Genomic DNA, 72,089 nt, shown 5'->3' with positions numbered 1-72,089 from the left:
GAAAGATTCAAGAGGTTGTGTGCTAGCTGCCCTCATCACCAAATTAGTGATCAATTGCTCATACAGTACTTCTATGAAGGACTGCGCCCTATGGACCGAAGCATGATAGACGCTGCAAGTGGAGGGGTGTTGGTTGACAAAACTCCAATTACAGCCCAAAATTTGATAGAGAATATGGCTGCCAACTCACAACAATTTGCAACAAGGAAAAATTCTTGTGTTACCAAAAATGTGAGTGAAGTTTAAGTTGCTGAGTCTAGTAAAATAGAACACAAGCTTGATGAATTGGCATCCATGGTGAAGCAATTGGCTTCTATGCAAAAGAGTGCTGCTGCATCCTCATCTGCTCCACCACCCATTCCAGCCATGTTGTGTGGTATTTGCTCAGCTACAGACCATTACACTGATAGCTGTCCTACACTACAAGAGTCTGATACTTTAGAAGGTAATCCTCAGGCCTATGCTGCAAATATTTACACTAATAAATTTCCTTTTCCAAATTTGTAGCAGCAGCCCAATTGGGATCTATCTTCCAATAGATACAACCCAGGTTGGAGGAACCATCCAAATTTGAGATGGGGAAACAATTCTCAACAACAGAACCAGCAACACGGCACTCAATATCAAGCACATCATGCTGGCCCAAATAGATTCCATCCATCTCAACATCAACCACAACAAGCCCAACAACATCACCAACCATCTTCCTCACAACCAAATGCACCCCAGAAAAATGAACCATCACTGGAGGAGCTCATGAAGCAATTGACCATGAACAACATCACTTTCCAGCAAAGAACCGAGGCTAGTATTAAGACGTTGGAGAGGAAAAGGTTCAAGAACAACTAGAACCTACATCTGCCCTACCAAAGGTGGTCAAAAATGTTGATAGGCCAATTCCTCTACCATTTCCTCAGAGAGTTATCCAGACAAGCAAGAAGATAGAAGAGGCTAAGAAAGAGACTCTTGAGACCTTCCGAAAGGTAGAGGTGAACATACCTTTACTAGATGCAATCAAGCAAATACCTAAGTATGCCAAGTTCTTGAAAGACTTATGCACCCATAGGAGCTGTCTTAAGGGTAATGAGAAGGTAAATATGGGTAGGAATGTTTCTGCACTCTTTGAAAAACATAGGTCCACAATGCCTTAGAAATGTAAGGACCCAGGAACATTCACTATCCCATGCATTATTGGTAATAATATGATTGAGAATGCCATGCTAGATTTAGGAGCATCTATAAATGTCATGCCATTGTCTATTTTTACTTCACTGTCTCTTGGCCCTCTGCAGCCTACAGGTGTGGTTATTCAGTTAGCCAACAGAAGCATAACAAACCCAGCTGGGATTGTTGAAGATGTATTAGTTAGAGTGAATGATCTCATCTTCCTAGCTGACTTTTACATTTTGGACATGCAAGAGGGAGAATCAGTGAAGGGTGTTGCACCAATCATTTTGGGAAGACCGTTCTTGAAGACTGCAAGAACGAATATTGATGTGCACGCTGGGACGCTCACTATGGAGTTTGGAGACAGCATTGTTCGCTTTAGCATTTTGGACGCCATGAAGCATCCATTGGAAGAACACTCTGTTTTCCAAATTGATTTGCTGGATGATTTGATAGATGATCAATGTTCTGAATTTTTAGAAGAAGATTTTGCTCTTTATTTTTCTGAATTTATAGACAATTCCATTTGTGAATACTGTAATAATTCTTCTATATGTGACAATTGTATTTCTGACTTTGTGAATGTGAATTCTGCAACTTCTGTTATTGAGGAAATTGGAAAATCAATAGGGGAAGAATGTGATATTTTGAGTTCAGCAAGTATAATTGAATCTAACCTCTTTGACTTGAATGTTGCAGAAATTTCTTCTACTGAAAGTGCTAAGTCACTTACCTCTGTGGAGCAATCTCCTACACTAGAGCTTAAACCATTGCCAGAGCATTTGAAATATGCCTATTTAGAGGAAAATAAGAAGCTCCCAGTGATAATCTCCACCAAGCTGAATATCAATCAAGAGGAGGAGCTCCTAGAAGTGATAAGGAGGCACAAGAAGGCTATAGGCTGGACGCTTTCTGATATTCTTGGAATTAGCCCCTCTCTTTGTATGCACAAAATATTATTGGAGGAGGGTGCTAAACCAGTGAGACAGCCTTAGAGCAGGGTAAATCCCATCATTTTAGACGTGGTGAAGAAGGAAGTCACCAAGTTGCTGCAAGCTGGGATTATCTACCCTATATCTTATAGCACTTGGGTCAGCCCGGTCCAAGTAGTTCCCAAGAAATCTGGACTCACTGTGGTGAAGAATGAAAAAGATGAGTTAATACCAACCAGAGTCCAGAACAGTTGGAGAGTCTGTATAGACTACCGGAGACATAACCAAGCGACCCGGAAGGATCACTTCCCATTGCCTTTCATTGACCAGATGTTGGAAAGGTTGGCTGGTAAGTCTCACTATTGTTTCCTTGATGATTTTTCCGATTATTTTCAAATTTGTATAGCACCTGAAGACCAGGAAAAAACCACTTTTACATGTCCTTTTGGCACTTTTGCTTATAGGAGAATGCCGTTTGGCTTGTGCAATGCTCCAGGCACATTTCAAAGATGCATGCTCAGTATTTTTTCTGATTTAGTGGAGCATTGCATAGAAGTCTTTATGGATGATTTTACTGTATATGGCCCATCTTTTTCTGCCTGTTTGGTTAATTTGGAAAAAGTTTTGAAAAGATGTATTGATACTAACCTTGTGCTAAATTTTGAAAAATGTCATTTCATGGTAGAACAAGGTGTAGTCTTAGGCCATATCATTTCTGAAAAGGGAATTGAAGTAGATCCCGCAAAACTTGATGTTATTGCACAACTACCTTACGCCTCTTGTGTTCGAGAGGTTCATGCTTTTCTTGGTCATGCAGGGTTCTACAGGAGATTCATTAAGAACTTCTCCAAAATTGCCATTCCCTTGTCTAAGCTTTTGCAAAAAGAGGCTGAGTTCAATTTTGATGAAAAGTGCAAAGAAGCATTTAATATGCTTAAGAAAGCCCTAACTACCACACCCATCATCCAACCTCCAGATTGGACGACACCATTTGAATTAATGTGTGATGCATCCAATTTTGCAGTGGGGGCTGCATTGACTCAGAGGGTTGGTAAGTTTCCTCACATCATTTATTATGCTTCTAGAACTTTGGATCAAGCACAATGTAATTATACCACAATTGAAAAAGAATTGTTGGCCATTGTTTTTGCACTGGATAAGTTTAGATCATATCTGTTAGGGTCAAAAGTTGTGGTTTTTACTGATCATTGTGCTTTGAAGTATTTACTGAAAAAGACAGATTCTAAGCCTCGGCTTATAAGATGGATGCTTCTACTTCAAGAGTTTGATCTGGAGATCAAGGATAGAAGTGGAACCCAAAATCTGGTAGCTGACCACCTGAGCAAGATAGAGGGAGTTCCTAACCCTATTCCAATCTTAGATGACTTTCCTGATGAACAACTCTTGGAGTTGTATGCTTCACAGGCACCTTGGTACGCTGATATTGTTAATTTTCTTGCTGCAGGAGTTTTTCCAACAAGTGCACCAAAAGCTAAAAAGGATAAGATAAGAAGTGATGTCAAACACTATATTTGGGATGACCCTTATTTATGGAAATTCTGCAGTGACTAAGTCATTCGAAGATGTGTGCCTGATGAAGAGATCCAATCTATACTGCAGTTCTGTCATGCCTCGGTTGTAGGAGGTCATCAAAGACCCCAGAGGACTGCAAGAAAAGTATTGGATGCAGGACTATATTGGCCCTCCATTTCTAAGGATTCATGGCAAGCATATTCCACCTGTGAAAGATGCCAGAGAGCAGGCGGAATAATTACCTGGAGACAGGAGATGCCCCAGCAACCCATCCTGTACTGTGACATCTTTGATGTCTGGGGTATTGATTTTGTGGGACCATTCCCTTCCTCTTTTGGTTTTCTGTATATACTTCTTGCTGTTGATTATGTCTCAAAATGGGTGGAAGCTAAAGCCACCAGGACTAATGATGCTAAAGTTGTTGCAGATTTTGTCCGTGGCAACTTGTTTTGTAGGTTTGGAATCCCTAGAGTCATAATTAGTGATCAAGGAAGTCATTTCTGCAATAGGACTATGGAAGTCTTATTGAAGAAATATGGAGTTGTGCACAAAGTTTCCACTGCCTATCACCCACAGACAAATAGGCAGGCTGAGCTCTCTAATAGGGAAATCAAGAAAATACTTGAGAGAGTAGTGCAGCCCCATAGAAAAGATTGGAGCCGCAAGCTTGATGATGCCTTGTGGGCACATAGAACAACATTTAAGACACCCTTGGGAATGTCACCATACAGGGTGGTCTATGGAAAAGCCTGCCATCTACCAGTTAAAGTAGAACACAAAGCTTACTGGGCAGTAAAGACTTGCAATATCTATTATGACTTAGCTGGAGAGCAGAGGAAATTAAAGCTGCAAGAGTTGGAGGAGCTATGTCTAAAGGCCTATGAGAACTCCAGAATTTACAAGGAAAAGACTAAACAATATCATGACAAGAAGATCTCAAGCAAAGAGTTCTACGTTGGTCAAAAGGTTCTTTTGTTTAATTCTCGTCTTAAACTCATGCCTGGAAAGCTCAAATCAAGATGGCTTGGACCCTTCACTGTTACAAAGGTATTTTCCCATGGTGCAGTGGAAATCATAAGTGACTCCACTAGCAAAAGCTTTATGGTGAATGGACATCGGTTGAAGCCATTCTTGCAAAATTCAGTTACCTTGGAAGAAGTTGAGGAGATTGAACTGCACTCACCATGCACAAATTTCTCCTACAACCTATGGTCTAAGTAATCCACTTCATGCTAGGAATATTTAGTTATTTTTCTACAATAAATGCTGGTCTTACATTTGAGCCTCTCTATTTTGATACTTCCTTATCTTAGTACCTTGTTGCACTAAATAACATGGTTTTTTCTACATATTTTCCATTTTTGCATAGTGAGATCGTGATTGTGGGGGCTAAATGCTGCACAAAGTCAAGGAAATTTTGGATGCAGCAGGATGGTAAATATTTTTCAGGTTTAAGGCAATCCCCTTGGTAAAAAAATAAAGGATCATCATGAAAGTAAGTACTTTCCTAAACAAAAGTAATCACTTTCAATTCTAACTTGCATATTCACTCTCTGTAGTGAACACTCTCACATTTAATAGTGATTACTTTCATTGCATGTAAGCCCAAGGTGTTGCGCGTGTTTACTCTTAAAAAGTCATAGTGAACACGCCCAAGCCTTTTAGCACAGCGCCCAGGGTGAAGCTTCTGGAGTGTTTACTATTGAAAAGTTGACAGTAAACACGCGCAGAGCTTGTTACCCACTTTCACCCTGAAGCTTCTGGAGTGTTTACTATTGAAAAGTTGACAGTAAACACGCGCAGAGCTTTTTACTCACCTTGATTTTAGATGCCTCTGGAGTGTTTACTCTTGTAAAGTTGGTAGTAAACACGCGTAGACTCATTCCTCTTTTTGAACTTAGATGCCTCTGGAGTGTTTACTCTTAAAAAGTAGAGTGAACACGCCCAGCTCATTTGCACCAAAACCTTGTGCGCGTGTTCACTGTTAACTTTTGAGAGTAACCACTCTGGCCCCATATATATATATAGTGCTCACTCTCTCACACACTCTCACCCCAGTTCTGAACAATTCTCACTTCCATTCTCAAATTCATCCCCCTCCTCCATTCGTATTTGATTCATTGCCCCAAAGGTTCAGTTGCTCACATCTGTTTCGCACCTTGCACATCCAATTCAGGTAATTTTTAACTTTTAATTCCTGGAATTAGGGCTCTTGCTGTGAAATTAGGGATTTCAATTTCGCAACTTCCTGGACTGCAATTGGGTGTTTTAATCTGTCATTCAATCAATATTTCTGCATTTGAGACTTAATGGACCAGTCACTTGCGTTTAGTTGCTGCACTTTCGACTTCTTAAACCCTAGGGTAGTTGCCCTATGCGCCCAGAGTGCTCACTTTGGATATTCTGCATTTGGACCTTTTGGATTGAAATTGTTAACTTGCTGCAGTTATTAATTGGATGTTTAGATGATTGAAAGATGAAGGGGGCATTTCATCTGATTGTTCTACTGAATTGAGAAGTGTTACCTTAGGAGTAACCACTCCCATTTGCAATAGTTTTCACTTTGAGTGTTCTGCTGTGCTGATATTTACATAGTTCAACTAGGATGTGTAATTTTTAATTTTCGATGCATTTCCTGAATTCACTACTAATTACACAGTTCCCTTGTGCTATCCTAGTTATTTTAACAGCAATTAAGCCTTATAGTGATCATTGCTATGAACACAAGTAACCATTTTGTCTACACCTTCCCCACCACAATGTGATATTTTGGGATTCTTTGATGTCTTGAATGTGATAGATTGTTATCATTGCTGCACTTTTATGATACACATTTAGTCACCCTTGAGCACCTCTTTCATGTTGCTGAAAATTTGCATAATCATACACCGCATACACCTTATTTTTAATGCTCTGCACATTGAGAATGGTTGCTCTCATATCCACAAATATGCCCTGTCCATATATACCATCCTAGCTAGAGTAGTTATTAGATACTGCATTTTGATATGCTTGAACTCATTGTTTTTGTTACCTGCTGCACCAATTCAACCTCTAATAAGCACATTTTTCCTGCATTTTCATTCACTTTTGTCATTTTCCATATTGTCACACTCTGTTGGATTGTTGCTGAGTAACACTTACCAGAATTAAATCTCAAAGTAGCTACTGTCTATCATTTCTCATATTGGGCATTTAGGTGCATAATTCTCATTATGCAATTGCATAACACTATCTGTTCACTCTCATGCTCAAATGCATTCACTGACTGTGTGTACAATTTCTGAAGCATGTATACTCACTCTGAACCTTCATCCACATGCTTAGCCTAGTTATTTTTGCAATCTGCTGCATTATACCTGTCAGGACTAGATTCTAGAGTGATTACTGTGTGCCATGATCATCATTTTGCCATGTTCTTTACTGCATATGTATAGTATATCTGCCACCACACATGCAGCAGCAGTTCTACACACTATTTCTTGTCAAGTATGCCCTTTTGAACTGATATGTTTTAACCTTTCTGCATAAATTGTTGCTGCCCTGTGTCCAAAGTAGTTACTGTCATTCTGCATAGTGAACACTTTGGCAGCACAACACCTCACAGTGCACACTCTGACATCACTTAAACTGTGAATCTGCAGCAACATGGCCAATACACCCACGAAGACCACCCCTAGAGCCAAGAGAGCCAGAGCTGCTGGAGCTTCATCCTCCAGACCCCCTCCTGCACATGACTCGAGGTTTCGCTCATTAGCTTATGAAGAATATTTCAAAACCAACATCCTGCGAAGGCAGATAGTGCAAGATCGTAATTTTGAGATCCAGGAGGGCACCTACACTCAATTTCAGGAGGAAATTCAGAGGAGGGGCTGAGATCTGTTTACCTCTTGTGCTGGAAATGGGTGGAAGGAGATCTCCCAAAAATTTTATGCTAATGCAATAAGGGTAAAAGGAGACCAGCTGGCCCTTCGGCATACTATGGTAAGAGGTGTAGAAATTGATTTTTCTCCATCTAACATTCAGAGGGTTCTGAACATACTTCCAGTGGAGAGGAGAGCTGGACAGCTTGATTTCACTACATTCAGCTATTTAGAAGAGAAGGACTACAAGCCCATACTCCAGGCCATCTGTAAACCAGGAGAAAATTGGGAGTTTGACATGCAGCTCATGCCAAAGAATCTGACCACCAAACACCTCCTCCCACTAGCCAAGGTGTGGAGCATCTTCCTGCTAAGCTCCTTCATGCCAGTACGCCATTCCTCCACATTGGCTGTCAAAAGAGCTGAGCTTCTATATGCCATCCTCACTGGTATACCAATCCATGTGGGAGACATTATAAGCAACTTCATCATGAGCATCTTAAGCACCAAGAGGGACTCCCTTGCTTTTCCTTCCATCATCACCATGCTCTGCCAGGATGCTGGAGTAGACATGGGTGAATATCAGCAGAGAGTCAAAGCTGCCCCTCCCATCACTACTGCCATGGTGAAAGATCTTTTCAATGCTAAGAAGAAGTCTGCTGACCCAGGTCTCTCCCTCCATGTTGAATATAGGAAGAGAAGCCAGTTGAATCTTAGAGAACAGGTCCAGCAAATAGCACTGAGGCAGGATGCAATCCATGCTGGCCAGAAATCCATGCTGACCCTCCTGGAAACTATGTCCCTCAATATAGGAAAGAAGCTGGGCATGACATCAGAACAAATTTATGACGCCCCTACCTTCACTGCCCCTTTCCTTAGAGCTGCAGTTAACCAGGATTTACCTCCATTCACCACCACCCATGCACCTGCAGCTGAGAAGGATAACAGCTCTAGTTCTTTAGAAGAGGAAGAGGATAATGATGAGAATGATGATAATCTTTCATCCTCCAGCTCAAATGAAGACCTTATCTAGCTTTGCTTTTCTTTTTGTCATTTATATTTCTGCAATTTCTAGTTCATTTCCCTGTATTTAGTAAATACTACTTTCATTGTAATTATCATCTTTAGTACTATTTTCCCCTTTATTTTCATGCATCACCCCTTGAACACTCTTTGACGCTTTTATATATATACTATTTGCAGTTTAAATTTCATTCTTATACTCTGTACTGAATCCACTGTGCGTCTTTGTGCAGAGAATGCCCTCAGTAGCATCAAGAGGAGCATGAAATTGTTTAGTCTGTTTTTCCTGCATAGTTCATAGATAAAATACAAAAACAACCTCTTTATTTATTTACTTTTTATTTTTGATGAAATTTAGTTTTCTAATTCTGATTTTATATTCTGATCGCACTTCCTATTCAACTCAATCATTCTCTATTTTTTCAATAATTATCGTTCCTACCATACTGAACATAGTTTCCTGTAAGGTGAACTGTATTCACATATTGCTAAAAAATTATCATCTTTTACCATGGTAGAGAATTGAGCCTTAAAATTCTTTTTTGTGTGCACATTACATGTACTTTTGCATTCATCTTCTGGAACTTGCCCTGTTTCTTAATTGAATATGCATTGTACAATTTTTCATCTAGATGATTGAGGCCTTCTTTGCATATACCCACCCTAGAACACCCTCCCACCAAATTTCCTTTGTTCTACACTCCCTTCTTTTGCTAAACTTAGCCTGCAAACATAGTTTCCTTCCCTTAAGAGAGGTATTTCTTTTGAGTTGTGTCAAGAATGATTGCAAGAAACTATGTTTGGGGTGCTAATTGTGACTGTAGCTGCTTGAGGACAAGCAAGATCTTAAGTTTGGGGTGGTGAGCATTTACATGTTCATATTACATGTGAAAATATATATATATATATATATATATATATATATATATAATGAATGAATGGAAGTAAAAGGAAAATAAAAAGAAAAAGAAAAATACAACAAGTCTTTTTGATAGAAAAAGAAGTTCCACATAAGGCAAAATAATGAAAAAAAAAATGATGAAAGAATGCCTAAACCTCATAAATTGCATCCTTTAGTGCATTCCATTCTAGTTGTTGTGCTCATTCACTCAAAAGAATTTTCCTTTTTTTAAAAACCCACTTGAGCTTCTGCCATTCCTTGATCAAAAATTGAACCTAACCTAACCACATTTGTGACCAACAAAGCCCTTATGCTAGGTGGTTCATTGTATTTAGGCAAAGGAGATTGAGAATATGAGCAAGCATATGGTAGGGTGAGGTAAAATGCATGAATTGAGAGAAACACTGAGCCTACAATATTAATGAGTGAGAGTGAAACACTATACTGTAAGCTGGATGATTTCTTTGCATTGTGTGGACTGCATGAAACCTTGCTGGACTTTTGTTTCGGTTTAGTGGGATTTGCATGAAAATAGATGATATGAGTGTGATTGTTTCGTTGAATGAATCCATAATTTTGAAAATATTGGAAGTGCTAATTGGAGTCTAAGATTGGAATGGAAATCTTTGAGAAAATTTTTGGATAAATCCAACGCTTTACCTTCATTTTTCTTGAGTTTTAGTTTGCTTGAGGACGAGCAAAAGTTTAAGTTTGGGGTTGTGATGAATCCAAACTTTATAGATATTTTGTTCGGTTTTTATAAAGTTTTAATAGAAAGAAAATAGACTTAGAGGTTGTAAATAACATTAAAATCTTATTTAGGTAGAAAACAATAGCTTTCTTAAATTTTGTCTTATTTCCATTAATTTTTGTGAATATATTTTAGAATTTTGATCATTTGAATAATTGGGCAAGAAATTCTAGACAAATTTCCTGAATTTTTGGCTCTTTGAAAAATATGAACTGAGAGTAACTACTATCAGATACCAGAGTAATCACTCCAGGGAGCTGATTTCAAGGGATAGGCCAGAGTAACCACTTTCAGATATCAGAGTGACCAGTCCAGAAGCCCCAGATCCCAAGTGTCCTGCGCGTAAACACTCTCAGAAATGGGAGTAATCACTCCAGAGACGCCCAGAAGGAAGTGCCCTGCGCGTGTTTACTCTCAGAAATGAGAGTAATCACTCCAGAAAGGGAAAAATCTAAAGTTGTTGCGCGTGTTTACTCTCAGAAATGAGAGTAATCACTCCAGAAAGGGAAAAATCTAAAGTTGCTGCGCATAAACACTCTTGTTTACAGAGTGATCACTATGGGGCCATGTCAGACTTAGTATATATAGACTTTTAGAAATTAGGGTACAGATGATTCATTTTTCCTTAGATTCTTTTGCCACTTTTGGAGCATTTTGCAGAGCTTAGGATTATTGGGTGACAGCCAGGGATCCATTATAGGTTTTAATTTCCAGTTTCCTTTTTGATTCTCCTTGATTTTACAATAATGTTGTTTATGTTTCTACATTTCCTTCTTTCATTTGTAAAGCCTATCCATATGGAGGGCTAAATTCTCTTGTAATTCCTAGTCAACTCATTTGGTTCTTGAATTCTTGGGTTTAATGGCAATATTACTCTTTCTTTCCTTGGATTTATTAACTCCAATCTCTGAATGAAATGAAATTTGCATGAGGGGAACATTGCGTAATGAACCCTAAATTACCCAAACCAAATTCTAATCTAAAATTGCTTAATTTTGATTAATCTTTGAGATTGCTTAATCTTAGGGATAGAGGTAGGAGCCAATTAAGATGCATAATTTTAATTGGGATGCTAAAGTTAATTTTTGCTTGTTCGATTAACTTAATTCAAGGGAAAAATAGAGGATTATTGAATTATTTGAAAGAATAGGGATAGAACTCATTGATTGACTAGGGATTACTCTTTTTAATTGATTGAATTTCATTAGTTTACATTCTGCTCTTGATTAAAATCTGGAAATTGACAAACCTCCCCCCAATTTACTTGCTTTAAAATATATGTTTACACTTGTTCGATGTATGTTTCCAACCAAAAGTTCCTTGGAGATAACCTAGGACAACACCCTAGTATTGCATTTATATCTTGCATATTTGATGAGGATTAACGACAATCTTTGTGCATAACGAGTAACAAAAATTCATTCCATCATATATTAGCAAACCAAGGTAATTCATCCACAGTTAGTAGCTTTTCATCAGGAAATTTTTCATTAATATCCAAGTAATCTGATGGCAATGTGTTCAACAGAATTCTGGATAGATGGTCTGCAACACCATTCTCTTTTTCTTTCTTATCTCGAATTTCTAAGTCAAATTCTTGAAGTAGTAGAATCCATCTCAGTAGTCTTGGTTTAGCATCTAATCACCTCTATTTTAGCTTGATCAACCTCCATTCTTCTAACTGAAATCTTATGGCCAAGCACTATTCCTTCTTGCACCATAAAGTGACATTTCTCCCAATTCAACACCATGTTGGTGTCTTGACATCTCTTTCTAGCATTTGGTCTGCAAAAGGTAGAGGAAAATGATCTTTTCTGGTTGCATCATTCAGCTTTCTATAATCTATACACATCCTCCATCCTGTGACAGTCCTTGTGAGTATCAACTCATTCTTTTCAGTTGGTACTACAGTCATTCCACCCTTTTTAGGTACCACTTGCACAGTACTTACACAATTGCTATCTGAAATATGATATATGATCCCTGCATCTAATAGTTTAATGACTTCCTTCCTTACCACTTCCTTCATGGCAGGGTTTAATCTTCTTTGAGGCTGCACAACTGGTTTAAAATTTTCTTCAAATAAAATTCTATGCTTACAAAAGGCTGGATTTATACCTTTTAAATCTGAGATGTTCCACCCTATTGCTGATTTATGGGTTCTCAAAATTCTCAACAACTTCTTCTCCTCTTCTTCCTTGAGTTCATTGCTTATGATAACTGGATTTTCATGTTTATGATCCAAGAATGCATATCTCAAGTGAGATGGAAGTTGCTTTAATTCCAGCTTCTGACTTTTCTCTTCTTCTCCTTCATTTTTCAACTTCTCTTTGATCAATTTTTCTGCAGGTATTAAAATAGGTAGAGTTTCCAATTGCTGCTCCATTTCAAATACGTTTTCATCTTCAAAATGCAGAGATTTAGTATTTCCTGCAGCTATGGTTTCTCTCAACACAGAAATTTCATCAAATCCATTCAAAGAATAAGGAGTAATCATAGAATCCAATGTATCTACTCTTATACATGTGTTATCATCAATTGGATATTTCAAAGCTTCAAATACATTAAATATTACCTTTTCCTCTTGAACTCTAAGCATTAACTCTCCTTTTTGCACATCAATGAGAGCTCGTCCAGTTGCAAGGAAAGGTCTACCCAAGATTAATGGTATGTTTGCATTGACCTCCATGTCCAATATGACAAAATCTGCAGGAAAAATAAATTTGTCAACCTTAACCAACAAATCCTCTACTACTCCATATTGATAAGTATATGATCTATTAGCTAATTGCAATGTAATGTTGGTTGGTTTCACTTCTTCTATCCCCAATTTCTTCATAATGGCTAATGGCATCAAATTAATGCTTGCCCCCAAGTCACACAATGCTTTTCCCATAGTACAATTTCCTATTTCACAAGGTATGCTAAAGGATCCTAGGTCTTTTAATTTTTGAGGAAGTTTTCTTCTAAGAATAGCACTGCACTCCTCTATCAACGGTACAGTCTTATCATGTTCTAACTTCCTTTTCTTGGAGAGTAGTTCCTTCATGAATTTGGCATAAGATGGCATTTGCTCCAAAGCTTCAGCAAATGGGATGTTAATTTGCAGCTTTTTGAACACGTTTAGAAACCTCTCAAACTGCTCCTCTTGCTTAGGATTTTGCACTCTTTGAGGATAAGGCAGTCTCTAATATTTTTCTGGATCAATTGGCTTGTAAGTGTCCTCAAATAATTGCTTCTTTGTCTTTCTTTCAGGACTTTTATGAACTTCTTCATTCTTTTCTGAATGTTCTCTCTTTAGTAGCTTGAAGTTCCCTTGCTGCAATTCTTCTTTTAAATCTCTTTCCTCTGCTGCATTTTCTACTTGCTTTTCTGCTGCAACATTATTCAGTTTCTTGTCAATTGGTTTTGGACTGGCTACAACAGCTCCACTTCTTGTAACTATAGCTTGACATTGTTCCTTTGGATTCACCACTATGTTGCTTGGAAATCTTCCTTCATCTCTGCTTGTTAATTGTTCAGCCAGCTGTCCAATTTGAGTTTCTAACTTCTTCATAGAACTTCTTGATTCTTGATGCTAGATTGAGTGACTTTCATGAATTGTAACATTGTTTCCTCAATCTCATTCATTCTTTCACTCATTGGTCTAGCTGAATGTTGACTCCTTTGAGGTTGAGTAGAAGAATTTCCTTAAAAATACTGCTGTTGTTGGTGATTTCCTGCATTTGAAAATGGAAGAGATGTATTTGTGCTTTTCATTGCAAAATTCTAAGGATTCCATTTCTAAAATTGTTGATTCCTATTATTAGAATACTGAAATCCAGGAGGAAATGATTGTTGAGGATAAGATTGTTGCTGTCTTTGATAATTCCCCATATAATTGACTTGCTCTTGTGGTTCAGGTGTAGGTACATCACATGCACCATTAGCATGATTCTCTCCACAAAAATCACATGTCAACTGACTTGTTACCACATTTCCAGTCTGCAAATTATTAATCTGCTGAGTCAAAGCTGCTATTTGATCAGAAAATAATTGGTTTTGCAGCTGATTCTGTGCAAGAAAAGTTTCCATCATCTTTGCTTCATATTCATTGCCTCTTCTTGTATTCCTCAAGTTGGACTTCTGACACAAAGATGAAGCCATCATCTCAATGATTCTTTGGGCTTCTTCCAAGGATTTCATGCGCAAAGATCCTCCTGCAGCTGCATCAATCATAGTTCTAGTTACTACATTCATTCCATTATAAAAAGTTTTCAGCTGCATCCATTCTGGAATAAAATGATGTGGACATCTTCTCAGCAACTCTTTATATCTTTCCCATGCTTCATAAAGTGATTCTCCTTCCTGCTGCACAAAAGATGTTATTTCTCTTCTCAGCTTAGCAGCTTTTGAGGGAGGAAAATATTTTGTTAGAAATTTATTCACAAGTTCAGTCCATGTGGTGATACTTCCCTGAGGTTGTGCTTGTAACCAACATTTGGCTTTGTCTTTTAAAGAAAATGAAATAGCCTTAGTCTTATAGCATCTTCACTTACTCCATTCATCCTTATAGTATCACACAACTGTAGAAAATTAAAAATATGTAGATTAGGATCATAAAAAATTCCACCAGAAAATTGATCCTGCTGCACAAAGTGAAGTAAGGCTGGTTTTATCTCAAAATGATTGGCTTGAATGGTTGGTCTAACAATTGAAGAATTATAGCCTTGCATATCTTGAATTGTATAATCTCCTAGTGTTCTCATTCTATGTTGTTCTGCCATTTCAACTTTTGGAGTTGGTTGTCTAAAAGGTGAATGTTTCCTATTTGCAAAAGGAGTGACTTGAAATTCTGGAGAATGTATAACCTCTAGATCACTGTCACTTCCTAAAGATGTCTCTGCTCTAGTCTCTTTTCTTAATCTCCTAAGAGTTCTATCAATGTCAGGATCAAAGACAAGAGTGGATTTATTTTTGTTTTTGCCACGCATATACAACTAAACATAGATATAGTATAATGAAAACAGAAAACTGCACATGTAATGTAATATTTGCAGAAAATTTAAAGGAACAAATGCTCAATCTAATTATTTGCTTGTTAATAATGATATTGAAACAAATTATTCCCCGACAACGGCGCCAAAAACTTGTTACTTTTACAACTGTTGTTGCACTGTAAGTAAACTGACTAACAAGTGTACTGGTGTTGTTGTAGCAAGTTATAAAAAATCTTAGAATCAAATTGCAGAACCTCTTACTTTACCATTTTAGGACACTTTTACAAAGCTAAGTCAGCTTTGGGTGATAGCCAAGGCCAGATTTAGGGTTTGATTTTCATTTTTTCTTAATTTTCTTTAATTTTCATCTCAATGTCATCAACTTTTCTTGCAGAGCTAGGAGGGCTAATTTTCTTGTAGTCCCTAGTAAATTCATAAGGATTCTTGAATTCTTGTGCTTTTAATGTTAATACGAATCTTTCTACATGAATTTCTTCTTTCCTCAATCTCTTGAATTAAGTTAATAATTGAATGAGAGGGTGTTGCTCAATCAACTTCAAATTCATTTTTAACAAAGGTTCTAAACTTGATTTTCTTAATTCTGGGTTTAATTCTGAGAATTAGAGATTCGAGCCTATTGATTTGCTTAATTTTGTATAGGAATTTAAGGTTAATTTTTGCTTATTAAATTGATCTAATTAAGGGAAAAGGGTAGAATATTAAATCTTAAGAGTAATTGGGATAGAATCTATATAGACAAACTAGGGGTTACTATATTCTATTGATTGATTGAACTTTAAAATTTAATTGTTTGATTGAGTAACTTGCACTTGGAACCACAAAAAAACCCCTTTTTACTTGCTTTCCGAGTTAATGTTTACAACATGTTTGATGTATGTTTTCTATCCAATGTCACCGAGGCAACCTAGGCTTGCATCCTAAACTATATTAATTTTTTTGCATGTTTTGATGAGGTTTAGCGATGAAACTTATACCAATCATCAGCGAGATTGCTCCAGTATATCCAATCCAGCACCACTCAGTCTCGCTTGAGTGAGGGAGACCTCACTCGAGCAAGAAGCCCTACATCCAGAACTCCTAATTTTTTCCAGAATGGAGCAATATAAGTTCTATGCTATAACCCTTAATTAGCATACATATAAAACACTTTAACAATTAATCACAGATCCCCCCACTACTAATTACATCAAACAAAATAATCACACAACACTGCAAATGCACAACTCTTTATTTAGCAACTACACAAGTCACATAATTCATATAATACAAGCATATACAACACAATTTAGAAGGAATAATACATATATAAATATACAAGTCTGACGTTTGGCTCAAGCTTGTTATGGTCGCAATATAAGAAACCTGCACCTTTTTCACGCATCTGGTCACGATCAATGAATTGTTTCTAGTTTCAAATTCTTTAGAATTGGGGGCCATGTTCTCAATCCAGTTCATTGCAGATTGTGGTGTCTTATCTGTAACATCCTCGTTTTTATATTTATTATTATAGCATTGAATGTTGGTTATATTTGTGAAGTTATTTAAATTTTAGAGAGTTTAAATGATGTAGGTTGTAGGATATCTCGCTGTGGCAAGAAGAACGTCAAGAAATAAGGCATTTCGATGCTCTCTCGCTGTAGCTAGATTTCTCACGCTACAGCGAGGATGCTCTCGCTGTAGCAAAGAGCTCTCGCTATAGCTAGAATGATAGACAGCAAAGTGCAATTTTGTCTAGTTTTTTTGCTATAGCGAGAATGTCACGAGTCTAGGGGTATTTAAGGGTTTCCAAGTTAGAAAGCTTGGATTACAATCCAAGTTTTAAGCTCTCCCTTGTTCTCTCGACCCCTAACCCTCTCTTCTCAAAAAATCACTTCAAAACCTCAACTTTCTTTCAAATCCAAGCTTGGGAACTTCATCAATCAACTCCAAGTAAGTTTCTCCTTTCTTAAAATGGTCTCTTTAGTGATATCTAGGAAGATTTTGGTCCTTTCACCTAAAACCCTTCACAAAATCTCTTTCAAAACTTTGTCTCAAGGTAAAGAGAGCGCTATTTTGTTACCAATAAAGTGTTATGTTTGTATTCATGAAAAGGTTGTGATGAAATGCATGATTTTGAGTGTATTTTGGATGAGAATGTGTTTTTGTTATGTTTGAAGCATGTTTTATAGTGTTTGATGAAGTGTATGATCATTGATTGAGTGTATATGCATGTATGTGGTGGATTGAGTCCGAGGGGACTAACTCTCAGCAATGATTGAATGATGTATGATATAATAATGAAACTAGAGTAAAATAGAGAGATAAAAGTGTGAATAATATATAAGTAAACAGGGAATAGAAAATATAGAGATGAAATGAGAAAATACAGATAAAAAGGAATATGGTAAGGACGAATATAGATAGTTCAGAGGTACATTGGAAGTGTGAAAGATGGAAAAGACTGAGAAGTCTTGAGGAAATGAGGGTGGTGGATGCTCCTCTTGAATTGCGCAACACAAATGAGAGTAGGAGCACCACAGGCCTCACACTCATTTCCTGACTAATACTCCTGACCATGCTTTTGCTAAAAGGAGCCGGGTCGGTACACGTTGTATCCGTGTAGCTACGGCTATCCAGCGACTATATATGCTAAGGAAGACCTCGAGGGATCCCAGGGGCAGTGGAAATGACAATGTAATTGAGAATAGAATTGAATATGGAAATGAGTATCGAAAGGATGAATAGAGATAAAGATAATTTGGATGTATAATTGAATTGTTATATGATGCATGTTAAATGTTTTATCTGTATTCTTGAATTCTCTGTGTATGTATGCTTGGTAATGAATGTAGAGACTCATCCTTACGTAACCATTTTAGGGAATCCAGATGACAACACCCATAGAGGGAATGAGAGTAGTAGATAGTTCAGTAATAGATAATGTAAATAATGTATTTGGCGAGTACCAGAGACTTAGTTACTTTAAATTCTTCTTTATGATAGTGAAGTACCTAGTGAAGTAGTTATGATGGAGTTGGAATTAGCTTTTAGCATCTCTTTTGATTTTTCTGTGCATCAAATCCATCATACCCTCTGTATTTATATCTTTTCTAGCACTGAGAGAACCCCAACAGCAGTAACGTATCTGGTCACGTACCATGATCACGACCATTCGAGAATACCATCGCGATGGATGATTAAGCATATTACAGGTGTTCAAGTCACTATAGACCCAGACGATCAGTATCTTGGCTCGAATGACGAGTTGACTGCTGAAGACCTAGCGATGATAGAAGATTGGCACGGGGATGACTAGTGCCACTTTTTTAAAGGGTGGTTAGGCTGCTCATTAGGACCATTATTATTTTGAGTACTTGTAAATGTAAATGAATGGTCTTAATGTATTTTGATAACTTTATTTGTATTTGAAATACAAATATATGTTGTACATTATGAAGCAAATTATGACTACAATATTTGATGTTTATTTACCAGTTTTAAAGACTAATGTTTTATTATTCAAGTTTTCTGATTTAAACCTTTGTTATTCAGGATCTCTTCGATTTTGATTATTTTGATTTTTTTTTTACTATTATTATGTTAATTAAAAATAAAGATGGTACATTATCTACCAACGCTCCTCCACTTGCTACGTCAATCATGCTTTTATCCATAGAGCTTAGTCCCTCATAGAAATACTAGATAAGTATTTGCGCACTGATTTGTTCATGAAGGCAATTTGAACACAATCTCTTCAATCTTTCTAAGTACTCATAAAGTGTCACCTTGGCCAATAACCTTATACCACATATTTCATTTCTAATTGGAGCAACATGTGAGGTAGGGAAAAATTCCTCTAGAAATAATCTCTTTAAGTTATCCCAACTGATATTTAACCATCGTTGCAAGTAGTACAACTAGTCCTCAACTACACCAGTCAGAGAAAAATGGAATACCTTAAGTTTGACATGTTCTTTAGGAACTTCAGATAGTGTAACACCCTAAAACTTTCTCATCTTATATTCTCTAAAAATTTATATTTTTGTTGTAACTTAGTTATTTTCTTTAATATTCATTATTAGCTTAATACACTCAAAACACTTAAATTGAAATTTTACTAAACTTGTAACATAATGTTTTTCTTTCTCATTATTTCCCCTTGTATAATCTTGACTGAATTTCTCTATGTACATGCATGTACACATACATGGCATAAGGTACATCCGATTTTATTTTGTTTCTCTCTTATTTTTCTCAATCTCGGAGTCCATTTATAGAATGCATGAAATGAGAATTATGGCATTGTTATTGGAGATCTAGGTTCACTTTTTTCCACTTACCAAACCTCATATTTGAATATTTAAAAGCTGAATCACCTCATCAATGTAGTCTAGGATGCAAGCCTAGGTTGTCTCCAATGACATTGGTTGAGAATATGCATCAAACATATCGAAAACATTAATTAAGAAAACAAGTAATGGGGGGGTTTTGTGTGATTTTAGGTTCAATACAAGAGCAAGAAGCAAAATTATAAAGTTCAATCAATAAAATGCAGTAACCCCTAGTTCATTCATGTAGACTTTATCCTTATTCCTCTCAAGATTTAATACTCTTCCTCTCCTCCCAAAATTAGGTTGATTTAACAAGCAAAATCAACCTTATATTTCAATACGAATTAAGCAATTCAATGGACTCCAATCTCTCTTCCCAAGATTTCGCAACCTTAGAAATAAACCCAGAATTAAGCAATTCAACTTTAGAATCTCATTAAAATGAATTAAGGTTAATTAAGCAATATGCCTCTCATTAAACAATTAATTCAATTCAAGAGTTTGGGAAGAAAAAATTCATGAAAGAAAAGGAATTATATTAACATTCAAAACCCATGAATTCAAGAATCTAATTGAACTCACTAGGGATTACAAAAGGTTTAGCCCTCCATAAGGATGGGTCTTACAATTACCAAATGAGAGTGAAGAGAAATCAACATCAATGTAAAAATCAAAGAGAAGTAGGAAGAAAATGGAAATCAAACCCTAGGTTAGTGTCACAAAGCTAAGAGAACACTAACTAGCAAGTATACTAGGTAGTTGTAAATTTGGAATTCATTTGAGTCCCAAGTATCATCCTCAGAGATTAATTCTAACAATTACCACTTCACAAATCAATAACTAGTTGAGCTAAATGAATTTTGGAGTGTTTTGAGCATTTGTAAACAAAAGCAACAAAGTGTAGAAATAAGAAAATCACAACAAAACAGATCTAATTCAAGAATTGCATTAAGGAAAGAATTAAACATTCAATACAATCAAAGTCTTAAAATCCAGATCCACAATCAATTTACAATATCAAAATCAGATCCATCAATCCACAACAAAAAGAAATTAGAACATGTACCTTAAAGAAAAAGAGAGAGAAAGAGTAAAAGAAGAGGAGTTGCAGAATTTTTTCATAAATACAATCCCCAACCTGATTCCTCAAGGTCCAGAGCATGAAAGTTGCCTCCAATCTCCCTCTCTAACTTTTCTAAGGTGTGCAAATAAAAAAATGAGAAAAGATCCCAAGTTTCTGAGCTAATCTCTTATTTATGGAATTTCTCGCCTTTCTGGCGTGGTTACTTTTATAAAATAAAGTAACCAGGCAGAAGCCTTTCTGGTAACCTTCATGACTAGAACAATCACTTTTGTTTATAATAGTAGCAACGCAGAGGTAGATTGCTTCTAGTAACATGTATGTGTTAACTTTTATACAAAATAGGAGTCATGCGCATCCTGTTCTGTTGAAATGCTCTTTGGAACAACCACTATTTTTTGAAATAGTGAAAATGCGCAGCTAGTTTTGGTTTTGGATCATGCGCGTGATCACTTTACTCATAAATAGTGATCACGCGCAGCCTATTGCTTGAAATCAAACTTGCTCGTGTTCACTTTTATACAAAATAGTGATCATGCACAAGTTGTTCTTCTCACCCCAGCTTTGGAACAATCACTATTATTAGAAATAGTGATCACGTAGGATCTCTCTTCATGGGTGTGGTTACTATTGTAAGAAAAAGTGGTAACGCAGAAGTCTTTCTATGAAATTAGGCTCTGAAATGATCACTTTTCTCTAAAATAGTGATCATGCCCAACAACTAGCTTCATCAATCCTTGTTCTTTGTCTCAAAAATTGTTATTTTTCTTCTACTATTCTCTTGATCTTCTAGTCTTATGAACTCAGCTCAGAATTTCCTATAAAATATGTTCTAATTAGTAATTTTTACAAAGAAAATTCATAAAATCTAAACAACTAACTATTTACAAAAGAATTGAACATTCTATTATTTTTATGAGTTTTTCAGCTTTTCTCATCATGTTTTCTATATCAAATGTATTAAAAATTAAGGTAAAATACTAGTAAAATATGGATTTATCAATTAGGTCCTTAGCTATCACCCAAGGCTACCTAAGCTCTGCAAAGTGTTCCTAAAATGGCAAAAATCTAGTGTCAAAAAGTTCCCAACCCTAATTTCCAAAAATCTATTTATAGTGAAGTTGACGTCCTCGAGAGTAGCTAATATCATAAATGATTGTAGCCACGTATAGCTCCCAAGCCTTTGCATCCTTTCTCTAGTTGTCACTATTGCAAGTGATAGTGGCTACACGCGTTGTCACACAAATTGGAGAACTAACTAGCAAGTATACTAGGTAGTTGTAGCAAATAATAAAATTTGGAATTCAATATGAGCCCCAACTATCATCCACAAGGATCTTATTTCAATTACCACTTCACAATTTAACAATTAGTTGAGCAAAACAATTCATTGAGAGGTTTGTAACATGTGAAAGTAAGAAATAAAGACAATTAAAGGTAATAAACTTGCTGTAAAAACATAATACGAATTTTGTGTTAAGAATGCTATATTGAAAATAGTTAGGAATCACTTCACTAGATTTTCAATTGCAATGTAATCATGTTCTAAACTCTTGAGAATTTTAATTGATTGATAATCAATTTCACTTCTTTAACAAAAGGACAATTTCTTGCCTCATTGATCCTAATATTCAATTAAATCTCCCTAATCCCTTAGGTAAAATTTAATCAAATACTGCATTAAGTTCAGGAAATTATAGGATTACTAGATCATGATACTTATTGCTAAGATCTCAATAACCTAGGCATATGATTCAGATCTGAGAAATAAACTCAATTTCCATTGATGAAAATTCCTCTAATTTCAATTGAATGAAGGATTAGTTCACAACTGCATTAAGAACAAAATCACATACTCAATTCAATTAAAATCTCAAGATTCAATCCACAATTACATCACAACATCAAATTTGGATCCATAGATCCCTAACCAAAAAGGTTTAGAACAACATTACAATGGAGAAAGGAGAAGTAAGAGAAGAAGACAAGAAGCAGAAGAACATCTTCAAAGACCCAATCTTCACTCTGATTCCATTAGAAATGAAGCTTAAAGTCGCTCCAATCTCTCTCTCTAACTTCCCTTGGAAGTTAAAACAGTTACAAAGTGAAAAATAACAAAAATGAACCAAAGTCCCTTTTTCTGAACCTCTAACTTCTATTTATATGGTTTTTCCCGCCTTTTGCCTTTCTACATGTTATTCTTTGAAAATTCTAGCATCAAAGGTCTTCCAGAAGCTTCTAAAACTGATTTAAGAACTCAAATCGTCCAAAGTTGACACTTAGAAGTGATATTTAAAATTCTGTTATTTTTGCGTAGCTACTCTGAACACTTGAAGTAGCTACGCGCTGACTGCGTAGCTACTCTAGGCACTTGAAGTAGCTACGCGCTCAATTAGTAGCTACACGCACTGTGCAGTTTTGAATTAGCCTTGGGCGTAGCTACTCTGAACGCTTGAAGTGGCTATGTGCTCTGCGTAGCTACTCTGGGCACTTGAAGTGGCTACGCGCTCAATTGCGTAGCTACTTTGAACAGTTGAAGTAGCTACTCTCTTGATCTTCATGAATTTTCTTCTTCAAAATGTTCACTCTATGTACTCAGAGTGATTATGCCCTTCATAAAATACTTGATTCTTCATCTTTTAGGCTCAATTCCTTTACTTTCTTCACTTCAATTTTCAACTCAAATTCTCAGCTCAAGCTTTTGCACAAGGATTAAGTTGCTTTTAAGTCAAATTGTTCAAAATTGGACTATAAATCTAAAAATCAAAATTATTTACACAATTATGAATATTAATGCAATTTTTATGATATTTTCAAGTTTGCTTAGCACTTTACTACTTATTTATTAACAAAAACTAGACTAAAAATATAGTAAAATGTGGATTTATCACGCGTAGCCACAATGGTGAACGAAAGTAGCTACGCGCAGCTCTGCGCCAATTTAAACTTGTTGTAGTGTCACCCTACTATATGCTTGCCCATATTCTCAATCTTCTCTACTTAATAGAGTCAATCACACATCAAGAGGACTATTTTCAGGTTATAATAGGGCTAAGGTTAAGGTAAGTATTGAACAAAATGAGAAACAATACATGCAATTTCAAAAGAAAAGAGACATTTTGAGTGAATGAACTTCAAACTAGCATGGATTTGCATTATTTTTCAATAATTCCCTCAATTATGTACCAAACAAATTTTTTTTTTTAGATCAACAACAATGTTCATTCATGCAGCAGAATTCCAAATTTTCTTTTCTTGCTTTCATTCACTATTTTCTTTTCATTCCTTTCATTAATTTTCTTTTTTTTTTCTACAGCACTTTGTTGCATATCTTTCTTTTGAACTCACAACTTTGCTATTTATTTCTTTCCTTTTGAAACCAAAACTTAGGTAGCTTTGCTATTCTCCACCCCAAACTTAGAACATTGCTTGTCCTCAAGCAAATAAAATCTGAATGCCACCTCAAACTTAACTTTAAACTCATTATTGATTAGATTCAATATGCCTCTTTTCCTTTGGATGGTTAAAATGGTTTTTCATCAAGGCTTGAAATGAGGGAAAATCAAGGAAGGGATATTAAGCTCAAAGGGGTAATAAACTAGGACATCCAAGCACAAAGGAAGGTTCATTTAGGCTAACTAGGCACAATCAAATAAGGCCTCCATCATATGTGTGAGAACTATAAAATTGCATATTCAATCAAGAAACAAATCAAGTTCTAGAGGGTGCAGCAAAATTATGATCAATCACACTTGAAAGAATGTATTCTGCAAAGCTCAAATTCTTACTATTGGAATAAAGGTAATAATATCAATCAATCATGTTCACAATTCACCTTACAAATCCATATGCACAAATGGTAAGAATCTCTTTATTTTTCAAAATGAAGTGTGACAATCACATGAAGAAGTACACAAACAGAATATTTACTTAGAATTTAGAAACAGAGAAATGGAAGAAGAATCTAAATTATTAATCACAAAATGGAAAAAGGATTGTAATACACAAATAATTATGAACATATACATAATTTTTTTTATTTTCTTTGTTTAGTTCAGTAGGAAATATGACCCAATTCAGCACATGAATCAGGAGATGAACCACTAGGAATTCAATTTATCAAGAATTGAAGGCATTCATGTATGAAAATTCCATGAGTTCATCAATCTCTATAAAATTCAGGAAACATGTCCTCTATAATCTCTCGTATTCTAAACCAATTGCTCAGTTTTAACACTTAATTTTAGACATCATGCACTCAAGAACAACAATGAACATTTCTCTAATTACTCGAATTAAGAACTCTAGAATAAAAAATGCAAGGTTGGATAGAGATTTACTTGGACTGAAGGTGCAGATGCAATGTAAAACTGATGCAATTGATTTGATGCCCAAAAATATTTGGAATTAAATGCTCAATGTTAAGGGAAGAAATGAAAACCATTTAGGTTGTCTCCGATGACATTGGTTGAGAATATGCATTAAACATGTTGAAAACATTAATTAAGAAAACAAGTAATGGGAGGATTTATGTGATTCCAGGTTCAATACAAGAGTAAGAAGCAAAATTATAAAGTTCAATCAATAAAATGCAGTAACCCTTAGTTCATTCATGTAGGCTTGATGAATCCACATTTTATTGGATTTTTACTTGTCATTTTGATGTTTCTTAATAGAAAAAGTAAACTTAGGAAGTGTAAATAACATAAAAACATCATTTTGGTCAAATATCATAGGTTTCTTAATTTTTGGTTAATTTACATAGATATAGTTTGCAATTTTGATCATTTGAATAATTGTGCAAGAATTTCTAGACTTTTCCATGGATTTTTAGCAATTGAGAAAGTTTGAGATGAAAGTGATCACTTTAGATCCCATAGTGAACACTACAACAAGCTAGATCCAGAAGAGCAGACCAAAGTGATCACTATGAAACCATAGTAGACACTACAGAGACCCAATTTGAAGAAATGTTGCGTGTGCTTACTATGGAACCATAGTAGACACTTTGGAGCAGCCAAAGTAATCACTCTGATACCAAAGTGAACACTCCAAAGAGGCCAAAAGCACAAGACTTGCACATAGCTACTATGGAACCATAGTAGACACTCTGGAGCAGCCAAAGTAATCACTCTAATACCAAAGTGAACACTCCAGAGAGGCCAAAATCATAAGACTTGCGCGTGACTACTATGGAGCGATAGTAACTACTATGGAGCATTGCGCATTATCGCTATGAAACTATAGTAGTTACTATAAACAAAAATTTCTGCACTATAAATAGAATTTGAGAAATGAGGGTACAGAGCTTTTACACATTTTTGGCTTCTTTTGTCACTTTGGGGACACTTGCAGAGCCTAGGTCGGCCTTGGGTGACAAGTCCAACCTAGGGTTTGAATTCCATTTCTTCTTCACTTTTCTTTGATTTTCATCTTGATGTTATTGATTTCTCTTTATTTTCATCTTGTAATGGTGAGACCTATCCTTATGGAGGGGTAATTTTCTTGTAATCTCTAGTGAGTTCATATGATTCTTGAATTCCTAGGTTTTGAATGTTAATATAATTCCTTTCTTTTATGAATTTCTTCTTCCTAATCTCTTGAATTGAATTAATGGTTGAATAAGGGGGACATTGTTTAATTAACCCTAATTCTTTTTAATGAGATTCTAAACTTGAATTGCTTAATTCTTGGTTTATTTCTAAGGTTGCGTAATCTTAGGATGAGAGATTGGAGTCCATTGAATTGCTTAATTTGTATGGAAACATAAGGTTGATTTTCTCTTGTTAAATTAACCTAATTCTAGGAGGAGAGGAAGAGTATTAAATCTTGAGAGGAATAGGGATAGAGTCTACATGAATGAACTAGAGGTTACTACATTTTATTGATTGAACTTTGCAATTTAATTTTCTGCTTAAGTAGATTGAACTTGAAATCACAACACTCCCCTTTTTACTTGCTTTCTAAATACATTGCACACTACATGTTTGATATTTGGTTACTCATCCAATGATTCATGGGAGACGATCTAGGTTAGCACCCTAGTATTATATTAATTTTTGTTTATATTTTGGTGAGGATTTGCGACAAATCTTTCGTTCATCAAGGCTCTATCCCTATTCCTCTCAAGATTTAATAGTCTTTCTCTTCTCCCAGAATTAGGTTAATTTAACAAGCAAAAATCAACCTTATATTTTCATATGAATTTAGCAATTCAATGGACTCCAATCTCTCTTCCCAAGATTACGCAACCTTAGAAGAATTAAGCAATTCAAGTTTAGAATCTCATTAAAATGAATTAAGGTTAATTAAGCAATATCCCCCTTATTCAACCATTAATTCAAGTCAAAAGTTTAGGAAGAAGAAATTCATGAAATAAAGGAATTATATTAACATTTAAAACCTAGGAATTTAAGAATCTAAGTGAACTAACTAGGGATTACAAAAGGTTTAGCCGTCCATAAGGATGGGTCTTACAATTACTAAATGAGAGTGAAGAGAAATCAACAACATCAATGTAAAATTCAAAGAGAAGTAGGAAGAAAATGGAAATCAAACCCTAGGTTAGGTCCTTGGCTATCACCCAAGGCTGACCTAAGCTCTGCAAAATGTTCCTAAAATATTAAAAATCTACAGTGTCAAAAAGATCCCACTCAAGCCACGCGCAGCTCCCAAGCCTTTGCACTCTTTCTGTAGTTGTCACTATTGCAAGTGGTAGTTATGCGTAGCCACTTTGGTGAACGAAAGTAGCTACGTGCAGCTCTATACTAATTTCAACTCACTGCAATGTCTACTATCATTTGCAATAGTAGCTACGTGCAGGTCTGCAGCGTTTTGGGCTTCTGTAGTATCCACTATTGTTTCTGAAAGTTGTCACTCTCTCCTCCTCTTGATTGATATTTAGCTTAGTGGAGATTATCACTGGGAGCTTCTCATTTTCCTCTAAATAGGCATATTTCAAATGCTCTGGCAATGGTTTAAGCTCTAGTGTAGGAGATTGCTCCACAGAGGGAAGTGACTTGGCACTTTTAGTAGAAGAAATTTCTGCAACATTCAAGTCAAAGGGGTTAGATTCAATTATACTTGCTGAACTCAAAATATCACATTCTTCCCCTATTGATTTTTCAATTTCCCCAATAACAGAAGTTGCAGAATTCACATTCAAAAAGTCAGAAATACAATTGTCACATACAGAAGAATTATTACAGTATTCACAAATGGAATTGTCTATAAATTCAGAAAAATTAAGAGCAAAATCTTCTTCTAAAAATTCAGAACATTGATCATCTATCAAATCATCCAGCAAATCAATTTGGAAAACAGAGTGTTCTTCCAATGGATGCTTCATGGCGTCCAAAACGTTGAAGCGCACAATGTTGTCTCCAAACTCCATAGTGAGCGTCCCAGCGTGCACATCAATTTTCGTTCTTGTAGTCTTCAAGAACGGTCTTCCCAAAATGATTGGTGCCGCACCTTTCACTGATTCTCCCTCTTGCATGTCCAAAATGTAAAAGTCAGCTGGGAAGATGAGATCATTCACTCTGACTAATACATCTTCAACAATCCCAGCTGGGTTTGTTATGCTTCTGTTGGCTAACTGAATAACCACACCTGTAGGCTGCAGAGGGCCAAGAGACAGTGAAGTAAAAATGGACAATGGCATGACATTTATAGATGCTCCTAAATCTAGCATGGCATTCTCAATCATATTATTACCAATAATACATGGGATAGTGAAAGTTCCTGGGTCCTTACATTTCTCAGGCATTGTGGACCTTTGTTTTTCAAAGAGTGTAGAAACATTCCTACCCATATTTACCTTCTCATTACCCTTAAGACGCCTCCTATGGGTGCATAAGTCTTTCAAGAACTTGGCGTACTTGGGTATTTGCTTGATTGCATCTAGTAGAGGTATGTTCACCTCTACCTTTTGGAAGGTCTCAAGGATCTCTTTCTCAGCCTCTTCAATCTTCTTGCTTGGCTGGATAACTCTTTGAGGAAATGGTAGAGGAATTGGCCTATCAACATTTTCTGCCACCTTTGGTTGGGCAGATGTGGGTTCTGGTTGTTCTTGAACCTTTTCCTCTCCATTTAGATCAACTGTAGATGGAGCACATTTTGGGTCTTCTTTCTCTTTGGACACTGTGGGTTCTTGCATCACCTTTCCAGACCTCAGAGTGATTGCACTCACATTTTTAGGATTTGCTACAGTTTGTGCAGGGAGGTTTCCTGAACCTTGAGATTGCATCTGGTTCAGAGATGAGGCTAGTTGTCCCATTTGGTTCTCCAAAGTCTTAATACTAGCCTCGGTTCTTTGCTGGAAAGTGATGTTGTTCATGGTCAATTGCTTCATGAGCTCCTCCAGTGATGGTTCATTTTTCTAGGGTGCATTTGATTGTGAGGAAGATGGTTGGTGATGTTGTTGGGCTTGTTGTGGTTGATGTTGAGATGGATGGAATCTATTTGGGCCAGCATGATGTGCTTGATATTGAGTGCCGTGCTGCTGGTTCTGTTGTTGAGAATTGTTCCCCCATCTCAAATTGGATGGTTCCTCCAGCCTGGGTTATATCTATTGGAAGATAGATCCCAATTGGGCTGCTGCTGCGAATTTGGAAAAGGAAATTTATTAGTGTAAATATTTACAGCATAGGCCTGAGGATTACCTTCTAAAGTATCAGACTCTTGTAGTGTAGGACAGCTATCAGTGTAATGGTCTGTAGCTGAGCAAATACCACACAACATGGCTGGAATGGGTGGCGGAGCAGATGAGGATGCAGCAACACTCTTTTGCATAGAAGCCAATTGCTTCACCATGGATGCCAATTCATCAAGCTTGTGTTCTATTTTACTAGACTCAGCAACTTGAACTTCACTCACATTTCTGGTAACACAAGAATTTTGCCTTGTTGCAAATTGTTGTGAGTTGGCAGCCATATTCTCTATCAAATTCCGGGCTGCAATTGGAGTTTTGTCAACCAACACCCCTCCACTTGCGGCATCTATCATGCTTCGGTCCATAGGGTGCAGTCCTTCATAGAAGTACTGTATGAGCAATTGATCAATAATTTGGTGATGAGGGCAGCTAGCACACAACTTCTTGAATCTTTCCCAATATTCATAGAGGGTCTCTCTTTCAAGTTGCCTTATCCCACATATTTCCTTTCTTATGGACGCAGCTCTTGATGCTGGAAAAAATTTCTCCAGGAAAAGTCTCTTCAAGTTGTCCCAACTAGCAATAGATCCTGGAGGGAGATAGTAGAGCCAATCCTTGGCTGCATCCATCAGAGAGAATGGAAAAGCCTTTAACTTGACATGCTCCTCAGGCACACCTTGTGGCCTCATAGTTGAACAAACAATATGGAACTCCTTGAGGTGCTTGTGCGGATCTTCACCTGCAAGGCCATGAAATCTTGGCAACAAGTGTATTAGTCCAGTTTTTAGAACAAAAGGAGCATCAATATCAGGATACTGTATGCATAAAGTTTGATATGTTACATCCGGTGCAGCTAGTTCCTTTAATGTTCTTTCATTGTCAGCCATGTTTTCAATTCCAAATTCTAATGAATGGGCTGATGAATAGATAGATGAAGGAGATGAAAACTCTTCAAAATGTTCAGAACTATTCCTATGTGTTCTAATGCTACTATGAAATGTCCTATCAATCTCTGGGTCAAGTGGATACAAGTCCCCAGGATTCGATCTGTAGGTAGAGCAATATATGTTCTGTATTCGCTACTTCCTTATTGCAAAGGTAGGTAACAAAGATTCAAAACCTTGTGCAGGACTTAGCTTGAGAGAGATTTTGTATGCATGTCATTGGAACTGGAAGAAAGATCTGTTAAACCTATTACTGTGGATGAATGCCAAGGCTAATAATGTAGGGAAGAGAATTTATACTAGGGATGCAAGCCTGTTGAATTGAACGGCGCATGCTAGCTAGTTCTACAAACGATGCTTGGTGAATTGAGTATCACATGAAGTGAAGTATAGAATATTCTTAATTCATTTTAGTCGTGTGTGTGTGTATGTGTTCTTTAATTAGACTAGGGTGTAATGATCTGTAAATCATTTATTAAGAAGGTTCTTGATTTGAATTAATTAAATAAATGCATTTTGCTTAGGGTTAGATCATGACATTAAACATTTGGTAGATGTGTGCATACTAATAAGACTATATATATAGAGATGAGTTCTTATGTCTTTAGTATATTTTAGAATAGAACAAAAAGAATGTAAAGATAAAAAAGGTTACATTATAATTATATGTTAAAATCTAAAATCGCCCGTCGGTGAGAATGTAGTTATGAATATCACGGCTACCTAGCCGATTTTGAGAAACTCCGCTCATTCTTGGCGCGCGGAGGCGATACATAATCGAGAGGCGAAAAACTTTCCCCATGCAACTAACTTCTTAAATACGGCCTGCTACGTTGTCGTGACGTTCACGTTCTCGTAGGGCTCTCGTAAGATCGTTCATCGCATCAGCAACTCGCGATCGCTGCGCCCGCGATGGCACCGTACAGGTACATTCCCTCTGTCATCCCTTGTCAGCATATAAGTAGCATATAACACCTTCCTCTCCTCGGCGCAACCCATAGTTAGGAAGATCTTCTCAATCTCCCTGATCCAGAGTTCAGCAGCATCTGGTCCATCCACTCCCATGAATTGAGGAGGATCATTCTTCCTGAACTCTGACAAACCATGGTATTTAGGAGGAGGTGCAGCTGAGGCAGTAGCTGCTACTGCCTGTGCTGCAGCAGCGGCTTGGTTTGCAGTTTACTGCTGCTGAATCATATCTAGACTCTGCCTAATAGTGGCTGCTATGGCCTCCATGGCATGAGCCATTTTGTTCACGTCAGCAGGAGGAGGAGGGTTTGTAGCAGATCTTCTCGGTCTAGCCATCCTAATATATAGACTAGCTTAGTTTACTAACCTTTAATACATTCAGCAATACCATCACATAACTATATTCACAGATTCAGCTTACAGTGATATATTCATATTTAGTATATCATAACAATTTAATCAGTTTAGCACTGAGGATAACATCATATCAGCATTCACACAGCATAACAAACACACTTGTCTCAGCAATCATTTATAGCTTAGCTTAACAACCTTGTATTCATGCAGTATGAATCGCCTATAGCTCACCCCAGTATCATATACCAAAATTTCCTACATCAGTCATGTCTGAGAACTGAGGTGATCAAGCTCGTTCCCTCACAACTTGATGAATAGAAATCATGATACATAATTCACAGCTAAAATTCACATGTCTAATATGCACAACTGACGCCTAACAACCTCACCCCGTAGGTTTACCTAGACCATGCTCTGATACCACTAAAATGTCACGACCTCTTTTTGTAAAGAACCGAGAACATTGTTTGTACATTACATACTTATTTAAGATAAATAAATAATAGAAAATATAAGTATGAAATTCTCTTCTCAATTAAAATAAAACAAAGTTTCTTACAACAAATATCCAACAGAACAACATAATATTACATTTAGTTCATAATATTCAAAATACCCAAAATTATACTACGTAGCTCCCTCTACATGAGGTCTCAAAATATAAGGAAAAAGGACTTTGATGCAATATTACTCGACCCCAGCTTCAATCATTTCTTCACTGGCCCCTCACCTGTGAAGTAGATGCAACACCTGCTACATCTACTCACGTACCACCGTACGATCATCGCAGTACACACGCACACAATGACATAGAAAGAAATGCAAGGGTGAGCTTACAAAAATAAAATAAAATCATATATATAGAGCAAAATATTTCTCACAGCAATAGCCCCATGCATTTCCAGCCCAACTATTGCACAACATGAAAACGGTTTCTAACTGGTTTCACAGCCTAAGTAATGCAGAAGGAACCGAGCCGGTCCGATAGCGACCCATTCTGGTATCTGGATCCAGACAGCACAGCATAGCAGCTCAGCATGAACTTACTGTTACACGTCTACCCACCTAAACGTGTAACTCGACTCTATAATGATGTAAAACATATATCTCAGCATGATGCACACCGCCAAAATTATTTTAAAAGCTCAGCTAAGGCAAGTTTATAATAGATCAGCCAAAATCTCAGCATTTTAAATCAATTAACAGCAGTTACAGCTTAGAAAGTAGCTTTTATTCAAAAGATCTAACAAAATCATATCAAAATATCTTGAAATAGTATATTAAACTATTCAAAACGTAGTTCATAGGTTAAAGTAAACTCTCCTTATCTCAGAAAGATGATTCACACTAGATCTACCGAATATTATTTGTTTTAATGCAAGATTCACCGAAGATTCGGCTTTAGAACGAAGTTTCTCCTAAGAACACCATGAACTTCTATGAGAAAGAGAAGGAGAAGAGAAACGAACGGTAAATCTAGCTTCAAACTTAAAGAAACTTACTTCAAATCCTTCAGAATAGACGTAGAATCTCAGATCTGACAAGAAATCTAAGTTTATGAAGGTTTAGTATGAGAGAAATGGTGGTATTTGGCCTTAGAACCTTTGAGAACCTTGGATAGGGGTGAAGAAATGAAAATTTCGTGTGAAGCCTCCTTTTTATAGAAAATTTTTGAAATACTGTTCATCGCTGGAAACACTGTTCACCGCCTTACTGTTCACACCGGAAACACTGTTCAGGGCACTATTAACGCTGGAAAATACTGTGCACGCATACTATACGCGCATGTGACGTCAGCAGTCACTGTACATACGTAGTTTTCACTGTTCATACACGGTTTGCATTGTTAATACACGGTTTCTACACGGTTTGCACTATTCATAGGCGGTTTTACTGTTCATCTGACACTGTTCATACAGTACTATTCACTTTTTTCTTTTTTTTTTATAAATAATTTCAAACTCCATCTAAATCTATTCCAGTAGCAAATAATCCTTCAATTAACATTAAACAAGAATAAAATATTATAGATTACTCAATAATAAATCACTAGCCTGACAATAGTGACAACTCCAAAGAGGCCAAAAATACAGGACCCGCGCGTAAACACTATGGAACGAGAGTAACCACTCTGGGGTATTGCGCGTTATCACTTTGAAGCCAAAGTGATAACTCCAAACAGGCCCAAATCACAGGTCTCGTGCGTAACCACTATGGAGTGCGCATAAACACTATAGAACGCTGTGCGTTATCACTATGAAACCATAGTAGTCACTTTGGGCAAAAATTTATGCACTATAAATAGGATTTGAGAAATTAGGGTACAGAGCTTTTTACATTTCCTTAAATTCTTTTGCTACTTTTGGAGCATTTTGCACAGCTTAGGATCCTTGGGTGACAGCCAAGACTAATCTTAGGGTTTGGTTTACAATTTCTCTTCATTTTCCTTTAATTCTTGTATTATGATGTTGATTTTCCTTTGTTTTCATCTTGAATTTTTAAGACCTATCTCTATGGAGGGCTAAACTTTCTTGTAATCCTTAGTGAGTTCATGGATTCTTGAATTCCTGGGTATGAATGTCAATATAATTCCCTTTCCCTCATGAATTTACATTTCCCAACTCTTTGAATTGAATTAATGGTTGAATGAGGGGGACATTGCTTAATTAACCCTAATTCGTTTGAATGAAATTCTTAACTTAGTTTTCTTAATCCTAATTTAATTTCTAAGGTAGCGTTATCTTGGGGATGAGAGATTGGAGCCCATGTAAATTGCTTAATTTGTATGGGATGTTAAGGTTAATTCTTGCTTTTTGAGTTACCCTAATTCAGAGGAAGAGGAAAAGTATTAAATCTTGAGAGGGATAAGGATAGAATTGCATGAATGATAGTCATATTTTAGTACATCTTTATCTCCATGTTTTTGGTTTAATTGTGCTTCATTAGTGCATTATTTTGATGTGTTAGTTTAGATTTGTGTTAGTAAGTAATTTAGGATTTAAATATAAATCTTTCTTAATTCCCGCCATAATTTCTTATTTATGACTTTATGTACGAATCCTTGTTTTTCTTTTCCTGCAATTTTTTTTAGAATTACAAGTCTTTATTTTAAATTCTTTCCTTTATTTTCGTCTCTCTACCTTCCATCTTTTCATATTTTCTAGTTTTGGCCGAAGTAAACATGATCATGAAGCAAGGCTAATCCATCAATCAGTTCAAGGTTTCAAGAACAACATTGCGTTTGAGTTTCGGGTTAGGTTCTATCGAATTCGTGCTTTTCCTCCTCTTTTCTGATTAGGATAATTACGTTTTTCATGATATTGATTTTTCGTTTGCATTCTAAACAGAGAATGAGAATTTCAAATTTGAAACAGAGAATGAGAATTTCAATTGTTCTGAATTTTGTTAGAGCATTGGATTTGTGATTGCAGTTCTTGTTTTGATGAAATTCATAATCTAGATTTAGATTTTGGGTTATTAATGTCGTATTGAATTAGTGTTGATTGGAAATTCGTTGGAATTATATTCGTGTAATAATGAGAATTGCGTTGTAGTGATTGAGATCTTGATTTGGTTGAATTTCATATTTCGTTTCGCTATAATTATTCCTTGTTCTTTTCTTTTGTGTTGTTTACAATTTAATTCAAAACAATCCTTTTCTAAGCTAATCTAAAATCACATGATGGAACCAGAAACAGAATGTATCTTATGTCCTTGTGAGATGACCTAGGTTTACTCCTTGTATTGCAAAATTTTTAAGAAAATCTAGTTTGTTTGATACCATTGCGACGTGGTTATCAATGAACAAACTAAGGATTGCATTTTTCATTGATTGGATTCATTAATTTCATCACTTGCCTTTACATTAAAATTGGAATTAGACAAAACCCCCTTGTTTTAATTGCTTTCATAGTAAATGTTCACAACATGTTCAATGTATGTTGCAAACTGTTGTTTGCAATCTAACACTAGCAAGTGCACTAGGATTGCAGCAAGTGATGAGTAAATTTAAGATCAGAATATCGTCTCCACAGGGAATTTAGGTTTCAAGTACCACTTCACAGAATTATAACCATTTGAGCCATACGAATTTTTGAAGGAGATTTGTAACATATAACAGCAATAAACCAAAGCAATTAAAGCAAAGAACTTGCAGAGAAACAGAGTAGAAGATTTGTGATGAAATGAAATAGCAATGAAGGATAGTTAGGAATTTACTTCACAAGAATATCAATATCAATCCAATTAAATCCTCTGAACATTCAAGCAATTGAATAATTGACAATCAGTTTTACATATATCTAGCCAAAGGTTAATTCCTTAACTCATTGACCCTAACAATCCACTAAACCTCCCTAATCCCTTAGGTGAGATTCAATTTCAGATTGCATTAAGAATTAGAACTATAAGATTGCAGAATTAGGTCTCCTTATCCCTAAGAAATCCCTAAACTCTGGTTGCCAATTCAGATCGGAGCAAACAATCCAATTCCCATTGGTAAAGATTCCTCTTGATTAATCAAATGAATTTCCATTCAGAGATTGCATGAAGAGCAGAATTAACAACTCAATTAATCCAAGAACTTAAAGTTCAGAAGATAAAGTCAAATCAATACATCAATTCGAGTTCCATAAACCCCTAACTATGGGAAATTAAGCACACATTGCAACAAAAACAGAGAAAGAAGAAGAAGAAGATGAAGAAGAATGCAGAGCAGTCATGGCCACGAGCTCCAATCCGATCCCTCTTCTTGGAGCTTCAAGCTTCGACCCCAATCTTCTCTCCACTCTCTCTCAACGAGACTCTAACTAACAAAACAGAAAATGAGAAAAAAAAGATCCCAGTTTCGCACTTCAATCATGTATTTATAGAAACCCAGTTCTGCGCGTTGTCACTTTTCTTCACAAGAGTAACCACGTAAAAGCTTTATGTAGTGTGCGTGTTCACTTTCAAGAGCAAGAGTAACCACATGCAACTTGCAGAGTTGAAGGCTCCTCTGGAACATTCACTTTTATTCATAATAGTGGCAACGCAGGAGGTCAAGGGCTGCGCGTGATCACTTTCGTGAGTAATAGTAACCACGCGCAAGCTGTCCTGATACAAGTGCCTCTGGAACGTTCACTTTCGCTGGCGAAAGTGATAACGCACACTGGCAAAGCTCACTCTTGTAAATAAAAGTGATTACGCAAGGCTCTTCTTCTCCTTTAGGCTCTGGAATGATCACTTTCACTAACAATAGTGATCACGCCCAGGCTGCAACCCATAATTCTTGTATTTTGGAGTCCAGCATTGCCATTCTTCCTCTTCCTTCCCATTGATTCTCCATTTCCATGACTTTTGCTCAGCTTATTCCTTCAAAACAAGATAAATTCCTTAAGAACTAAGCATAAATTCTACAAATGCGAAAATAACTACAAATTGAATTAAAACTTTCAATCTTTCTCTTTTTTTGAGTTTTTCTGCTTTCTTCATATATTTTTCTTATTAAATGAGCTAGAATTATGCTAAAATATCAGTAAAAATATGGATTCATCACCACCCCAAACTTGAATTTTTGCTTGTCCTCAAGCAAATCAAACTAAACCGAGGGTAAGTTCCTCCATTTTCAAATTCAAATAGCAAACTACTTTTCTCAGATTTTTCTAATTTCTAATTCTGTGTTTTCTGCAAAATTTTCAATCAAGTTGTTCATCCAAATACTCATCATGATATTTCTACTGCATAATCATCATTGAGTAAGAATTGCTACCTAAGTTCATATATTTCATCAAAATTCATGTGAGTACAATTAATCAACATGATCACAGCTCACTTGGAAGTGTTTCTCTCATCACTTAACAGTGTTTAGGTGCTGTTTTCACTCTAAATCATCAATTTCACTGCACTCTACCATATGCTTGCCCAATTTCTCCATCTCCTCTGCTTAGTACAATTAATCACACATCTAGAGGACTTTTTCAGGTTATAACAAGGCTAAGGTTAAGGTAGGTATCAAAGAAAATGGAAAACAATACATGCAGTTTCAAAAGATCAGAGGCATTTTGAGTGATTTGTTTTAAAACTAGCCTGGATCTACATTATTCCTCCTTAATTCTCTCACTTATACAGCAAACAAATTTTTTTCTTGCAGCAGAATTTTCACTGATACTTTTCTTCTTTTCTTGCTTTCAGTCACTATCTTCTTTTCTGCAGCACTTTGCTGCAATTCTTTTCTTTTGAACTCACATTTTTGTTCTTTTCACAGCTTTGCTTCATAAATTTTTCATTTTACTGCAGCACTTTTGTTTTTTCTTTCTGGCTTGTTGAACTCAAACTTACATAGCATGCTATTTCCCACCCCAAACTTAGAACATTGCCTGTCCTCAAGCAATTAAAATCTGGATGCCACCCCAAACTTAGTTTTAAAACTCATTCTTGATTAAACTCATTATGCCTTTGATCTTTTGAATGGTAAAAATTGGTTTTTCAGTCAAGGCTTTATAATGAGGTAATTTCAAGAAAGGGATATTAAGCTCAAAAGGGTGAACTAAGATATTCAATCATAAAGGAAGGCCTTTAGGCTGACTAGGTATAATCAAACATGGCCTCTATCATGTGGGTGAAAACTGTAGCATGCATATTCAATTAAGAACAAGGGCAAGTTCTAGAGAATACAGCCAAATATGATTAATCACACAAGATAAGAATTAGACAGCTCAAATCTCACTAGGTATTATAAGTGATCATGTGGATTAATGAAAACACAATGCACTTTTCAGAAATTTATGCACCTAGTGGCAACTGCCTCATTTTTGAAAATACAAGTGTGATCTCATTTTGAGAATGGGAAAAAACAACTTAAAAAAAAAATTCACACAGAATTCACAAAATTGTCACCCATCTTGCAGTTAATTTGCAGAAAACAGCTCATAACCTAGACTATTATCAGTAAATTTTCAGTGTATTGTGTAGCTAACACATGAATCAAGAGGTAAGGAATAACCCCCCTTTCATGGCAGCTTGTGCAGGTGTCATCAGCCAATGTGTGTGAGTGTTGTGTGAGTGTGACATTTTCTGCACAAAACACCAAAAATTTTGTCAATTAGCAAGTGAAAAAGGGATTGAATTCTGCATAATTAATGTGTGTTCAAAACATAATTGTTCAGAATTAGCATGAAACCAAAATATACCAAGTGTGCAAATTACAAACCCAAATTCTAAAATGAAACCAAAAAGTTTGAAACTTAATTACAAAACCATCAAGAGAAAATTCGAATTAACAGAAAAGAAAATAAAAATCCTAAGCTAGTCATCTTGAGCATCCTCCTCATCAGAAATTTCATCTTCATCTTCTTCCTCATCCTCCTCATCTTCTTCTTCCTCCACCACTTCTTCAGTTGGCTGTGGAAAATGAGTCTTGTATATTGGCAAGTCTTTAAAAACTGATGAGCATAGACATTGAGCATTCTCAGCCAAGTCTGGTGTGTGATAAAGTTCATCTTTGGTCATTCCCATCTTCTGACCAAGATTCATCAACACACATTCCACTAGCATGGTTCCTGCCTTCAAACTGTTGTGGAGCTCAGTTTTTCGTTCAGCCAATTGATTTTGCCTTTCAACCAAAAGATGTAGGATGTCCTTCATCTTCATTGGTTTCTCCTTTCTGAACTGAGTAGGGATAGGTGCAGCTGAAGTGCAGGAGGTGGTGGCATAGATTTCCTTTACCATTGAGACAGAGATAGGGGGAGCAGATCTGATTTTCTCTTGGTAGTCTCCAACTTCAACCCCTGCATCCTCACAAAGTAAAGTGATTAATGAGGGAAAGGCTAGTGAATCTTTTTTTGTTTTCAGAATATTTAAGATACATTCACTAATTACTTCCCCTGCATCAATGTACATATCATTAACAATAGCAAACAATAATTCAGCCCTCTTTACTGCCAGGGTTGAACTATGCTTGACTGGCATGAAAGAATTCAATAGAAAGGTACTCCAGACTTTAGCAAATGGTAGTAGGTTCTTGGTGGTGATGCACTTGGGTTTCTGGGCAAGGTTCAGCTGCCAAGTTGTGCCTGGCCTTCCAATTCTGTGCAGGATTTCAATATAATCCTTGTCTTGACTATTCTTAAAGTCAGTGAAGTCCATCTGCCCAGGTTGTCTTTCAGTGTAAATTTCCAACACTCGATTGATGTTGGCAGCAGTGAAATCCACCCTCATACCCTTGACCATTGTGTGAAATTTGGGAATTTGGTCTCCCTTGAACCGCATTGCATTTGCATAAAACTCCTGTGTAATTTCTCTCCAACCATTATCAGCCAAGGAGCAGAAGTTGTCCCATCCCCTTTTCTGAATTTCTTCTGAGTACTCAGGGTAGTTACCTTCAGCAATTTCAAAGGCTCTATCTGGGACAATCTTCCTCCTCAGAATATTTGCCTTGAAATAGTTTTCATGAGCAATGCTCCTGAATCTTGGATCATGATCAGTAGGGGTAGAGGTAGAAGGAGCATTTCTTCTGGTCGGCTGAGGTGGTGAAGAGGTTGCAGGTGTGGTTACACTTGGCTGAGGAGGGTCAGCAATTTCAATGGGTGAGGAAAGTGAGACACCATCAGTTCTTGCTCTTTTAGTGGTTGAATAATTCCTGGCTGTTCCAGCTTGCATATTCCTGATAGATCTCCTTCTTGGGGTGTTGCTGGCAGATCCAGCTTTGGTCTTCTTAGAAGGTCCAACTGGTGTATTCAAAGAAGTTCTGACCATTTTGAAGTGGCTGCAAAAACAAGCAAGTAATTTGACAGTTTAAAATTCATGACACAGAATTGTGACAGTATACATCTCTTTACTAGATAAATTCAATCAATCCATGTGCAGAATTCCAACTTGCAGTATGTATCTATTTACAATCAGTTGCTGTCATGAGAATGTAATCATATCAACACACAAGCACTATTGCAAATTACTAAGCAATCAAAGTCAAAATTGGTTAAACCTTTAAATTTGTAGTTTAGAGTGCACACTCTCAAAGCACATCAGGTTAACACAGAGATGCTATTATAGGTCATCAACATATATTTTTTTTTTTACATGCTCTCTTAACTTTTAAGATACACCAGAACTTAGGTACAAAATTAATCAAACCATATTCAGGGGATTTTAAACTGGCCTTCATAATTTGTTCCCTCAAAGTTCACAATTTCACCAAGAATGCAGAAAAAGAATCACAATTTTCAACCAAATTTCAACTACTAATGATTCCTAAAAGAAATTTTCTTCTGACAGTGAAATTCATCCAGAATATTGCCTATTGTTTCTTTGAATCACATACAATTAGGACAGTGCACTCATTCATTATCATCAAAGACTAAAAATCAGCTTAATGCAGGACTTATCAATATGGTATCTGTACAATCATGCAGTGCAATATACAGCAGTAACTCATTCCATACAACTCAGTTCAGACATCAACATTCAAATATTGCATGCAAGGAGTATTTTCGTTGATGGCAACTGGAATATTTCTATTTCTTTCAAAGTCATTTTCAGATTTTTTTTTCGCATAATGCAGATGTGAATATATTAACAGAGGAGATTGAATGACTTTGAAAACCTATTCACAGTATTTAAAGTTCCTTATATCAATTACGCTCAAGATATTTCCCTTTTTCCATTTTTGACATTTTTCCAGAGTTGCAGCAAAGAAAAACCCTAAATACAATTTCAGAGAATGCAGAGAACGTACCTTGAGCTTCAGAAATGTGAATGACAATGAAAAAGAAGGAACAAATGCTTGCTGGTTGCTTCACGAAAGACTGAAAGTCAGAGGAATTTCAGAGGGAAATGGGGATTTAGGTTTAAATGGATGTGAGCGTGGTTCCTTTATATGGAGTTTGGGGTCACGCGTGTGCACGTGCCCACTTTTTAAGTGAGAAGTGAACGTTCCCTTTTTAAAAAAATTCTGCGTTGTCACTCTTGTCAAACAGAGTGAGTGTTCCAGAGAACTTGAAAATTTTGAATGCAATGCGCGTTATCACTATTGCTGGGCAAAGTGATAACGCGCAAGCTTATTGCTTGAGTGTAGTTACTTTTATCAGTAAAAGGAGTAACGCGCTATGAAATATTCCATACTTACCTGCGCGTGATCACTCTTGACAAGGAAAGGAAGTGATCCAGAGAGTGTGTTTTTCTCATCTGCCTCTGCGTTATCACTCTCATCAGCGAGAGTGATTGTTCCAGAGAGCTGTGTTTCCCAGTCAGTTTCTGCGTTATCACTCTCATCAGCGAGAGTGATTGTTCCAGAGGGGAAATCTCAGAATTCCATCTCTGCTTGATTGCTTTCCTGCAAAAGAGTGATTCCTTTCATCAATCCAAGTTCTCCAAACTTTAATTGGCTCACTTAACAAATCATAATCATTCCAATACACACTCACCATATAAAATACCTATTTCCCTCATCATGTTCACCTTTAATTACATATGCAACATTCATCCAAGGCTGAATTCTGCAGAATTTCTACTTAACAGATTCACAATGCAATTCTGACTTTTCCATAACACATTATAGTATGAAGTCCAATTGCATTTATCAGATTCGCTACAAATGACAGATTTAACATGCTTCAAAATTTACCTTTTGCATCAAATTTACAGAATATGATGAGTATGATGCAAAACTTTGTATTTTTCAGAGAATTTGCAAATTTTGATAACTATTATTCAGACTGTACAAGAACTTTAAGCATTCTAATTAATTCCAATCTGCATTCTTGTTTCAGCCACCAGATTTATTCCAAACATCAAATTCAGCAAGGTAACCAAGATGAAAAGTGCAGACTTTTGACTTCTTATAAACACTGTTAATTCAAAATTAATGCAGAAAAGTTAAATTGGGTTAGAAATGTGAGTTGCCTCTCACAAAGCGCTTCTTTAATGTCACTAGCTTGACATTAGTTGTTCCTCACTCAAGAGGAACCAATTTCAAGCACACTTGGACTTTCTCAATTTGACCTCCATGATAGATTTTTAGTCTTTGTCCATTCACCTTGAACTCTCTCCCATCCTTTGGATCTGCTATTAGTACAGCACCATATGGAAATACTTCTTTCACCACAAAAGGTCCAGACCACTTAGATTTTAATTTCCCTGAAAACAATCTCAACCTTGAATTAAAAAGCAAAACAGACTGCCCAAGTTTTATATCTCTTTTTAGAATAAACTTGTCATGCAGCTTTTTGGTCCTTTCCTTATACATTTTGGCATTTTCATATGCATGAGTCTAAACTCGTCTAATTCATGCAGCTGTAACAATCTTTTATTTCCTGCACTCACTTGATCAAAATTCAACCATTTCACAGCCCAAAAAGCTTTATGTTCTAGTTCCACTGGTAAATGGCAGGCTTTTCCATATACTAATTGATAAGGAGACATGCCAATTGGTGTCTTGAAAGCTGTCCAGTATGCCCACAAAGCATCATCCACTTTCTTAGACCAGTCCTTCCTTGAACTACTAACTATTTTCTCCAAAATCTGTTTTATTTCTCTGTTGGAAACCTCCACTTGACCACTTGTTTGAGGGTGATAGGGTGTAGCTATTCTATGCTTTACTCCATACTTCTCTAGGACTGATTCTACATATTTGTTGCAGAAATGGCTTCCTCCATCACTTATCAGAATTCTGGGCACTCCAAATCTTGAAAAAATGTTCTTTTTGATAAATGCAATAACAGTCTTAGCATCATTGGTTCTGGTAGGAATTGCTTCCACCCATTTGGACACATAGTCCACTGCTACAAGCATGTACTCATTCGAGAATGAGGTAGGGAAATGACCCATGAAGTCTATTCCCCACATGTCAAACAATTCTACTTCAAGTATATTTTGTAATGGCATCTCATGTTTTCTAGATATATTCCCCATTCTTTGGCATCTATCACACCTTTCCACATAGTTCTTAGCATCTTTGAACAAAGTTGGCCAGAAAAGACCAGATTGCAAAACTTTTGCTGCTGTTCTTGAACTTCCATGATGTCCTCCATATTCTGAACTGTGGCAATGCCACAAAACATCTTGCTGCTCTTCCTCTGGTATACACCTTCTCAGCAATCCATCTATTCCAATTTTGAACAGTAGTGGATCTTCCCAAACATAATATTTGCTATCATGGAAGAATTTTTTTCTCTACTGCCAATTCATCCAATTTGGAACATGGTGTGTAGCTTTAAAGTTGGCTATATCAGCAAACCAGGGCTGTGATTCAATCTTGAATAGGCTTTCATCTGGAAATTCTTCTTTAATTTGTTCCACTCCAAATGGTATGACTTCAAGTGGTAATCTTGACAAGTGGTCAGCAACACTGTTTTCTTTCCCTTTTTTGTCTTTGATCTCTAGCTCAAATTCTTGGAGGAGTAGAATCCATCTTAATAATCTGGGCTTTGCATCCTGTTTTGTCAAAAGATATTTAAGAGCAGCATGATCAGTGTATACAATCACTTTTGAACCCATTAAATATGATCTGAACTTATCAAAAGCATGTACAACAACTAAAAGTTCTTTTTCTGTTGTTGTGTAATTCACTTGTGCAGGATTTAACACTTTGCTTGAATAATAGATAGCATGTAATTTCCTATCTTTCCTCTGTCCTAAAACAGCACCCACTGCACTATCACTTGCATCACACATGAGTTCAAAAGGTAATTTCCAATCTGGTTTTGCAAGAATAGGTGTAGAAATCAGTTTCTCTTTTAAAACAGAAAATGCATGCAAACAATTATCATCAAATATGAAATCTGCATCTTTTACAAGTAAATTACTCAAGGGTTTAGCAATCTTGGAAAAATCTTTTATGAATCTTCTATAAAAACCAGCATGTCCTAAAAAACTTCTAACTCACTTAACATTGACAGGTGGAGGCAATTTACTAATGACTTCTATTTTAGCTTGGTCCACCTCCATTCCTTTCTCTGAAATTTTATGACCAAGGACAATGCCTTCTTGTACCATGAAATGGCACTTCTCCCAATTTAACACAAGGTTAGTATCTTGACATCTCTGCAAAACAGTGGATAGATTAGCTAAACAATCATCAAAAGAATCACCAAAAACAGAGAAATCATCCATGAACACTTCTATGATGTTTTCTACCATATCAGAAAAAATAGAAAGCATGCATCTTTGGAAAGTGGCAGGGGCATTACACAAACCAAATGGCATTCTCCTATATGCAAAGACTCCAAATGGACATGTAAATGCAGTTTTCTCTTGATCTAAAGGATCTACAGCTATTTGATTATATCCTGAATACCCATCAAGAAAACAATAAAATGAATGTCCAGCAAGTCTTTCTAACATTTGATCTGCAAATGGTAGTGGAAAATGGTCTTTTCTAGTTGCATCATTTAATTTTCTATAGTCTATGCACATTCTCCATCCAGTCACAGTCCTAGTAGGGACAAGTTCATTCTTTTCATTAGGTACCACTGTCATACCACCTTTCTTTTGGAACAACTTGGACTGGACTTACCCAATTGCTGTCAGAAATTGGGTATATTATTCCTGCATCTAATAGCTTTATGACCTCTTTTTTAACTACCTCTTTCATGGCTGGGTTTAACCTCCTTTGTGGCTGCATAACAGGTTTGAAATTCTCTTCAAATAAAATTCTGTGCTTACAAAATGAAGGATTTATACCTTTCAGGTCTGCAATACTCCAGCCAATTGCAGATTTGTGTTCTCTCAAAATTCTGAGCAATTTTTCCTCTTGTTCTTCCTTAAGTTCATTATTGATGATGACTGGATTTTCATGATTCTCATCCAGAAATGCATACCGCAAGTGTGAAGGGAGTTGTTTCAGTTCTAGCCCTTGCTTTTCTTCTTCTTTAGCATCCTTTTTCAGCTCTTCTTTCACTATATTTTCTGCAGGTTTTTGAATTGGCAGAGCTTCTAGTTGCTGCTGCACTTCCATGATATCTTCTTCATTCAGAGTTTCAGATTTGTCATTCCCTGCAGATATTATCTCTTCTAACACAGCAATTTCATCAAAATCTTTCATATGGTGTTGTGTAATGAAAGTATCCAGTATATCTATCTTCATACATGTATTATCTTCAACTGGATATTTTAAAGCTTCAAACACATTAAATATTACCTTCTCATCTTGAACTCGAAGCATAAGTTCACCTTTTTGCACGTCTATTAAAGCTCTTCCAGTTGCAAGAAATGGCCTCCCTAGGATCAAAGGAATGTTAGAATCCACCTCCATGTCCAGAATTACAAAATCTGCAGGAAAAATGAACTTATCAACTTTAACTAATAAATCTTCAACAACTCCATATGGATAAGTGTATGATCTATCAGCTAGTTGCAGTGTAATGTTGGTAGGCTTCACTTCCTCTATTCCAAGTTTCTGCAGAACAGCTAATGACATCAGATTTATGCTTGCTCCTAAGTCACACAATGCTCTTCCCACAGTGCAGTTTCCTATTTCACAAGGAATGCTAAATGATCCAGGATCTTTCAACTTTTGAGGAAGCTTTCTCTTGAGAATGGCACTGCACTCCTCTGTCAAAGGTACTGTTTTGTCATGCTCTAGCTTCCTTTTTCTGGAAAGTAGTTCTTTCATGAACTTTGCATATGAAGGCATTTGCTCCAAAGCTTCTGCAAAAGGAATGTTAATTTGTAATTTCTTAAAGACATTCATAAACCTTTCAAATTGTTCCTCTTGTTTAGGATTTTGGACTCTTTGAGGATAGGGTAGCCTCTTGTATTTTTCTGGGTCTATTGGCTTACAAGCTTCCTCAAAGAGTTGCTTTTTGGTTTTCCTTTCAGAATTCATAGGAACTTTTTCTTTTTCTTCTGAATGGTCTTTCTTCAATAGCTTAAAATTTCCTTGTTGCAGATCTTGTTCAATATTTCTTTCTACTACATCATTCACTTTCTTTTCTGCTGGTTTAGGGCTTGCAACTACAGCTCCACTCCTTGTAGTTATGGCTTGACATTGCTCTTTAGGATTGATTACTGTATTGCTTGGAAATCTTCCTTCATCCCTGCTGGATAATTGTTCAGCTAATTGTCCAATCTGTGTCTCTAGTTTCTTCATGGAAGCTTCTTGGTTTTTGAAGCTTGTTTGAGTTACCTTCATGAATTGCAGCATAGTTTCTTCCATCTCAGTCAACCTCTCATTCATAGGTCTGGAAAATTTCTGATTTCCTTGAGGTTGAGTGGATGAATTCCTCTGAAAATAAGGCTGTTGTGTTGTTGGACCTGCATTAGAAAAAGGCAAATTTGAATTAGAATTCTTTGCAGCAGAATATTGATTATTCCAATTAGAATACTGCTGAGTTCTATTATTCGAAAATTGAAATCCAGGGGGATATGATGGTTGTTGTCTCTGAAAATTATTCATATAATTCACTTGCTCTTGTGGTTCACTTGTGGATGCCTCACATGCACCATTTGCCTGGTTTCCTCCACAAAAATCACAACTTAGCTGACTGGCAGGCACACTCCCTGTTTGCAGATTGTTGATTTGTTGTGTTAAGGCAGCTAATTGTTCTGAAAACATTTGATTTTGTAGCTGATTTTGTGCAAGAAAAGTTTCCAGAACTTTAGCTTCATGACCAGAGTTTCTTCCTTGATTCCTTGAGTTTGAATTCTGATACATTGAAGATGCCATCATGTCAATAATCCTTTGAGCTTCTTCCAAGGACTTTGTATTTAATGAACCTCCAGCAGCAGCATCAACCATTGTTCTTGTTACTACATTCATCCCATTATAAAAAGTTTCCAATTGCATCCAATCTGGAATACAATGATGTGGACACCTTCTAAGCAGTTCTTTGTATCTTTCCCAAGCTTCATACAATGATTCTCCTTCTTGCTGCATAAAGGATGTAATTTCTCCTCTTAACTTAGCAGCTTTGGATGGAGGGAAGTACTTGGTTAAAAACTTATTCACAAGTTCTGTCCAGGTTGTGATGCTTCCTTGTGGTTGAGCTTGTAACCAGCATTTTGCTCTATCTCTCAAGGAAAAAGGAAATAGTCTCAGTCTGATGGCTTCTTCACTAACCCCATTTATTCTTATGGTGTCACACAGCTGTAGAAAATTTGAAATATGTAAGTTAGGATCATCAGAATTTCCACCAGAAAACTGATCTTGTTGGACTAAGTGTAATAAAGCAGGTTTAATCTCAAAATGGTTGGCTTGAATAGTTGGCCTGATTATAGAAGAGTTAAAACCTTGCATGTTAGGAATAGCATAGTCCCCTAATGTTCTAAATCTGTTCTGTTCTGCCATCTCTATTTCTGAATTTAGTTGTCTCAAAGATGTAGGTGTTCTTTTCACTCTAGGATTACTCTGAGATTCTGGAGAATGGACAGCTTCTAACTCACTATCACTCCCTATGGCTTTTTCTGCTCTAGAATCTTTTCTCAATCTCCTTAAGGTTATGTCTATGTCAGGATCAAAGACTAGAGTTGATTTGTTTTTGTTTTAGCCACGCATATACAATTCAAAATGAAGCAAAAGTAAACTACAAGTTAGTATTCAGAACTGCACCACGAAAATTATGCAGTAATTATCAGTAAAAGTAATTGAAACACAAGTTTAAAAGTTGCAGAATTATGCAGAATGGACAAAATGTCTAACTACAGACTACTACTACAGAAATTCAGAGAACAAAATACTCAATCTAGCTATTCTTATGTTACTAATGATATTGAAACTCTAATTTCCCTGGCAACGGCGCCAAAAACTTGTTGTTTGCAATCTAAACACTAGCAAGTGCACTAGGATTGCAGCAAGTAATGAGTAAATTTAAGATCCGAGTATCGTCTCCACAGGGAATTAGGAACTCAATTATCACTTCACAGAAAAATAACCATTTGAGCCATACGAATTTTGGAATGAGATTTGTAACATATAACAGCAGTAAACCAAAGCAATTAAAGCAAAGAACTTGTAGAAAAACAGAGTATAAGATTTGTGATGAAATGAAATAGCAATGAAGGATAGTTAGGAATTTACTTCACAAGAATATCAAAATCAATCCAATTAAATCCTCTGAACATTCAAGCAATTGAATAATTGACAATCAGTTTCACATATACCTAGCCAAAGGTTAATTCCTTAACTCATTGACCCTAACAATCCACTAAACCTCCCTAATCCCTTAGGTGAGATTCAATTTCAGGTTGTATTAAGAATTAGAACTATAAGATTGCAGAATTAGGTCTCCTTATTCCTAAGAAATCCCTAAACTCTGGTTGACAATTCAGATCGGAGCAAACAATCCAATTCCCATTGGTAAAGATTCCTCTTGATTAATCAAATGAATTTCCATTCAAAGATTGCATGAAAAGCAGAATTAACAACTCAATTAATCCAAGAACTTAAAATTCAGAAGATAAAGTCGAATCAATACATCAATTCAAGTTTCATAAACCCCTAACTATGGGAAATTAAGCACACATTGCAACAAAAACAGAGAAAGAAGAAGAAGAAGATGAAGAAGAATGCAAAGCAGCCATGGCCACGAGCTCCAATCCGATCCCTCTTCTTGGAGCTTCAAGCTTCGACCCCAATCTTCTCTCCACTCTCTCTCAATGAGAATCTAACTAACAAAACAGAAAATGAGCAAAAAGACCCCAGTTTAGCGCTTCAATCATGTATTTATAGAAACCCAGTTTTGCACGTTGTCACTTTTCTTCACAAGAGTAACCACGCAGAAGCTTTATGTAGTGTGCGTGTTCACTTTCAAGAGCAAGAGTAACCACGCGCAACTTGCAGAGTTGAAGGCTCCTCTGGAACATTCACTTTAACTCATAAGAGTGGCAACGCAGGAGGTCGAGGGCTGCGCGTGATCACTTTCGTGAGTAATAGTAACCACGCGCAAGCTGGCCTGATACAAGTGCCTCTGGAACGCTCACTTTTGTTGGCGAAAGTGACAATGCGCAGTTCATCAGGAATGAAGTCTCTCTGGAACGTTCACTTTCATTGGCGAAAGTAATAACGCACACTGGCAACGCTCACTCTTGTAAATAAAAGTGATTACGTACAGGCTCCTCTTCTCCTTTAGGCTCTGGAATGATCACTTTCACTAACAATAGTGATCACGCCCAAGCTGCAACCCTTAATTCTTGTATTTTGGAGTCCAACATTGCCATTCTTCCTCTTCCTTTCCATTGATTCTCCATTTCCATGACTTTTGCTCAGCTTATTCCTTGAAAACAAGATAAATTCCTTAAGAACTAAGCATAAATTCTACAAATGCGAAAATAACTACAAATTGAAATAAAACTTTCAATCATTCTCTTTTTCTGAGTTTTTCTGCTTTCTTCATATATTTTTCTTATTAAATGAGCTAGAATTATGCTAAAATATCAGTAAAAATATGGATTCATCATGATTAATTCTGTGTTTAATTGATCTTTGAATGGAAATTCAATTGATTAATCAAAAGAGTAACCTTCACTAATGGAAATTGGGTTTGTTGCTTGGATCTGAATTAATCACCAAAACTATTGATTTTCTTAGGGATAAGTGGTCTTATTTTTGCAATCTTTTGGTTCTAATTCGTAATGCAATATTGAACTAAATTTGGCCTAAGGAATTAGGGAGATTTGGTTGAATATTAGGACTAATGAGTTGAGGAATAAATCTTTGGTTATTGTAAAGAGAAACCGATTGTCAATCAATTAACTGCTTGAATGTTCAGAGGCAGAACTGAATTGATATTGATATTCTAGTGAAATAAATTCCTAAGTTTCATCCATTCGTAATTCATTCTAATAGTACAAGTTAACATTCTGTTTTTAACAATTTCTCATTTCTTTAATTTTGAATTTCACTTTCTTGCATATTGAAATCTGTTCAATGAATTATTTGGTGCAAATGGTTATTATCTTGTGAATTGATGATTAAAAATAAGATCCTAAAGGACGATACTTGGGACTTAATCTGATCTCCACATTTTATAACTTGCTACAACTACCTAGTACACTTGCTAGTAGTGAATTACAGCATTTAAGTACTACAATAGAAAGCGTGTATCATGTTTTTGGCGCCGTTGCCGGGGATCTTAATTTTTAACATCATTAGTAACTAGAGGATAGCTAGATTGTACCACCTACTTTCTGTTTTAATTCAATTCTGTTTGATAGTTCAATTTCGTATTAAGTTTTGGTAGTGATTTTACATATATTAGTTGTTATTATTTTAATTTTTGTAATACTGCATTGTTGTTCTGTTTTTAAATAAACAAAGGTTATCTTTTAGCTCTTGAAGAATATTTTGATTGTAATTTCTCTGCACTTCATTGCTCTGTGTTCTAATCAAAGTTCAAGTATTAGTGTTTGTGTTTAGTTTTCCTTGTGTTATATGCGTGGGAAGAATAAAGACAAATCTGTTCTTGTATTTGATCTGGACAGAGACAAAACTTTGAGAAGGATAAGGAATGAATTAAGGGCAGAGAACTCGACTAAAAAGAAGCAGAATTTGCAGTTTACACCTTCTTCACCAAACTCAGCAGAAAAACAAGCCAATTCTCCAACTTCATCTGTAAATTCAGAAGCAAAGATGGCTGAACCACATATACAAAGGACTTTAGGAGACTATGGAGTACCTAATATGCATGGATACAGTTCTTCTATTGTCAGACCAACCATTCAAGCTAACCATTTTGAGATTAAACCTGCCTTACTTCACTTAGTTCAACAAGATCAACTTTCTGGTTTAATTTCAGATGATCCTAACTTGCATATTTCTAATTTTCTGCAGTTATGTGATATCATAAGGATCAATAGAGTTAGCGAAGATGCAATCAGATTAAGATTGTTTCCATTTTCCTTGAGGGATAAGGCAAAATGTTGGCTCCAAGCCCAACCACAAGGGAGCATAACTACTTGGCAGATCTAGTCAATAAATTTTTCGCTAAATATTTTCCACCTTCTAAGGCTGCAAAGCTAAGAGGAGAGATCACATCCTTCATGCAGCAAGAAGGAGAAACTTTATATGAGGCATGGGAGCGATACAAGGAACTCTTAAGAAGATGCCCACACCATTGCATACCGGAATGGATGCAACTTGAAACATTCTATAATGGGATGAATACAGCAACTAGAACAATGATAGATGCAGCTGCAGGAGGTTCTTTGAACACCAAATCACTAGAAGAAGCTCAAGGAATTATAGATATGATGGCCTCCTCCATGCATCGAAGCTGTAGTTTGAGACAATCAACAAGGAGTAGTGGCTATGTGGCAAAACTTCTTGAGACCTTTTTGACTAAAAATCAGCTGCAAAAGCAATTGTTTTCTGAACAAATAGCTGGACTCACCCAATAAATCAGCAACTTACAAGCTGCACCAACACAGAACACTCCACTTGTGTGTGATCTTTGTGGATGAAATCATGTAAACAGAGCTTGTGATGGAAATAATTCTGAATCTCAAGAGCAAGTCAATTATATGGGGAATTTTCAAAGACAACAATCTTCATTTCCCCCTGGTTTTCAGTTCTCTAACAATAGAAACCAGTAGCAACATAGCTGGAATAACCAAAATTCTAATTGGAAAAATTCTAACTCTGCTATCCTATTTTCAAATGCAGGTCCAGCTGCACAACAACCTTATTTCCAAGGGAATCCAGCCAACCAACTTCAAAAAAATTAGAGGTTTTCTAAACCACTGAATGAAAGGCTGAATGAAATGGAAGAAACCATGCTGCAATTCATGAAAGTAACACAAACAAGCTTCAAGAATCAAGAATCTTCCATGAAGAAGCTTGAAACACAGATTGGACAACTAGCTGAGCAACTGTCCAGCAAAGAAGATGGAAGATTCCCTAGCAACACAATTATAAATCCAAAAGAACAATACCAAGCTGTGATGACTAGAAGTGGAGTTGTTGTGGGTAGTCAAAAACCAGCTGAAAATAAAGAGAAAACCAAGGAAAAGGAGAAGATCAAATCTGATCTAGAGGAAGGGAACTTCACCCTATTGAAAAGAGAAAATTCAGAAGTGGATACCCTCTCTAAAACTATGAGAAGAATGAAGAGGCAAATTTTAGAAGATTCAAACAAATCTCTAGATGAAGAGAGGTGCAAGCGACTGCCTTATCCACAAAGAGTCACCAATCCTAAGCAAGAAAGGTAGTATGAGAGATTTCTAGACATCTTCAAAAAGCTCCAAATTAATATACCATTTGCTGAAGCATTAGAACAAATGCCTTCATATGCAAAATTCATGAAGGAGTTGCTATCCAAGAAGAGAAAGTTAGAAAATGACAAGACAGTCCCTTTGACTGAAGAATGCAATGCTATTTTGCAGAGAAAGCTGCCTCAAAAATTAAAAGACCCAGGCTCATTCAGCATTCCATGCTCTATTGGAAATTGTACAATAGGAAAAGCTTTGTGTGATCTTGGGGCAAGCATCAACCTTATGCCTCTTGCCATCATGAAAAGACTTGGAATAGAGGAAGTCAAGCCAACAAGCATCACTCTACAACTTGCAGACAAATCATATACTTATCCATATGGTACTGTAGAGGATTTATTGGTTAAAATTGACAAGTTTATTTTTCCTGCAGATTTTGTTATTTTAGACATGGAAGTGGATGTCGATATTCCTCTAATATTGGGCAGACCCTTTTTAGCTACAGGGAGAGCTTTGATTGATGTGCAAAAAGGAGAATTAATGCTTAGAGTGCAGGATGAAAAGGTTACCTTTAATGTTTTTGAAGCACTCAAACATCCTAGTGATGATAGTAATTACATGAGAGTTGATATCTTAGAATCTATTTCATTTCCTCAATTAATTGATAATGCTGATGAATTTTCTATGTTAAAGGAAATTATAGTTGCAGGAAATTCACAAGCTACTGTAAAAAGAGAAGAAAAATTCATGGAATATGTGCAACAACTTGAAACACTGCCTATCATCCCTTTATCCGAAAATTCAGCAAGAAAGGAGCTGAAAAAAGAAAAGGAAGAAGAGAAAGTGGAGAAACTTGAGCTGAAGCAATTGCCATCTCACTTGAGGTACTCTTTTCTAGATCAAAGACATCAATATCCAGTGATTATAAGTAATAATCTTAAGGGAGATGAAGAAGAAAAGCTGCTGAGAGTTTTAAAGAATCATAAATCTGCAATTGGATGGTACATCTTAGATTTGAAAGGTATTAACCCATCCTTTTGTAGACATAGAATTCTGTTTGAGGACAACTACAAGCCAGTAGTACAGCCACAAAGAAGGTTGAATCTAGCCATGTAGGAAGTGGTTAGAAAAGAGGTAATGAAGCTGTTAGATGCAGGGATAATCTACCCAATTTTGGATAGTCAATGGGTCAGCCCAGTTCAAGTTGTTCCTAAGAAAGGAGGAATAACTATAGTGGCAAATGAAAAGAATGAATTAATACCCACTAGAACTGTCACGGGCTAGCGCATGTGCATTCATTATAGAAAGCTTAATGATGCAACAAGGAAGATCATTTTCCCTTACCATTTGCTGAATAAATGTTAGAAAGATTGGCTAGACATGCATTTTATTGCTTCCTTAATGGATATTCAGGCTATAATCAAATAGCGGTGGACCCTATGGATCAAGAGAAGACTGCCTTCACATGTCCATTTGGAGTATTTGCATATAGAAGGATGCCATTTGGATTGTGCAATGCTCCAGCCACATTCCAAAGGTGTATGCTGTCCATTTTTTCAGATTTAGTAGAAAAGACCATTGAGGTCTTCATGGATGATTTTTCTGTGTTCGGCAATTCTTTTGATGATTGTCTACCTAATTTGTCCATTGTTTTGCAGAGATGTCAAGATACAAACCTTGTGCTGAATTAGGAGAAGTGTCATTTTATGGTCCAAGAGGGAATAGTCCTTGGCCATAGAATTTCTGAAAAAGGAATTAAGGTGGACCAAGCCAAAATTGAAGTCATTAGTAAACTACCTCCACCAATTAATGTTAAGGGAATTAGGAGTTTCTTAGGCCATGCAGGTTTTTATAGGAGGTTTATAAAAGACTTTTCAAAAATAGCAAAACCTTTTAGTGATTTATTTGTCAAGGAAACTGAATTTGTGTTTAATGAAGCATGTTTGCATGCATTTTCTATTTTAAAAGAGAAACTCATTTCTGCGCCCATTCTAGCCAAACCTGATTGGAATTTACCATTTGAATTAATGTGTGATGCTAGTGATAGTGCAGTAGGAGCTGTTCTAGGGTAAAGAAAAGACAAGAAATTGCATGTGATTTATTATTCCAGCAAATTTTTAAATTCTGCACAAAAGAATTATAACTACTAAAAAGGAACTCCTTGCCATTATGTTTGCCTTTGACAAATTCAGATCATACTTGATAGGATCAAAAGTAACAGTATATACTGATCATTCTGCACTTAAATATTTGTTGTCAAAGCAAGATGCCAAACCAAGATTACTGAGATGGATTCTGCTGCTACAAGAGTTTGAGATGGAAATTAGAGATAAAAAAGGCAAGGAAAATGGAGTAGCAGATCATCTGTCTAGACTGCCATTGAACAGTTTGAACTCTAATTCTTTGGACATCAATGAAGAATTTCCAGATGAGAAGTTATTTGTGGTGGAAGAGTCACCTTGGTTCACTGATTTAGAAAATTTTAAGGCCACTCAGGTGATTCCAACAAAGTTTAATTGGCAACAAAGAAAGAAATTTCTGCATGACAGCAAATTTTATGTATGGGAAGACCCTTACTTGTTCAAAATAAGGGTAGATGGTCTGCTGAGAAGGTGTATACCACAAGGAGAACAAGCTGAAGTTTTGTGGCATTGTCATAACTCAGAATCCATGGTAGCTTAAGGACTGCTACAAAAGTCTTGCAAGTAGGATTTTTCTGCCTAACACTATTTAATGATGCCAAGAATTATGTTGAAAGCTGTGACAAGTGTCAAAGGATAGGCAATATCTCTAGAAAGCATGAACTGCCCTTGAACAATATTTTAGAAGTGGAGATGTTTGATGTTTGGGGAATTGATTTCATGGGACCATTTCCCACGTCCTTTTCTCATTAATATATACTTGTGGCAGTAGACTATGTGTCTAAATGGGTGGAAGTCATCCCAACAAGGTCCAATGATGCTAAAGTGGTGATATCTTTCATTAAAAGAAACATATTCACTAGGTTTGGAGTTCCTAGATTCTTACTAAGTGATGGAGGTACTCATTTTTGTAACAAATATCTTGATTCAGTCTTAGAAAAATATGAAGTGAGACACAAGATTGCTACACCTTATCATCCACAAACAAGTGGACAAGTGGAAGTTTCAAATCGAGAAATTAAACAAATCTTAGAGAAGGTGGTGAATCAATCAAGAAAGGATTGGTCCAAGAAGCTAGATGACTGTTTATGGGCATATAGAACAACCTTTAAAACTCCAATTGGTATGTCACCTTATCAATTAGTCTATGGAAAGGCATGTCACTTACCTGTGGCATTGGAACATAAGGCTTATTGGGCTACAAAGTGGCTGAATTTTGATTTGGCAAAGGCTGGAGAGAAGAGAATTCTGCAGTTACATGAATTAGAAGAATTTAGACAACAAGCCTATGAAAATGCCAAGATATACAAGGAGAAAACCAAAAGGATCCATGATAAATTCATCTTGAAAAGGGAACTCAGATCTGGACAACAAGTGTTGCTGTTAAGTTCAAGACTGAAATTATTTCTAGGGAAACTCAGATCAAGGTGGTCTGGACCCTTTCTCATTAAAGAAGTATTACCTCATGGTGCAGTCTTGGTGGCAGATCCTAATACAGGGAGAGAGTTCAAAGTCAATGGTCAAAGGTTGAAAATTTATCATGGAGAGGCATTCTCAAAGGAAATTTCATGCATCAAAGTGGTTTCTCTTGAATGAGAAACATCAAACGTCAAGCTAGTGACGTTAAAAGAGCGCTTGTGAGAGGCAACTCACATTTCTAAAACCTAAACTCTTATTGATTGTAGTTTAGATGTTAAATTTCTAGTTAATTTTGAGTCATAGTAGTATATTTTGTTGAATTAGGTAGAAATTAATATTCTGAAATTTGATTTTTGATAAGGAAGTGTAATGAAAATTGATTGGTTGTTTGTTGTGATTCAGAGAAAAATTAGATGGTGAAATTAAGTTTCAAGATGGGTCATGATCAAGGAATTCAGATTGCAGAAAAAAATTGCAGTTCTTAAGCTAATATGGAGGGAATAATCATGAGAGTTAAGACTTCAAGTGAGTAGAGTAGCAACGCAGGGACCTTATGATCTGCGCATTGAAACTTTAAACACTTGAAGCCAAAATGCGTAGACTAATACAGAAGCATCTGAAGTAATGAGTTGTGCGTTTTTACTCTAAACAATTAAAGCTTCAATGCACAGTTGCGCGCTGACACGCTAAATGGCAAAACGCAGAAGCTCTAAATGAAGAGCTGAAGAGAAGCAGTTGCGCATCTTCACTCTACTTACATGACGCCTTGGCGCGCAAAACCGCGCCTTCACTCTTAGTGAATAAAGCCAAGACGCGTTCAGAGCACCTTACACAGAGCAGCTGCGCGCCTTTACCTTAACTTTACCTTAACAGCACACAGGTCAGATCTTTAAACCTTAATTTCCTTCATTTTAAGTAAGCACGTGAGTTGCGCGAGGATTTTAAGTTGAAACGCAGAACGAGTGAAGTAGCCACACCTAGGGGATTTTTGAACTAAATTTTCTGCGTGATTACTTTCCCTATTTAAAACCTTCACGCACTCAGAGTTCTCACTTAAAACCCCCAGAGCCTAAGCGCACTATGAAAAACCCTAGCTGCCCAAGACCTTTAAAAAATTTCAGTAATTTTCTGTTTGTTTTGAACTGAATATGAGACTTTATTCCACTACATTATCACTGTCGAGTAAGTCTGTATCAGTTCTACACTCCAATTCCAGGTAATTTTCCTTAATTTGCAAAATTTAAATTCTAGGGTTCTTCTGAATTTGATTTGGGGATAATTTGGGGATTGTGATTTGGCCGTGAATTATGTTTAATTGATGATTGGAACATGAAATTAAGGTGTGATTGAGTCGAATACATGCCAGACTTGTAATTTTTAATGAGAATTTGAATCTGCATTATGAATTTTCGTTATGTTCCTTTGATGAGTATGTGTAGAAATATAGCCATGAATATTTTGGGAATTTTGTTGAAAATTTTGTGCAATGTAGCATTGAGAATGATGCAAAACATGTTTTGTGAAATGCTGAATTAATTTTCCTCAGTTTAATATCCAGAAAAAGAATTCAAATTGAATCATATGAGTACTAATGTGCTTTTTAGTACTGAAAATTGTTTGATCAAGACATTCTGGATTATTATTCTAATGAATTGCAGTGAATTGTTTTGAATTTTATTTTTTTATCATGGAACTTTGATCCTGCAATTGTTGTCATACTTCTCTACATTTAGCACATTAAACATGGAAATTAAGAGTTGAGTTGAACCTAAAAACTTTAGACATAGCTAGATACTAGAATTATAACTTGCTGATGGTTCACATAAGCTTTAAGATAGCATACTCTCTGTGTTTGGGGTTAGAAAAAGTGCTACACCTGTTGAATTAATTTTTGCACACTTGGTTAAATTCTAAACTAATTCTTTCTTGGTGTAAAATTGTGATAGGTACTGAAAAATGGCAAGCACACCATGGGGAACTCCTAGGACAAAAAGAGGCAAATTTTCATAAGGTCCTTCTTCAAGAACAATCCTTGACCATAATCCTAGATTCAGAGGCATCCCACAAGAAAACTACTTCAAGGCTAATATTCTGAAAAGAAAAATAATGCATGACAAAAACTTTGAACTAAAGGAGGATGAACATCCTGAATTCTCTGACCAAATCAAGAAGAGAGGATGAGAATTATTTGTATCAGCTGCTGGCAAGGGATTCAGAGAGCTGACACAGGAATTCTATGCTAATGCTTTGAGGACTAAGGGAGAACATTTACCTTCCAATTCCACTTTTGTTAGGGGCAAAGTGATCAATTTCTCAGCTGAGAACATCAACAGAGTATTACAGATCACAGCTGAGCGCTCAATCGAATGAGCAATCCATGCTTGAGATGAGATGATTTGTGACACCAAATAATTAAGAACACAGTAGGATCCAAAGAGACGCAAGCGAATGGAACGAAACAGATTTACTCTAAAATACGGGAAAGTGTCTTTATAGAAAAATGAAATTATTAAAAGCAAAAGAAGAAGGGTCCAAAATCAACCTTTTGACCCGTATATATACTAGTCTTAAATGAGAACAAAAATAAATGGGCCAACGCCACCGCAAGTAAATAAAATTAAAAGCCCTAAATAAAAACCCTAAATATAAAAGGTATGTTTTAAGTCTGATCTTCAAAAGTTAATAGAAAATAGGTCCGAGCTCCAAATAGCATGATCCATATGTCTAAATTGAAGCCCAGGAAATGAGAAATCCATTGCAAAAAGAATAAGCCAAGAAGGAGATTTAAAGAAAAATTTATCGCTGAAATAGTGGATAAAGGTCAGAAGAGCAAAACTATGAAATATAAGGTAAAAATAACAAGTATTTATGAAAACTCCAATTTAATGCAAGAAATGCAAAAACATGCTAAATGAAATAAATAAAGAAGGAAAGATATTTTGGAAGATGCAATAAGGCTATAAATGTGAGTACAAAATATGAGTCATCAAGATCTCTAATGGAGAGCAAAAAATCGAGAGGTAATAATCTTGGGTGCTTGTGAATCAATTTGACTAATTTATGGTTTAGAAAGAGTTTAAGTTTGATTAAAATTCCTGAATGGAAAGAGAAAAATCGAGAGGAAAGAACCAAGTGAGTAAGGATTTAATTTAATTACTTGATGGTTTAGAAGGCATTAGAGATTGATGGAAATAAATGAAATGATTAGGATGAACTTGAATGACAAGATTACATGGATTGAGAAATGAAATTGTACTAAATCAAAAAGAACTAGACTTGAAACATGAAAGGACTAAAGTTAACCGAGAAAGAGAATATGAATTATGAAGGATTGAATGATTTGACTAAGCTAAGGTCCAACCTACTAAATGCTGCACTAAAAATTATCCATGAGTATGAATCTATAAAACCATGAGACTATGAATCTATGATGAAATATCTATTCTATGCTATGAGTTCTTGAAACTATACTACTTTGAAACTATTATAAGACTCATGAAATCTATCTATCCATGCTACTGCATGAGACTCATGGAATCTATCCATCCATGCTGCTAATTCTGAAATGACTTCTAGCTCTATACTCTATTCTATGATGCTAAGCCCATGATGGCTTTTATTCTCACTGTGCAATAGCCTCTAAGCGGCTAAATGAAATGACAAAACTATCAAGAGAAAACTGAAAATGCTACTTCATGCATCATACTATCTGATGAACGATTATTTTTCTCATTTGCAAAAAGATTTGTCGTCAACCTTCATCAAAATATGCAGAAAAATTTATGTAGTATAGGATGCAAGCCTAGGTTGTCTCCAATGACTTTTGGTTTGTAACATACATTGAACATGTTGTAAACATTTACTATAAAAGCAATTAAAACAAGTGGGTTTTGTGTAATTCCAATTTTAATGTAAAGGCAAGTGATGAAATTAAAGAATCCAATCAATGAAATGAGCAATCCTTAGTTTGTTCATGTAATTCTATCCCTATCCCTCTCAAGATTCAATACTTTTCCTATTCCTTTGAATTAGGGTAACTCAAAAAGCAAGAATTAACCTTAACGTCCCATACAAATTAAGCAATCTTCATGGGCTTCAACTCTTTTTCTCAAGATTATGCAACCTTAGAAACTAACTTAGGATTAAGCAAACTAAGCTAAGAATTTCATTAAAATGAATTAGGGTTAATTAAGCAATGTCCCCCTCATTCAACCATTAATTCAATTCAAAGAGTTGGGAAATATAAATTCATGAAGAAAAGGGAATTATATTGACATTCATACCCAGGAATTCAAGAATCCATGAACTCACTAAGAATTACAAGAAAGTTTAGCCCTCTATGAGGATGGGTCTTACAAATTCAAGATGAAAACAACAAAAATTCAACATAATCAATGCAAGAATTTTAAAGGAAAATGAAGAGAAATTGTAAATCAAACCCTAAGATTGGCCTTGGCTATCACCCAAGGATCCTAAGCTCTGCAAAATGCTCCCAAAGTGGCAAAAGAATCTAAAGTTATGTAAAAAAGCTCTGTACCGTAATTTCTCAAATCCTATTTATAGTGCAGAAATTTTCGCCCAAAGTAACTACTATGGTTTCATAGTGATGACGCGCAGTGCTCCATAGTAGTTACTCTGGCTCCATAGTGTTTACGCGTAAGTCCTGTGATTTGGGCCTCTTTGGAGTTATCACTTTGGCTTCATAGTGATAACGCGCAGCGCTCCATAGTAGTTACTCTCTCTCCATAGTGTTTACGCGTAAGTCCTGTGATTTGGGCCTCTTTGGAGTTATCACTTTGGCTTCATAATGATAACGCGCAGCACTCCATAGTAGTTACTCTCGCTCTATAGTGTTTACACGCAAGTCTTGTGTTTTTGGCCTCTCTGGAGTTGCAACTTTGGTATCAGAGTGATAACTTTGGCTGCTCCAGAGTATCTACTATGGTCCCAAAGTAAGCACGCGCAACACTTCTTCAAAATGGGTCTCTGTAGTTGTCACTATGGGTTCATAGTGATCACTTTAGTCTACCCTTCTGGACTTAGCTTGCTGTAGTGTTCACTATAGGATCCAAAGTGATCACTTTCATATCAAACTTTCTCAAATGCTAAAAATCCTTGGAAAAAGTCTAGAAATTCCTGCACAATTATTCAAATGATCAAAATTGCAAACTATATCTATGTAAATCAATGTAAATTAACCAAAAATTAAGAAACCTATTATATTTGACCAAAATGATGTTTTTATGTTATTTACACTTCCTAAGTTTACTTTTTCTATTAAGAAACATCAAAATGACAAGTAAAAATCCAATAAAATGTGGATTTATCACTATCTTTTGAACGACTGGATGGCATTACAGAGGCACAACTGTAGGTATTGGAGGTTTGGTCTAAAGTAGACCTTCGGGGTGTGGCCAAAGGGGGAAAATCTGACCTAAGTGGCATAGTCAGCTAAGATTCCTGTAGCCGGGTCGTTACCCAACTTGCAAGACCTTAGCCAAACCCGATAAGAGCTCTTCATCCTAAGGTCGTAGAGGTCCATTCCTGAACGTGACTATGGCACTACACATCGACTGATGTGCTACTATATCTATTTCTATCTCTAATCTCACTATGTAGAGTAAGGAATGGAGTCCTCCAATCGCCATACAACTTGAATTTATCTATCTATCTATTTCTATGCTAAAAGCTGGGCAAGACGCCAGTCATAGAGGAATGGGATCCTGATGAGGACATGACCATGAGCAAGGGCAAGGATCCTCTTGAAGGACTTGGAGGACCTATGACAAGGGCTAGAGCAAGGAAAGCAAAAGAAGCTCTTCAACAAGTGTTGTCCATATTAATTGAATACAAGCCCAAGTTTCAAGGAGAAAAGACCAAGGTTGTGAATTGCATCATGGCCCAAATGGAGGAGAACTAAGGCGCCACTTTGCTTCAGTTTTTAAGTTTTTAGTTTGTTTTAAATAATGGCCCAATCCTTTATAAAGTTGGCTGACCAAATTATATTTTGTGGTTAATCAACTAATGGGCTTTGGTTTGGTTTTATTTCAAGTTGTAATAAGGGCCCAATTGGCAACTTAGGCATCAGCCTTTGGAAGACCAAGAGGCGCATAGCTAGTGGCTATTGGGTGACTTTTTGGTTGCCACAATTTCAGTTACAATCAGCCTTTGGAAGACCAAGAGGCGCATAGTGGCTGTTGGGTGACTTTTTGGTTGCCATAATTTCAGTTACAATCAGCCATCAAGTAGTTTCATTTTCCGTTACGGAACCTTTGTAATTCTGATGGTAAAGCTTCTATATAAGCTGAACCATTCTTATCAATAAGACAAGTTAAGTTTGATTCAGAAATATTAGAGTTTATCTCTTTTATCTTAGTGAGAGTGATTCTCCTAAGTTCTTGAGTGATTCAAGAACACCTTGGCTGTATCAAAGGGCTTTCACATCCCTTTGTGTGTTGCCTTCCTTGGAAAGAGTGATTCTTTCCTTCCCCCATTCAATTCTTCACCAAAGTTCCAAAAAACTCAAATCTGCCCAGAATTATCTCGTTATCATAACTCTCGTTCTACTCAGCCAAATTGAGTGATTCTTGAGCCTAAATTGAATTTCAGAACGAGAGCTTTCACCTCGTTTTGGAATCACCTCAATTGGAGTTCTATAACTCGAGATACCGTCATTTCTAAAATTCTGTCCAGCCACCACCAAACCAGCGTTTTTGCTTCCTTTTTTCACTTATTTTAACACCATGGACCAACACCTAATTTTCTCAGAAATTCATCACTAAATTTTCAAATTTTTTTTACAAGGTTCTAACCCTAAAGATCCTAAGTCAGCCCTTGTGCAAATGGGGTTCATATCATTTGGTATCAGAGCTCCGGTTTAAGGGTTTGAACGTCAAATTGGTAACATCCTTTCTTCATTCTCTTTTTGCCAATTGATTACCTTATTGTTCATATTATTTGTGATTGTACTGAATCATTGCAAAAGTTAGGCCCTTGTGAAAATTCAAAAAAAAAAAAAATCGTATAAAAAAGCAAAAAAAAAAAAAGAAGAAAATTTTGGGCTGAATGATTCATGCTTTTCAACAATTTGTTATAAGGTAATATATTGGTGTTCTTAAAGGATTGTTGCTAATTCTCTTGTTTACCAATTTTCCTTTACCCCTTTGTTTTTGTGATTTGTTAGCCTTTTCTTTGTCTACTAGCCTTACCTTGCACATAGTGGTGGATTGTTCTTTGTTGTGGCCATAATATCTTGAATTGCCTAAGAACCCAAGGAGAATTTGAGTGGTAAAAGGCAAGAGTGTTTTCATTAGAGAAAAAGCCATAATTGTGTGATACAGTTGAGTGTGGTGAGGTTTCAAATTCTACTTTCTATTTGCTTGTTACGTTTGAATTTGTTTGTTTGTGATGGCTGAAGGAAATCCTAATCAAGGAGGAGGACTTTCTCCTTTCCAAATGCAAGCCTTGACACAACATTTGGAGAGATTGATGAGGCAACAAAATGATGAGCTCCATGAAAGATTGGACCAATTGGAGAATAGAGGTCATGTGAAGAAGAAAGGAAGAGAAGAGGTAATGACGGTGCTCCTAGACAAAACCGAATTGATGGAGTCAAAATTTCTATTCCTCAATTCAAAGGAAGAAGTGACCCGGAAGCTTATTTGGAGTGGGAGATCAAAATAGAGCATATTTTCACTTGTAATACCTATGAAGAGGCCCAAAAGGTAAAGCTTGCAGCTATGGAGTTTTCCGATTACGCTCTTGTGTGGTGGAACAAATTACAAAAAAAGAGAGCTAGGAATGAGGAGCCATTGGTGGATACATGGGTTGAAATGAAAAGGATCATGAGGAAGAGATATGTGCCGGCAAGCTATTCTAGGGACTTAAAATTCAAACTTCAAAAATTGTCCCAAGGTAGCAAAGGCGTTGAGGAGTACTACAAGGAAATGGAGATGCTCATGATTCAAGCCAAGATAGAAGAGGATGAGGAGGTATCTATGGCTAGATTTCTTAGTGGTTTGAATAATGATATTCGTGATATTGTTGAACTGTAGGAATTTGTTGAAATGGAGGACTTGCTTCACAAAGCAATCCAAGTGGAGCAACAATTGAAAAGGAAAGGTGTGGCCAAAAGGAGCTCCACTAATTTTGGTTTTTCTAGTTGGAAGGATAAGGGAAAAGGGGTTGCCACTTCTAGTGCAGCGCCTACACCAACAAAAACTCCTCTAAAAACTCAAGAGCAACCCTCTAAAAGGAGTCGGGATGTGAAGTGCTTTAAGTGCCAAGGCTTAGGACACTATGCATATGAGTGCCCTAACAAAAAAACCATGGTTCTTAGAGATGGAGAGTATATAAGTGAGTCTGAAATTGAAGAGGGAGAGGAGAATGAGGACGTGGAGGAGGATGTGGAGAAAACACCAGAGGGAGACTTGTTGATGATAAGGCGGTTACTTGGTAGCCAATTGAAGCCTTTGGAGGAGAGCCAAAGAGAAAACATTTTCCATACTAGATGTTTGATCAATGGTAAACTTTGCATGGTGATCATTGATGGAGGGAGTTGCACCAATGTGGCGAGTGCAAGACTTGTGTCTAAATTGAATTTAGTTACAAAGCCACATCCTAGGCCATATAGGCTTCAATGGCTTAGTGAGGATGGAGAGGTGCAAGTAAGGAAGCAAGTAGAGTTAGATATTTCCATTGGAAGATACAATGATAAGGTGCTTTGTGATGTTGTTCCTATGGAGGCCAACCACTTACTCTTGGGGAGACCATGGCAATTTGATAAAAGAGCCAATCATGATGGTTTCACCAACAAAATCTCATTCATGCACCAAGACAAGAAGATAGTGATCAAACCTTTGAGTCCGCAAGAGGTGTGTGAGGATCAAAGAAAAATGAGAGAAAAGATTGTCCAAGAAAAATCTCATGGTCTTGTAGGAGAAGATCCACACAAGCATTTGATGAAATTCCATGTGGTGTGTTCTACCATGCGACCAGTGGATGTGCCAAAGGACTTCATTAAGATGAAGGCATTTCCATTTTCATTATATGACATAGCCAAGGACTGGTTGTACCTATAGCCAACACCAATCTGTACATGGAGCGACATGAAAAGGCGATTTTTAGAAAAATTCTTCCCTACGTCCAGAACAACAGCAATAAGGAAGGAGATTAGTGGCATTAGACAGCTGCAAGGAGAGAGTTTATATGAGTACTGGGAGAGGTTCAACAAGTTGTGTTCGACCTGCCCAAACCATTAGATAAATGAGCAGCTTTTGATTCAATATTTCTATGAAGGATTGATGCCTATGGAGCGCAGCATGATTGATGCAGCCAGTGGAGGTGCTCTGATGGACAAGACTCCAGTAGCTGCAAGATATTTGATCTCCAACATGGCAGAAAATTCTCAGCAATTCAGTTCCAGAAATCTTACCACTAGAGCTGTATATGAGGCATCCACAAGCAGCGTTGCTACAGTTGATAACCAATGGCTGGAAAACAAGCTTACAGAACTGACTTCTTTGCTGAGGCAATTAGCCATGGGCCAGGCAATTCCATAGATCCAGCAGACGTGTGGCATTTGTGCAGGTGACCATTATACTGATTCTTGCCCTCAGCTGCCCAACCTTCTCATTTGGTAGCAGGCATACACCTTCCTTACCAGAGTCACCAGCAACAACCTCAGCAATATAACCCCTTCTTGCCTACATACAATCCAGGGTGGAGAAGTCATCCCAATCTGAGGTATGGTCCACTAGCACCACAGCAACAGCATAAATATGTGTACCAGCAGCAGTCTGCACACCCTTCATACCACCAGCCACAACATCACCCTGTGCAGCAGCAACAACCAAAGTATCTGCCTCCTCCTATGAGACAACAACAGCAGCCTGCACAGCAAAATCAGGCTCAACAACAACCTCCTCCACAGCCCAGCAGTAGTGGACCTTCTTTGGAGGAGTTGATGAGTCAAATGGCCACTCAAAGTCTGCAGTTTCAGCAGAACAGTTCAGCCACCATTTAGGACTTACAAACCCAAATTGGGCAGCTGGCAACTTCAGTGAATAATTTACAACAGCAAGGGTCTGCAGCACTTCCTTCGAAGTCTGTAGTTAATCCGAAAGGTAATGTAAGTGCTATTACTTTAAGAAGTGGCAAGGAACTGACCAATTGTCCAGTGCAAGCTAGTAAAAGTAGTGGAAGTGAAGAGGGAGTCTGAGATAATTTACCACATCACCAGATTCCCCTTCCTTTCCCAACCAGAGTTCCTCCACCAAAGAAAATAGAAATGGACCAAGAGTTGCTGGATACCTTCAAGAAGGTGGAGATTAATATTCCTCTGCTGGATGCCATCAAACAGATTCCTCGATACGCAAAATTCTTGAAGGAGCTCTGTACTTATAAGAGGAACTTAAAGAAGAGGAATGTCCAGCTAGTTTCATCCTTGTCCCAGTCTAGCCTTCCACAGAAATGTGGTGATCCAGGAACTTTCTCCATTCCCTGCACAATTGGAGAGTCCTCTTTTGCTAGTGCCTTGCTGGATTTGGGAGCTTCTATCAATGTTATGCCTTCAGCCATATATAAGATGTTGCATTTGGGAGACTTGAAACCAACCAACATGATTATCCAATTAGCAAACAGAAGCACAGCTCAGCCCTTAGGAGTGCTCGAAGACGTGTTAGTAAAAGTTAATCAATTGATTTTTTCGGCTGATTTTTACATTCTTGATATACAGGATGAGAATTCGACCTTGATTCTGGGTAGATTCTTGATGACTACGAAGACAAAGATTGATGTCCATACTCGCACACTGTGCATGGAGTTTGGAGATGACACAGTTCATTTCAATATCTTTGATGCCATGAGATATCCGGCTGAGAGCCATTTGATGCTTTCCGACTGTTTTGATTTTTCTGTTTTTCTTATTAATGTAGTAGATAGAAATTCTGATTTAGATTTTGATACAGTTCATGTAATCGATTCTGATTTTCATTCTGCTTTTGATTCTAGTATTGATATTGCTGTAGATTCAGATTTTGACTTGTCTCAGTTTTCAGACTTAGATTTAGATGCTTTACCAGGATGCACCTGTGATAGTGGCATTTGTTCCATGTGTGCTGAGATTAATACTGCCATATCTTCTGCTGTTTTGCCTTCCATTGCAGATCCAGATTCTGTGATATCCATGGCTGCTATAGCCCCACGGTCTCCGTTATCAGTTATAGAGCAGCAGCCCAGTTCATTGGAGTTGAGCCCTCTGCCAAATCACCTTAAATATGCTTATCTGGATGCAGAGCAGTAGAGGTTTCCGGTAATTATATCCAGTAGCCTTCTGGAGGATCAAGAAGAGAAGTTGCTACAAGTCTTGAGGGTGCACAAGAAAGCCATCGGTTGGAGCTTGAGTGACATTCCTGGGATCAGTCCAGCTGTATGCATGCACAGGATTCACTTGGAGGATGAGTCTAGGCCAGTGAGGCAGCCCCAAAGAAGACTCAATCCTAACATTCTGGATGTAGTGAAGAAGGAGGTGACCAAGCTACTGATGGCTGGGATCATCTACCCCATTTCTGACAGTACATGGGTGTCACCTGTCCAAGTGGTACCTAAGAACTCTGGGATTACTGTGGTGCAGAACCAGGAGAATGAGATGGTTGCCACCAGAGTCACCAACAAATGGAGAGTGTGTATTGACTATAAGCGACTCAACCAGGCTACTCGAAACGACCACTTCCCTCTCTCATTCATTGATCAGGTTATTAAGAGGTTAGCAGGTAAATCCCATTATTGTTTCCTGGATGGTTTCTCTGGCTACATGCAGATTCATATTGCTCCTGAGGACCAGCACAAGACCACTTTCACCTGTCCTTTCGGCACTTTTGCCTATAAAAGGATGCCATTCGGCCTATGCAATGCACCTGCCACTTTTCAGAGGTGTATGTTAAGTGTTTTTTCTGATTTAATTGATAATTGCATAGAGGTGTTTATGGATGATTTTATTGTTTACGGTTCTTCATTTGATTCATGTCTGCATAGCTTAACCATGGTGTTAGAGAGATGTGTTGAAACTAACCTCGTGCTGAATTATGAGAAATGCCATTTTATGGTAAAAAAAAGGTGTAGTTTTAGGACATCTTATTTCTGAGAGGGGAATATAGGTCGATAAGGCGAAAATTGATGTTATTTCCTCTCTATCTTACCCCGCGTCTGTGCGGGAGGTGCGTTCTTTCCTTGGACATGCAGGTTTTTACAGGCGATTTATCAGAGATTTCAGTACCATTGCACTGCCGCTGTCCAGTCTTCTGCAGAAAGATGTACCATTCTTATTCTCTGATTCATGTAAGGAGGCTTTTGAGGAGTTGAGGAGGAGACTCACCACAGCACCTATCATGCAGCCACCAGATTGGGAGCTTCCCTTTGAGTTGATGTGTGATGCCTCTGACTATGCACTTGGAGCTGTTCTATCTCAGAGAGTCGGTAAATTTCCTCATGTTATTGCCTATGCCTCTAGAACTCTCGATGCAGCCCAGATAAATTTCGTTCTTATTTGCTTGGTTCCAAGATAACTGTCTTTACAGATCATGCTGCACTGAAATTCCTACTGAAGAAGCCAGATGCGAAACCTAGATTGATTAGACGGATGCTTCTTCTGCAGGAGTTTGATATAGAGATAAAAGACAAGAGTGGTGTTCTGAATCAGGTTGCTGATCATTTGAGTCGTATTGAAGGGACTATAGACCATTTACCTATTCATGATAGTTTTCCTGATGATTATTTATTTGCTCTGAACTCTATAGACTCTATTCCTTGGTTTGCTGATATTGTGAATTATTTGGTTACTTCTGTTGTACCTCCTGATGCATCTAGATCCCAGATTGATAAATTGAAAAGTAATGCTAAATATTATGTCTGGGATGATCCATATCTGTGGAAATTTTGTAATGATCAGGTCATCCGTCGATGTGTTCTTGACCACGAATTTCAGGACATTCTGTATTTTTGTCATGGCACATATGTAGGAGGCCATTTTGGACCGCAGAGGACCGCCAGGAGAGTTTTGGACAGCAGATTCTATTGGGCTACCATTTTCCGAGATGCAGCCAGATTTTCTGAAAGCTGTGAGATATGCCAGAAGGCGGGAGGGACTATTACTAGGAGACATGAGATGCCTCAGCAGCCCATTATTTTCTGTGAGATCTTTGATGTTTGGGGCATCGATTTTATGGGTCTTTTTCCTGTTTCTGCTGGATACTCTTACATATTACTTGTTGTTGACTATGTGTCTAGATGGGTGGAGGCAAAGGCCACTAGAACTAATGATTCTAAAGTTGTTTCGGATTTTCTCCGTACTCATATTTTTTACAGGTTCGGTGTGCCTAAGGCTGTCATCAGTGACCAGGGAAGTCATTTCTGTAACAGGACCATTGCAGCCTTGTTCCAGAAGTTTGGGGTCACACACAGAGTTGCTACACCATATCATCCCCAAACTAATGGGCAAGCTGAGGTATTCAACAGGGAAGTCAAGCACCTGTTGCAGAAATTAGTGCACCCGAATAGGAAAGATTGGAGTAAGTTTCTGGATGATGCTCTCTGGGCTCAGAGGACAGCTTATCGGACACCATTAGGCATGTCTCCATTTCGAGTGGTGTTTGGTAAAGCATGCCACCTTACGGTAGAAATTGAGCATCGATCATATTGGGCTGTAAAGAGTTGTAACATAGCACTTGAGCAGGCCGGAATTGAAAGGAAGCTCCAGCTTCAGGAGCTTGATGAAATACGCCTGCAAGCCTATGAGAAATCTAGATTGTATAAAGAGAAAGTTAGGAGATTTCATGATACACATATTCTAAGGAAAGAGTTCTCTGTAGGCCAGAAAGTGTTATTGTTTAACTCTCGATTGAAATTGATTGCAGGTAAGCTTCGGTCTAGATGGGATGGACCTTTTGTGATTACTCATGTTTTTTCCCCATGGTGCAGTTGAGATTCAGGATGAAGCTACCAGTAGGACTTTTAAAGTCAATGGTCATCAGCTGAAATTATTCCAGGAGAGTAGACTACTGGAGCCGGCTCAAAACATAGTTGATCTATCCTTAGTGGAGCCTACTTTGATGGAGGATGTGTCTTCTTAGGCACTTGGAGTTTGGAGCATTGTGTTCTTTGATCTTTGTTTCTTTTCCTTATAGTTTCCTTTACTTTCTCATATTTAGTTTTCATTCTATTCTTGGATTGTTTGCATGTTTTGTATTTTATATTTCCTTTTCCCACATTGTGGACAATGTGTGTTTTAAGTGTGGGGGGAGGGAGTAGTCCTTAGCATATTTTTCATTGGATTCCTTTGCTTTTAGAGACTTCATTCTTGTGAGCATCTTTTCATTTGCCATTCTTAGTTGGAAGTTTCATAACTTCATAGTTGTGTTTCTTGCATTTTGAGTTTAGCTAGTTTTTCATGATGATTAGGTTGTGGATCATTAATTGGTAGAATGCATGCCTTAGTGAGATTTTAGCTTATCTTCTTTCTTGTGTGATTCACTCATGTTTGTAGGTATTTTTGAGCTTGAATTGACTCTTTTTGATGTCATCTATTCACATGCACTTTTGATATGATTTAGGCCTTCTTTTGATTTTAGCCACTTGGCCAAATTGACTTACCTTGCATGTATTCCATTGGTTATCCCCTTTGAGCCTTATTGACCTTTTTCCTGATGATTTTGCAGCTTATTACAAGCCATGTAACTTGAAAAACCATGATGTGCCCAACCTTTGGGAATAGATGAGCTTTGGAATTGTTTTGGGAAATAGTTAAAAACAAGTGTGGGGGTGTTTTGTACATATTGCTTTGAGCATATTTTGATGCATTGTAGGTTGATGTTGTTTGCAATCTAACACTAGCAAGTGCACTAGGATTGCAGCAAGTGATGAGTAATTTTAAGATCAGAATATCGTCGCCACAAGGAATTTAGGTTTCAAGTACCACTTCACAAAATTATAACCATTTGAGCCATACGAATTTTGGAATGAGATTTGTAACATATAACAGCAGTAAACCAAAGCAATTAAAGCAAAGAACTTGCAGAAAAATAGAGTATAAGATTTGTGATGAAATGAAATAGCAATGAAGGATAGTTAGGAATTTACTTCACAAGAATATCAATATCAATCCAATTAAATCCTCTGAACATTCAAGCAATTGAATAATTGACAATCAGTTTCACATATACCTAGCCAAAGGTTAATTCCTTAACTCATTGACCCTAACAATCCACTAAACCTCCCTAATCCCTTAGGTGAGATTCAATTTCAGGTTGCATTAAGAATTAGAACTATAAGATTGCAGAATTAGGTCTCCTTATCCCTAAGAAATCCCTAAACTCTGGTTGCCAATTCAGATCGGAGCAAACAATCCAATTCCCATTGGTAAAGATTCCTCTTGATTAATCAAATGAATTTCCATTCAAAGATTACATGAAAAGCAAAATTAACAACTCAATTAATCCAAGAACTTAAAGTTCAGAAGATAAAGTCGAATCAATACATCAATTCGAGTTCCATAAACCCCTAACTCTGGGAAATTAAGCACACATTGCAACAAAAACAGAGAAAGAAGAAGAAGAAGATGAAGACGAATGCAGAGCAGCCATGGCCACGAGCTCCAATCCAATCCCTCTTCTTGGAGCTTCAAGCTTCGACCCCAATCTTCTCTCCACTCTCTCTCAACGAGAATCTAACTAACAAAACAGAAAATGAGCAAAAAGACCCCAGTTTCGTGCTTCAAACATGTATTTATAGAAACCCCAGTTCTGCGCGTTGTCACTTTTCTTCACAAGAGTAACCACGCAGAAGCTTTATGTAGTGCGCGTGTTCACTTTCAAGAGCAAAAGTAACCACGCGCAACTTGCAGAGTTGAAGGCTTCTCTGAAACATTCACTTTAAT

General features: G+C 36.8%; 1 protein-coding gene, 3 non-coding genes and 1 pseudogene across 4 annotated transcripts; 3 read left to right on the top strand and 2 right to left on the bottom strand.

Annotated features, from left to right (window-relative positions):
• The first annotated feature begins 14,446 nt into the window (after positions 1–14,446).
• On the top strand, positions 14,447–14,553 carry LOC113864023. Its single transcript, XR_003504631.1, has one exon. It is a non-coding gene; the product is annotated as a small nucleolar RNA R71 (small nucleolar RNA).
• A 13,296-nt stretch (positions 14,554–27,849) lies between these two features.
• Positions 27,850–29,996, bottom strand: LOC113863967 (annotated as a pseudogene).
• Positions 29,997–47,254: 17,258 nt separating this feature from the next.
• LOC113863995 lies at positions 47,255–47,361 on the top strand. Its single transcript, XR_003504605.1, has one exon. It is a non-coding gene; the product is annotated as a small nucleolar RNA R71 (small nucleolar RNA).
• A 4,046-nt stretch (positions 47,362–51,407) lies between these two features.
• LOC113864114 lies at positions 51,408–51,514 on the bottom strand. The gene has a single exon (XR_003504718.1). It is a non-coding gene; the product is annotated as a small nucleolar RNA R71 (small nucleolar RNA).
• Positions 51,515–66,449: 14,935 nt separating this feature from the next.
• On the top strand, positions 66,450–67,463 carry LOC113862342. Its single transcript, XM_027495432.1, has one exon. The coding sequence runs from the start codon at positions 66,450–66,452 to the stop codon at positions 67,461–67,463; it is 1,014 nt and encodes a 337-aa protein (XP_027351233.1).
• Positions 67,464–72,089: the final 4,626 nt, after the last annotated feature.

Source organism: Abrus precatorius, unplaced genomic scaffold (assembly GCF_003935025.1).
Source record: "Abrus precatorius isolate BTA unplaced genomic scaffold, Abrus_2018 Scaffold3, whole genome shotgun sequence".
In the NCBI taxonomy this organism is placed as follows: Eukaryota; Viridiplantae; Streptophyta; class Magnoliopsida; order Fabales; family Fabaceae; genus Abrus; species Abrus precatorius.
The sequence above is the reverse complement of the archived record's forward strand: the minus strand, read 5'-3'. Positions and strand labels throughout refer to the sequence as shown.

Excerpts from the sequence above, each read along its gene's own strand:
- LOC113862342 (XM_027495432.1), top strand. The coding sequence starts at position 66,450 with ATGGACCAAGAGTTGCTGGATACCTTCAAGAAGGTGGAGATTAATATT.